General features: G+C 35.7%; 3 protein-coding genes across 3 annotated transcripts; 1 reads left to right on the forward strand and 2 right to left on the reverse strand.

Annotated features, from left to right (window-relative positions):
- Positions 1-4,082: 4,082 nt before the first annotated feature.
- Positions 4,083-16,029, reverse strand: LOC109801187 (Transducin/WD40 repeat-like superfamily protein). The gene is made up of 11 exons (XM_020362196.3): positions 15,847-16,029; positions 15,668-15,759; positions 15,395-15,495; positions 11,173-11,273; positions 11,016-11,082; positions 10,806-10,905; positions 10,594-10,707; positions 10,350-10,487; positions 10,157-10,241; positions 9,805-9,854; positions 4,083-4,425 (listed from the first exon to the last, which is right to left on the reverse strand). Exons 1-11 carry the CDS (start codon positions 15,851-15,853, stop codon positions 4,276-4,278), a joined length of 1,005 nt encoding a protein of 334 aa, XP_020217785.1. The 5' UTR covers positions 15,854-16,029; the 3' UTR covers positions 4,083-4,275.
- Positions 16,030-27,884: 11,855 nt separating this feature from the next.
- On the reverse strand, positions 27,885-28,364 carry LOC145957860 (uncharacterized). Its single transcript, XM_083074282.1, has one exon. The coding sequence runs from the start codon at positions 28,362-28,364 to the stop codon at positions 27,885-27,887; it is 480 nt and encodes a 159-aa protein (XP_082930408.1).
- Positions 28,365-63,046: 34,682 nt separating this feature from the next.
- On the forward strand, positions 63,047-67,902 carry LOC109800692 (1-deoxy-D-xylulose-5-phosphate synthase 2, chloroplastic). Its single transcript, XM_083074982.1, has 10 exons — positions 63,047-63,258; positions 63,489-63,650; positions 63,776-63,940; positions 64,162-64,312; positions 65,127-65,398; positions 65,496-65,769; positions 66,369-66,676; positions 66,801-67,082; positions 67,167-67,451; positions 67,565-67,902. Exons 1-10 carry the CDS (start codon positions 63,169-63,171, stop codon positions 67,709-67,711), a joined length of 2,136 nt encoding a protein of 711 aa, XP_082931108.1. The 5' UTR covers positions 63,047-63,168; the 3' UTR covers positions 67,712-67,902.
- Positions 67,903-72,089: the final 4,187 nt, after the last annotated feature.

The raw sequence follows: 72,089 nt of genomic DNA on the forward strand, positions 1-72,089 counted from the left end.
TTGGTTTTGAAGCTTCGAAAAACTTTGTTGTTCAAAGAATACTTGGGTAATTTGCTTAAAGAAGCAAGCCAGAGAATATTTAGGTTGAACTAGAAGTGAATTGTGAAAGAATACTTGTATCTTTGTAAAAGATAGTGAAACTTGATCGAGTAAATCAAGGACTAGAAATAATCTCGTTGATTGAGACAAACTAGCATAAAAACACCTTGTGTTCTTTGTCTTTCGTTTCGTCTACATTCCTTAAGGCTTATATTATTACTTCATTATTTTGAAAAAGTGTTGAGATTTTGATTGACATTGATGGCATCCTAGCTTGCATGAACTTGAGATGATGAGCAAGGGAGAGGACGCCTACTCCAAGGATCAAGTCCTCCAAGGGTGATGCGTGATTTAGAGAAGGAATAAGATAGAATGGACGAAAATGGAGAGTGTGGGTGAAGTGTTTGATGAAAGGTTTGAGAGGGCACTCTAGGGTTTGGCTCACTTCAAGGTAGATGAAGACCACTTCTAGGGTTTTGCTCTCAAGGTAGAGATAGGATGGGTGGTGGCCGGATTTAGCCAAGGGTGACTAAGGATGATATAAAGGCAAAAATGCTCTCTTTATATTCAATTTCTAAAGTATTTACATGATGCATAGCCTAGGGTATTTATAGGAGTGGGAGGCATCTAGGGTTGCATTTGGAGAGTGCATGGCCGAAATTCACAAGCCAAATGCACACCAAATGAAATTCAAATTAACCCTAGATGCAACTTGGTGGCAAGAATGGAATCTTTGGGTTTAGCTAGGCTACATCTAGGTGCATGATAAGACCATGCAACCTTTGCCCTCCACTTGGGCCTAAGCCTTTCTAACACCAAAAATAGGTCCAATAGCCACAAAAATACGTCTAGGTTTTTGTTCCCACCCTAATCAAATACCTTAGCCCAAAAATAAAATCTTATGATCTAAAGTACCCCATAATACAAGGGTAAAATGGGAAATATAAAAGAAAATAAATTCTAAGACTAAAATACCCCAAGATACAAGGGTAAAATAGGAAATCAAAGACAATGGCAAAATAGGAATAAAAATAAATGTTATGCTAATAAAAACTTAGGAGCTAAGGTCCAAAAGTGGCTTCACTCCTCCTATGATTTTTCAACACTAACCCATTCCTTTTGCTTCCTTCAATACATCATCTCTTAGACTTCTTAGCCTTAGTGTTATTCCATCAGACATTATTCAACCCCTCTTCTAATATTTTTTTTTTCTTCACAAAAACCTAACCAACTCAAATGGAAAACCATAAATCAATCTAAAAAACTGAAACCGATAGAAAATTGCAAATTAGCGGTTATGTTCAACTTCTAAGTTTCCAAAAACATGCATTTGGTTTGGTTTTCGGATTGGAATGTGAAACTACTCCAAACCAAAAAGTAATCGCTCTTACTTGTGATATTTTTTCCCAAATGCATAATGAACATATGCAAAAATTGACGCTCAACACAAAAGGTGTTTTATAAAATTGAAAGTTACTAAAAATATGTTTTCTCTTTAAATATACATTATAATATCAAAAATGTATTTATAAAATTTTAAGTTACTAAACTGAATTTTAAAATGAAAACTTATTTATTATTTATAACATTCAATTTTTTTAAGTGAAAAATATGAGACAAAAATATTTAATATGATAATTAAAATTGTATTAAAGAAATGTTTTACTAAAATAATCAAATAAAATTGGTGTTAAATACATTAAGTGACTGAAATATTTTAGTATTTGTATATTTGTAGTTTTATTTTTAACATTCAATGTTAAACAAATAACATAATATTATATTTTTAATTAATTTTTAAATAAAAAATTTTAAAAATAGTAAAAATTGAACGAAACACAATCGCATAGATTGGTTTGGTTTGATTTGGATTTCATAATTAATTTAGATCAAACTAGATCGAAGTAAATTTAATTTTCTCATTTGATTCACGTAATTTTTAAAGCAAAAACCAAACCAAATTGTACTGCGAACACCCCTAAACTTAAAAATAGTTTTAGTCCCCGCAAAATTAGTGATTTTATTTATTTATTTTAGTCTATGTATTTATTTTTTATTCTCCTAAAATTTATAAACATTATTTTTAACCATTATAAAATAAATAAATTTTGGTTTGATCAAGTAATATATATATATATATATATATATATATATATATAAACTTTTTTTATCCCTCCAAAATCTAATGTCATTATTTTAAGTCTCAATGATCATTTTAAGTTCAATAAATAAAATTTTTAAGGTTCTATAAATTTTTTTTAGAGATGTCTAACATTGATATGATATTATAAGCAATTGCAGGTAATATTTAAGATGATCACTTAACCTTTTAACAAATAAAAATAGTTAGAAATGATCACATAAAAAATAAAAACTAAAAATAATAGTTTCAATTTCAAAAGATAGAAAACAAAAATATTTTATAAAAATCAAAATCAAATCATGCTAATTTTGTGGGAACTAAAAATATATTTAAACTTTTTTTTAATATACAATAAACAGATTAAGTACTTATCAATTTACTATTTTTACTTATTTTAATAACTTCCAACATTGAATATATCCAACCCATATATATAGATAAAGTCTAAATAAGTTTTTTATCCTCAACATTTTAAGAATTCGATTTTAGTTGCTCTTAATTTTTTTTGTCAACTTTTAATTCTTCTGTAATTTCATGTCACATAAATTTGTTCTAAAATTTAAGTCTTCTTTAATAAATAATAATTTATGTTAATTAGTCATGATTGTCTAAATTATTGATGTCATGTGATCACCTAATAAATGTCAAATTATAACACAATTTTTCTGTTTATTCATGGTCACAATAGTGAAAATTTTCTTACTAACATTTTCTTTTATTTAAAGAGCAAATAAAAAAATTATACATGTCATAATTTAACATCTAAACATGTGAGTATTAATATTTTAGTCAATCATGACTTATTAATACACACCACTTAATAAATGAAATTTAACCCCAAAGACTAATTATGTGACAGAAAAATTAATAAAAGATTAAAAGTAAAAAAAAATTTGAGGAACTATGAATCAAGTTCTTAAAAAGTTAAAAAGATTAAACTTATTTAACCCCTAATAAAAAAAAATATTAAGGATGCTTCTTGTCCACCTGATAAAAAAGACGACGGATTCGGTTATTAATACTGTTTCCCTAAGTACATAACATTAATGTCCTTAATCAGCAATTATAGCCAAGTTCACTTTTTTCAACCATATTTTGTGCTATTAGCCATGACATTTGTTCTGCTATAAATCCGACGTCGTTTAAGGGGTCACCTGTGGACTGGTTTAACAGATATGCACTACACTTGATCAACATCCATTGTACAAATGTATAATGATACAATTCAAACAGATTACGTTTTCTTAGGTAACAAGAACACAAAGAAGATTCCCATCCCACCATTCTCTCATCTCTGCAAAACACAAGCAACCCCTCATTTACTGAGTGCTGCTATCAGAGGAAAGCAAACCCTGACTGCTCTGCAATCACTAATTTTCGAGTGAAGTCCCACCAAAATTGGTCAATATTTTCGGAAGTGGAAAAATATCATGAACATGACATGGCATTCTGACAACTAAGGCCATACGGGAGAGAAAGACATGCAGGAACTTCTGCTCTAATTCAGCAAGGAAAAAGCTCAGATGGTTGATTGTAGCTCAAAAAATATGCCCATTTGTCAAATTTAAAGATTTATTATCATAACTCATAAGCACCAGATCCAAACAAAAATGGAATTCAGCCATTCACAAGGACAATTTTTGACAATTTTTTGTCATAAGCTTCTATAAGCTTTTCAAAAATAAAACATGCTAAAATCTTGATTAACCGAGGCGCAGATGAGCAATCTCAACCTCATAGAAGACACTAAACTAAAACACTTGACAGGTAATAAATAATGGCTAAACCATGGACCATAACTTATGATCACATCAAACAGCAAACTAGTGCCTTTGATGTTGTAACTAATGATCCGGAGGAGCATATTAAGAATTATAATCAAATGAACATCTGCAGCATGTTGGCAAAAAGAAGATATATACATTTAAATATTTCAACTTGTACATATTAGGAGGATCATTGAAATCCATTGCTTTACAGAGAAGAATATTTACAAACCATGGCAAAATCTTCCACTTAGTATTAATTCTTTTAAAAAAATATTATCTTTCATGGGGTTGATGGGAAAACAATAGCTTTATCATGCATTGTTCCTACTTTCTTCCAACATAAGATCCCAACTTAGACAAGTCTGGAACCCAGAATGACAACTCGGATGATCCAGTAGCAAACATAAGACTTCCAGGAGCCCACTTTATAACAGGAGGTCCAGTATCAGAAGTTGCACTCCTCCAACTTGCAACCTAGACAAGGCAAAAAGAATTAACATAGGAATAGCATGTACTATCCGCACATAAATTCTACTGTTAAGATAATTCTATAAGATATAGTTTAGATATACTAGTTTATCTTCTCCTATTTTCTAGTTTAGTTTTCTTAGTCAGTTTTATCTAAATTCCTAAACTTTAGGGATTGATTATGTTTTATGCCTATTTATTTTATTGTACCTATTCAGATTCAATAATAAGAAATTATTCATATTCAAGTTGGTACCAGAGCACGCTGGTCCAGGAACCCTAATCCAGCCGCCAACATCTAGGGTTTCTAGGGTTTTCAAGTTTTGTCCGCAGTTGCCGGAGTTGACACCGCCTGCACACTCAGAGGTCGCCGATCGGCCTCTCCGTCGCGAGCCACCGTCAGCCGCCGTCTCACGCGCTCTCACGCGCGGTTCTTTTTGAGGAAGCTCGCCGGCGCGTGGGCTTCACGCGCCGCCCTCCCAGCCTCCGTTTGCGACGCGGTTCACTCCGTTGGACTCGCTGGCCCACCCTCTTCTCGTTTTGACCCTTTTCAGGTTGTGGGTCACACTCTAGGTGGTCTGTTGGTGGTCGTTTGGTTGCGGCCTTGGTTGTTTGGTTGCTGTCTCAGAATTCCGTGGCTGTTTGGTTGCTGTCTCGGGGTTCCGTGGTGGTTTGGTTGCTACCTCGCAATTCCGTGGTTGATTGGTTGCTACCACGGAATTTCGTGGCTGATTGTTTAATGTTTTTCTCCTTTATTTTTCTCTTCATGGCTCAATCTCCAACTTCGGCTCTAGAGCTCAAGATTGAATCTGAGGGCAATCATCTAATCTCATTATCTACCGATGATTACAAAGAGTATCTTCAACTGAAGGCAACGCAACAAGCCTCTTCCTCTGTCACTGTTGCTCACACTAGTAATTCTACCGTTTGTCTCTCTCACTCTACGTCTATTGGACCTTGGGTTTTGGACTCTGGTTCTGATCACCTAACTGGTAATGTCTCCCTTTTTCATAGCCTATCATCACCTAAAACTCCACATCATATCACTCTTACAGATGGGTCAAAAGTCAAGCCACTGGTATTGGCCAAATATCACCTACCCCTTCACTACCATTAAAATCTGTTTTACTAGTTCCTGGATGTCCTTTTAATTTGATTTCTATAAGTAAGTTGACTCGGTCACTAAATTGTGCCATAACCTTCACTTCCGATTCTTTCTTGATACAGGACCGGAGTACGGGACAGACGATTGGAGTCGGATATGAATCACATGGTTTCTACTACCTTCAGTCTTCTACCTCTACCATATGTGCATCTGTTGAGTCTCCTAGTTTAATTCATCGTCGCCTAGGTCATCCAAGCTTGAATAAATTAAAGAAAATGGTACCTCATCTCTCACGCTTGGAATCCTTAGAGTGTGAGTCATGTCAATTAGAGAAGCATGTTAGAACTTCTTTTCCTAAGAGTATTAATAGTCGAGCTGTGTCTCCCTTTGATGTCATTCATTCTGATGTTTGGGGCCCTAGTCGATTTACTTCTCTATTAGGGCATAGGTATTACGTCACCTTTATTGATGATTTTTCTAGATGTACTTGGATATTTTTGATGAAAAATCGTTCTGAGTTATTCAATATTTTTCAAAGTTTCTATTCGGAGATCAAAACTCAATTTGGCAAAGTAATTCGGATTTTACGAAGTGACAATGCTAAAGAATATTTTTCAGATTGCTTCAAATCATTTATGACTTCCCATGGCATTCTACATCAATCTAGTTGCCCTCATACACCTCAACAAAATGGTGTAGTTGAGCGAAAACATAGACATATTATGGACACTGCTCGTACTCTTTTATTGAATGCTAATGCACCCCCAAAGTTGTGGGGAGATGTTGTACTTACTGCAGGGTATTTAATAAATTGAATGTCATCCTCTGTCTTGAATGATCAAGTACCTCATTCCCTATTATACCCATTGGATCCCATCTACTTTGTTCATCCTCGTGTCTTTGGTTGTACTTGTTTTGTCCATGATCTTTTCCCAGGACGTGCTAAGTTGTTTGCTAGGGCTATCAAATGTGTGTTCTTAGGATACTCCTGTGTTCAAAAGGGGTACCGCTGTTACTCTCCAGCTACACATCGGTTTTACACTAGTGCAGATGTCACTTTCTTTGAAAATACATCATATTTCGTTGCTACAGATGTCTCTTTGGTTGACTCAGATCTCCTTTCTCAGGTATTGCCTATTCCTCATTTTGATCCCGGTGTGCCTTCTACACCTACTACTTTAGAGGCACCAGAGATTCCTAGCACACCACCATGGTTTGATCGTCCTCTACACCGATTTGGGATAACCTATGAGCGTCGGTCACATACTATTGTTCCTCCCAGTACTTCTACAACTAAGTCATGTGATTCTGCCCCTGCTCCAGTCTCCTTACCTACTCTGGCCCCACCTACCTCAGTTGACTTGCCCATTGCTCTTCGTAAAGGTAGTCGTTCTACTTGTAATCCTCATCCTATTTATAACTTTCTTTCATATCATCGTTTGTCTCCTACCTATTATGCTTTTGTCTCTGCTATTTCCTCTATTACCATTCCCAAGACAGTACAGGAAGCCTTAACCCATCCAGGATGGCGACAAGCAATGATTAATGAGATGGCAGCTTTAGACTCCAACCACACTTGGGTACTTGTCCCACCTCCGCCTGGAAAATCTGTTGTTGGTTGTCGGTAGGTATTTAATGTGAAAGTGGGCCCTGATGGACAGGTGGATAGATTGAAAGCTCGTCTTGTGGCTAAGGGATACACGCAAGTATATGGTTTGGATTACAGCGACACCTTCTCTCCAGTTGCGAAGATGGCCTCAGTTTGTCTCTTCTTAGCTACGGCTGCTATGAGGCATTGGCCTTTGTTTCAATTAGACATCAAAAATGCCTTCTTACATGGTGATTTGGAGGAGGAGATTTATATGGATCAACCTCCTGGGTTTGTTGCTCAAGGGGGGTCTGGTCTTGTATGTAAATTACAAAAGTCCTTGTATGGCCTCAAACAATCACCTCGTGCTTGGTTTGGTCGGTTTAGCAAAGTTATACAGGAATTTGGAATGATCCGCTGCGAGACAGACCACTCTGTCTTCTTTAGACGCTCATCGACACATAGATTTATCTATCTTGTTGTTTATGTAGATGATATTGTGATCACAGGTGATGATCAGGAGGGCATCAAGGCTCTGAAGCAACACTTATTTAAACACTTTCAAACTAAGGATTTAGGTCCCCTACGTTATTTCCTTGAGATTGAGGTCGCTCAGTCAAAGTTCGAAATTGCTATTTCTCAGAGAAAATATGCCCTTGATATTCTAGAAGAGACCGGACTTACAGATTGTAAGCCAGTTGACACTCCCATGGATCCTAATGTAAAGCTTATGCCTAATCAGGGGGAGCCTTATCCTGACCCAGGGAGATATCAGAGATTAGTGGGAAAATTGAATTATCTCACCATGACCAGACCTAATATATCCTTTCCTGTCAGTGTTGTAAGTCAGTTTCTTAACTCTCCTTGTGAGAGTCATTGGCTTGCAGTTGTTCGAATCTTTAGATACATCAAAAGATCACCAGGAAAAGGACTTGTTTACAATGATAGAGGACATACAGACATTGTTGGATATTCAGATGCAGATTGGGCAGGTGATGCAAGTGATAGGCGGTCAACATCAGGCTATTGTGTCTTCATGGGTGGTAATCTTGTCTCATGGAAGAGTAAAAAGCAAAGTGTTGTTGCACGATCAAGTACAGAAGCAGAATATCGTGCTATGGCTCACACCACATGTGAGCTCTTGTGGCTAAAATTCTTAATTCAAGAGTTGCAGTTTTGCAAGGTTGGTCATATGGAATTAGCTTGTGATAACCAGTCAGCTTTATACCTCTCCTCTAATCCAGTTTTTCATGAGAGAAAAAAACATATAGAGGTTGACTGCCATTTCATCAGAGAAAAGATCCTCTCCGGTATCATCAAGACCACCTCAGTTTGCTCCAAGGATCAACTTGCAGATATCTTTACTAAATCTTTACGAGGTCCTAGGATAACATATATATGTAACAAGCTAGATGCATATGATATCTATGCTCCAGCTTGAGGGGGAGTGTTAAGATAATTCTATAAGATATAGTTTAGATATACTAGTTTATCTTCTCCTATTTTCTAATTTAGTTTTCTTAGTCAGTTTTATCTAAATCCCTAAACTTTAGGGATTGATTATGTTTTATGCCTATTTATTTTATTGTACCTATTCAGATTCAATAATAAGAAATTATTCATATTCAAGTTCTACAAAGGGAAAATTATACTAAGCTGTTACCCAAAGTAGATTTTGAAGCCAAACTAAATGCTATAAATTTTCTTTTCAGGCATACACATCCATTTAAATTGGTTAGGTTGCAAAAATAATGCTTCAGTACAGACAAAAAATTAAAATTTCACACAACTTCACAAGCTTCAGAATAGTATATTTTCTGTTATTTCTCAGTAATAAAAACAGATTCAGAAGAAGAAAAAAATAGACAAATCCAAAAGAATCATTAACAATTATAACTGGCTCCTATCGCATCAAATGTGATGCCTCAATGTATACTGTAGGTAAACATGAAAGAAAAAGAAAACTGTTAGGATCCTCTTTTAGAGCAAAAAATGATAAAGCCTAACAAAGAACAATTGCACAGACACAAAAGGATTCTGAATTTCCTCTCTTTATTAAGAAAACTGATAACAAACCAAGAACCAAGGTATACAAGTAATACCCCGAAAAAGGAGCACTCTCCTATTCACACTGGAAAAGTCCACTTAGAAAGATTATACAAAAACTGCCTCCTCAAAACAATAGAGGGCTTATTTATAGGATCTATATCAGACTAACTGATTTAACTAACTTAGCTTCCCCACACCACAGTTACAAATTGACCCAGTCGACTATCAGTTTGACCCTTTTCCCCTTCTATAACATTTTCCCTTAAAGTTTGTTGACCTGACTTGGGACTAACAAAAACATAGTAATTTACAGGTAATAAATATTATATTAAAAGTTGCTATAACAACGGATAATGAGTGCTTTCTTCTTAATTTTAAGTCAAGACTAGTTTCGTTTCGTCAATTATTAACAGTTTGCATTGCAATTAAGAAAGAAACTACAAGCTTCACGATCAAAGGATAGGAAATTCTAGAAAATTTCTTGGTGAGAAATAAAAAGGAAAAACATGCTTATATAGTTGAAAACATATCATCCTGACTGCAGAATAACTATATTAACACTTTTTATATTACGATTCCAAACAGAAATATATAAAGAAAATAGTTATGAAATGCAGAAAAGAAAGAATATAGCTTATCATACTTCTTTGCCACTTCGAACACTCCATGCATAGATGCTGCCATCCCCAGAACCTGCCAAAGAATCCGAGTGTATAACTATAAGTTTAGGATAACAAACCAGCTGAGGCAGTAAGAAGCAACAACAGGATCACATAAATAGGAGAGAGGACTGAAAATACAAGGGAAAGAAAAACAAAGCATGATGCATGCATCTTTAAAAATAATCATTCATTTGAAAGCTTTCTTCCAAAACACAATTTTCAGGCAAGTAATAACAGGGTAACAAAAGTTCAATGTGCCAAAATTAATGTGCAAACAAAGAGTTTACCAAATGAATAATGATCTGAAATTTTGAGTGAACTGAAAATGCTTACCAGATATTACAAACATTCCCTCGGGGCTGAAAGAAGCTTCTAATGTGGAATTGCATGAGACAGGTGTGACATTATATGTGGATAACTATGGAAACATAATACGAGAGAACAGTCACACAGAAAGCCTTTCAAAGCACATATAAATAAGTGAAAGAAGTAAAAGTGGACTGGGTTAAATAGAAAAGATACTAACAAGCGTGCCACGAAATGAGTCAAGCACATGAATATGCCCATCTGCCGTAGTTAAAAGCATGAGTCTCCCATCATTACTAAATTTCACAACATTTGCATCAGAAATATCTCCCCCAACAGAAAATATCTCAAAGGGACCCTGTAGCGAGTGAATTTACCATAATATTTAGATTATTAGTATCTGTTACAATTAATAGACAACAAAAGCCAAGTTTTATACATTTTCTCATGTTGAATTAGCAAACCTTTTCATACTTGCGAGAATCAAACATTCTTATGTATCCTCCAAAGGCAATTGCAAAGACAAGCCCTTGATCATCATATGATATAGCAGGCCTTCCTTGTACTCGTAAAAGACCCTATTTAATTTTAAAGTAACAAGCCCCTAAAAAGTTATAAGATAGAAAATAACAAAAGGATATCAAATAAACAAGTAATTGCATGCACATGCAACTACCTGGCACTTCTCAGCCCTCTGATCCCACAGTAAAACAGTTCGATCTAGAGATCCAGATATAAAGCAGTCTTTCCGAGAGCACAAGCTTAGTGACACAACCCTAGGTAAATAATAAAAAAAAAACACTATCTTTTTAACTACCAAAAGGAATAACACAAGTACTGTATCATATGATATGTGATTTACATGTATGAATGCCAGATACCAAACCTGTCATGGTGACCTTTGAAATATCTCAAATACTTGTTATCATGCAATGATAGAAGCCGCAAAGATTCTGGATTTATTAAACATTTTTATATTGAGTATAAAAAAATTTACTGACTATACAAAGATCACTGAAGATGAAAATAAGTAAGAAACATACCATCCCAACCATTTTTTGAAGAGTAGATGACAGTTGTAGGATGAGATGTGAAGCAAACCAGGTCAACCCCATATTTCTTGCTATTAATTGTCTTCAAACAACTGGTGGCAACCAAGAAATCTCAAAATTTCATGTTGATGCATAAATGTAAATCAGTTACAAAAACGAAACTATTGCAAGAAATTTAAAAGAATAATATGATAAATTTCTATCATGATTTATTTACTCCACAATCCATGTACCTATTTAGTTGCAAATGATGGAAGATTTTGTGGTTGTTTATCGATGATTTTGTGAAAAAGTAATCTTCTATTCAATGCTGAAGAAAAGGGCCATATATACAGAGAAAGGGAGGAACAACTAACTCCCTATGTAATGGTATTAACAGCTAAAAATAACAAAAATAGAAATACTCTATTTATCTTTCGATACCCCCCACAAGCTAGAGAGTGTATACCATACACTCCCAAATTGGAGAGGTCTAATGTGAGTGGAGTTGTACCCAAAGGCTTGGTTAAAATATCGGCCAATTGGGTAGAGCTTGGTATTATTGGCTGAAGCTTGAACAATTCTGTTTGAAGCTTTTCGCAAACGTGGCAATTGATTTCCAAATGCTTTGTTCTTTCATGAAAAGTAGGATTAGCAGCAACGTGGCATGCTGATTGACTATCACTAAAAAAAAAAAAAAAAAGAGAGAGAGAGATTTGAACACCAAGGGTGAAGTAAATATGTAATCCATTTTAGTTTGCATACTGTTGATGCTAACGCACGGTATTCTGCTTCCGAGCTGGACCAGGAAACTGTGGTTTGTTTCTAGGAACATCACAATATAGGAGAGTCACCAATGAACAAGATGAAGCCCATGACAGAGCGTCGAGTATCTGCACACGTGGCCTAGTTGAAGTCACTAAAAGCTTTCAATTGTAAGGCACATGTTGCAGATAGAATGATTCCTTGGTCTGGGCCTCTTTAATATAACAAAGGACACACATCGTGGCTTGCCAACGTTTTGTGGTTGGGGTTGCCAACTTGCCATGTACTAACTGAGCTGTTGAACAATATAGCTCATGTCAAGTCTTGTAGTTAGATACAACAACTTTCCCACGAGTCTCTGATATTGCGATGAATCTGTTTTCAGTTGCAGTTAACTTGTTGCCTTTTACCAAAGGCGTTGAGATAGGTTTAGAACCCAATATCCCTTTTCTTCATCATTGAGTAAAAGATTTCTTTTTCACAAAATCATCAATATGGTATCAAGAGTAACAAAGACTCTGTGTTCCCCTTTCTTCTTCGTTTTTCAATCTTCTGTTGAACCTCACCTATGGCAGATTCAACAAATAATACCACTAAATCGAGTATTAATGCTACACAAGATCCACCTCTTCAAGTCAATAACCAGTATTAATTGCATCCCGGTGCAAACCCGGGTGCTATTTTGGTCTCTTCAAGTATGGACGGAACAAATTATGCGTCGTGGAGCAAAAGCATGCGCGACACATTAACCACAAAGAACAAAGTCAAATTCATCAATGGTGGGATCAAAACTCTAGCTCTCAACGATACTTTATTCAATGCTTGGGAAAGATGTAATGTGATGGTTCTTTCAAGGATTTCACATGCTCTATCACCGAAAACTGCAAAAAGCACCAACCACATCGAGAATGCCACTGTTCTTTGGAATCATCACCAAAAGCAGTATTCGAAAGGGAAACATTTCTAGATGTCAGATCTGTTGCAAGAAATTAACTCCATCCCACAAGGAGATTGAAATCTTAATTCGTATTTCTCAGAATTGACCACTCTCTTGGAGTTTCTTGAGGCTCTCAGCATTCTTCCAACTTGCCATTGCAATGCCAAATGTAGTTGTGATCTCATGGAAACTGTGCATAAACAATGAGAAATAGAGCATGTTATCTATTTCCTAGAAGGTCAGAATGATAACTTCGAAACTATTTGAAGCCAGATATTAATGTAGGATCCCTTACTTGACATAGATAATGCCTTTTCCCAAGTGCTCCAACAAGAAAAGACTTAACACAAACGTTCTTGATGATAACTCCAGATTCTAATGTTCAACAACTCCAATACAAGCAGGAAACCACCAAATTAGTGGCCTAACAAAGGGAGAGGCAAGCCACAAACATAGGGAAAAGGCTTCAACAACACATCTTCCATCGAGATGTGTACCTTTTGTGGTAAGCCAAGGCACACCAAGGAGACATGCTACTTTAAGCACAGGTTTCCAACAAATTTCAAATTCAAGAACAAGGAAATTCGCAAATCAAACCAATTCTGTAGAATCTGATACATCTAAGTTCTAACACACCAAATGCAACAACAACTTCTGCAGCCACAACCAACACAATGAGCCTCACCCCTGAAATGTACCAGAAACTGGTCCAATTGCTGAACAAAACTGATGATTTTGCGATAGGTATAAGTAATAGTAATGTAAACCACATCACTACCTCTAGCATGCATGAACCATTCACCACCAGGTACAAAGTATCTTACCTCCTCTTGGATAATTGACACATGGGCTACCAATCACATTTGTTATTCCCCATCCTTGTTTCATTCTTGATTTGTGTCATTATCATAGTAGTCAATCCCGGATAGCGGCGCGGAGCGGCCGACCCTAAAACTGGGATAGCGGGATGACGCGGAGCGGGATAACCGCTATTTAAATATTAATTTATATATATTAAATAATTAATAATATATATATAAAAGCTAAAAAAACAAAAATAATTAATAATATATATATATATAGAATCAGAAATTTAAAAAAATATGCTGCTGAAATAGAAATAGAATTTTCTGAAATTAAAAATAAAATTTTCTGAATTAAATTTAATCAGAAATTAAAAATAAAATTTGCTGAATTAAATTTAATCAGAAATTAAAAATAAAATTTTCTGAATTAAATTTAATCAGAAATTAAAAATAAATTTTTCTGAATTAAATTTAATTAGAAATTAAAAATTAAATTTGCTGAATTAAATTTAATCAGAATTTAAAAATAAAATTTGCTGAATTAAATTTAATCAGAATTTAAAAATAAAATTTGTTCAATTAAATTAAATCAGAAATTAAAAAAAAATCAGTTGAAATAATTTAATAAATAATTAAAAAAAAAATATGTTGCATGTTGCATAAAAGGCATCCTCGAAGGAGAATAGAAGGAGAATAGAGACAAACGCGCGTCGGAGCTTGCGGCCACGTCGGAGCTGCGTCGGACCTGGAGGCGCGTCGGAGTCCGAGGTGCGTCGGAGCTGGAGGCGCGTCGGCGATGGAGGTGCGTCGGAGTCGGAGTTCGTCGGAGCTGCACGCTGCACGCACGATAGCCAGAGAAGAAGAAAGGGAGAGACGAAAGGAGGGGTTTGGTTTGGATGAGTCTGAAATCGCGAGAGGGAAGTGGAGGATTAGGGCAAAAAAACCCCATTGAAAAGACCGACTTACCCTTAATGAAGGGTAAGTCTGAAATCGCGTCGCGATTCCGCGATTTGGGCCGCTCCGCTCCTCCTCCGACGCGGCCGCTCCAGCCGCTACACAAATCCGCTCCGCTCCAGCAGCCAGATTGCGGGGTGAGGCCGCTCCGCTCCGGAGCGCCGCGATAGCGGCCGCTCCGGCCGCTATTGACTACTATGGTCATTATCAGTTAGGTCACCCATCGAATTTTATAGCTCTGATACCATATTGATGATTTTGTGAAAAAGAAATCTTCTGTTCAATGATGAAGAAAAGGGCTATATATATACATATAGAGGGAGGAACAACTAACTCCTCATGTAATGATATTAACAGCTAAAAGTAACAAAAAATAGAAGTACTCTAATTATCTTTCAATAGTTGTCAAGTACCATCTGGGTCATTTATAAATGTTAATAAACCCAATCTGTTACCAGATTTTGCCACATCAAATCAAATCTTGATGCACTCTATTAAGTGCATATTTGGAAACGATCAGCAACGTGGTTTTTCACTTCAAAATGAATACCACTAGTTCTAGCTTTTACGTTTTTCTCTATAATGTGTTTCTAAACACACTATAAATCATACTAGAGGGTCACCCATTTTGCTGAAATAAAAGGGAGAAAAAAAAAAAAAAAGCAAAGCACAATCACAAGAACGCAACAATTTCAACAGACTTGAGGATAAAAAAGATGGTATTCATTAAATTGTCCACATAATTAAAGCAATAAATACAATAGGAGCTTACGTTCCACCGGTAACCTCATACAGACGAATGGATTCATCATCACTAGCAGTCACTAGATAACTGGATGCCCTGTGAAAGTCCAACGAGCTAATTCTACCATTCTGGAAAAATATGCACACAAAAATTAAAAATTTAAAATAAAAAAAAATAAAAAAAAAAAAGATGCCGTGAAAAAGAATTTTAAGGTTGCTGAATCCCTGTTGCCCCCAAACATTGGAAATTTTGCCCTAATGTCAAAAAAGAACAGAAAAATGAAATGATGGAAATGCTCACATAGTCTTTGAAGGCCATTCCTACTTCCATACTCTGAAGAATTTCTTCGCTGAGTTCCAAAGACACCTTCTCTTCTCTCTCCGCTTGTGTCCCTACAAAAACTCGGAACGTAAAAAAGCGAGGGTGAAAGCAAATTGAACAGAGCATAAAATCTAAAATCCATAACAATTTTGAAATACCTCCCATTTTAGAGCTAAACGTTGTCTTAGGAGCCCGAAAAGCTGAGAAGACTAATCAAAAATTGGACGAAACCTTCTCTTCTCTCTCCGCTTGTGGCTCCTCCTAATAAAAAATTCGCAGAAACCTCAGTCCAACTCCTACACTGTTTTTGGGTGGTGTATGAAATATGAAATGTGAAATAAGGAGTAAAGAAAATAAAGCGGAAAAATAGGTGAATTACCACTTTCACAAGTGGTACATGGGTGCATCATCAGTTTTCACCTCAGATGCATCTAAACTACTAGACCATAATACACCTTACCACACTGGATCTAAACTTTTGATTTTTTTATTGATTTTTTTTTAAAATTACCCAAAAAAAAAACACGTGACAACAGACGCAGCTGCTACTGACACTCGGAACGGGCCGTTCTGAAATTAGAACGGGCCGTTCCAAATGAACAAATAACACATAAATATTAGACTAGAACGGGTCGTTCCAGATGACAAAAAAACACATGACAAATGTAACGGAACGGCCCGTTCCAACATCAGAATGGCCCGTTCCGAATTCAAAAATGACACATCAATAATTAAATCAGAACGGGCCGTTCTGAAAATGGAACGGCCCGTTCTAACTACAAATTTGTCACACGAATTTTTTAAAGCAAAATAATATATTTTTTTTCCATTCTACTAAATTACATCTACACCTTAAACCCTAAACCCAAAAAATCTTATACTAAGGTCCATAATACAAGACCAAACAATATAAACTCTTGTACTACCAAATATATAAGAAAAGTGGTCATCCACTAAGGCTCATAATACAAGACCAAACATTATAAACTCCTATACTACCAAATATATGAGAAAGGTGGTCATCCATGTAAAGTCCAAGTAAAGAGAACCTTAGGCCCACCAAACCCATTGGGCTCACTAAGCTTAGAAGTAAACAAAAGCCCAAAGGCCCACAAAGCCCAAAACTAGGCCCAATAAGCTTAAAACCCAAAAAGTCTTATACTAAGGCGCATAATACAAGACCAAACATTATAAACTCCTATACTACCAAATATATGAGAAAGGTGGTCATCCATGTAAAGACCAAGTAAAGAGAACCTTAGGCCCACCAAACTCATTGGGCTCACTAAGCTCAAAAGCAGTCAAAAGCTCAAAGGCCCATGAAGCCCAAAACTAGGCCCAATAAGCTTAAAACCTAAAAAGTCTTATACTAAGGTCCATAATACAAGACCAAACATTATAAACTCCTATACTACCAAATATATGAGAAAGGTGGTCATCCATGTAAAGCCCAAGTAAAGAGAACCTTAGGCCCACCAAACTCATTGGGCTCATTAAGCTCAGAAGTAAACAAAAGCCCAAAGGCCCATAAAGCCCAAAACTAGGCCCAATAAGCTTAAAATCCAAAAAGTCTTATACTAAGGCCCATAATACAAGACCAAACAATATAAATTCCTATACTACCAAATATATGAGAAAGGTAGTCATCTATATAAAGCCCAAGTAAAGAGAACCTTAGGCCCACCAAATCCATTAGGCTCACTAAGCTCAGAAGCAATCAAAAGTCCAAAGGCCCATGAAGCCCAAAACTAGGCTCAATAAGCTTAAAACCCAAAAAGTCTTATACTAAGGCCCATAATAGAAGACCAAAACAAAAGCCCAAAGGTCCATGAAGTACAAAACTAGGTTAGTGAGCCCAATGGGTTTGGTGGGCCAAAGGTTCTCTTTACTTGGGTTTTACATAGATGGTCACCTTTCTCATATATTTGGCAGTATAGGAGTTTATATTGTTTGGTCTTGTATTATGGGCCTTAGTATAAGACTTTTTCGGTTTTATGCTTATTGGGCCTAGTTTTGGGCTTCATGGGCCTTTGGACTTTTGATTGCTTTTGAGCTTAGTGAGCTCAATGGGATTGGTGGGCCTAAGGTTCTCTTTACTTGGGCTTTACATAGATGACCACCTTTCTCATATATTTGGTAGTATAGGAGTTTATATTGTTTGGTCTTGTATTATGGGCCTTAGTATAAGACTTTTTGGATTTTAAGCTTATTGGGCCTAGTTTTGGGCTTCATGGGCCTTTGGACTTTTGATTGCTTTTGTGCTTAATGAGCCCAATGGGTTTGATGGGCCTAAGGTTCTCTTTACTTGGGCTTTACATAGATGACCACCTTTCTCATATATTTGGTAGTATAGGAGTTTATATTGTTTGGTCTTGTATTATGGGCCTTAGTATAAGACTTTTTGGGTTTTAAGCTTATTGGGCCTAATTTTGGGCTTCATGGGCCTTTGGACTTTTGATTGCTTTTGAGCTTAGTGAGCCCAATGGGTTTGATGGGCCTAAGGTTTTCTTTACTTGGGCTTTACATGGATGACCACCTTTCTCATATATTTGGTAGTATAGGAGTTTATATTGTTTGGTCTTGTATTATGGGCCTAAGTATAAGACTTTTTGGGTTTTAAGCTTATTGGGCCTAACTTTGGGCTTCATGGGCCTTTGACTTTTGATTACTTTTGAGCTTAGTGAGCCTGATGGGTTTGGTGGGCCTAAGGTTCTCTTTACTTGGGCTTTATATAGATGACCACCTTTCTCATATATTTGGTAGTATAGGAATTTATATTGTTTGGTCTTGTATTATGGGCCTTAGTATAAGACTTTTTGGATTTTAAGCTTATTGGGCCTAGTTTTGGACTTCAAGGGCCTTTGAGCTTTTGTTTGCTTCTGAGGTTAGTGAGCCTAATGGATTTGGTGGGCCTAAGATTCTCTTTACTTGGGCTTTACATGGATGACCACCTTTCTCATATATTTGGTAGTATAGGAGTTTATATTGTTTGGTCTTGTATTATGGGCCTTAGTATAAGACTTTTTGGGTTTTAAGCTTATTGGGCCTAGTTTTGGGCTTCATGGGCCTTTGGACTTTTAATTGCTTTTGAGCTTAGTGAGCCCAATGGGTTTGATGGGCCTAAAGTTCTCTTTACTTGTATTTTACATAGATGACTACCTTTCTCATATATTTGGTAGTATAGGAGTTTATATTATTTGGTCTTGTATTATGGGCCTTAGTATATGACTTTTTGGGTTTTAAGCTTATTGGACCTAGTTTTGGGCTTCTTTGACCTTTAGACTTTTGATTGCTTTTGAGCTTAGTGAGCCCAATGGGTTTGGTGGGCCTAAGGTTCTCTTTACTTGGGCTTTAGTATAGGAGTTTATATTGTTTGGTCTTGTATTATGACCTAAGTATAAGACTTTTTGGGTTTTAAGCTTGTTGGGCCTAGCTTTGGGCTTCATGGGCCTTTAGACTTTTGATTTCTTTTGAGCTTAGTGAGCCTAATGGGTTTGATGGGTATAAGGTTCTCTTTACTTGGACTTTACATAGATGACCACCTTTCTCATATATTTGGTAGTATAGGAGTTTATATTGTTTGGTCTTGTATTATGGGCCTTAGTATAAGACTTTTTGGGTTTTAAGTTTATTAGGCCTAGTTTTGGCCTTTATTCATAAGATGTTTGATGTCATTGAGGAAGGGGCTTCATATCTCGCTCAATTGAAAAACTATACTTAAATTTTAAATGTGATTTATTAGAATGAAAAAAAAAACAAATATGTAGCCAGAACGGGCCGTTCCGAATTCAGAACGGCTCGTTCTGGTTTAAGTAATCATATGTTATTTTTAAATCTGGAACGGGCCGTTCTGATTTCGGAACGGCCCGTTCTGGTGTAGTTATCACGTGTTTTTTTTTCTTCTAGAACGGCCCGTTCTGGTGCATTATTCCTGTGTTATTTTTTCATCTAGAACGGGCCGTTCTGGTTTCAGAATGGCCCGTTCTGAAAGTGACAGCTGCTGCGATAATCATCGTAATACGTGTTTTTTTTAGGTAATTTAAAAAAAAATTCAGTAAAAAATTCAGAAATTTTATCCTGTGTGTGAAGGTGTACAATATATTTTCTCACTAAGTCACAATCTCAACCATTCATTGTTTTTAATATTATATCTATGGTGATTTTAGATGCACCACCCATGGACCACTTGTCCAACTTCTCTATCATAGACATCACCGGAAAAATATAAGGGGACGAGAAAAAGAAAATATGAAAGTAAGAACGGGTTATTTATACGCATGCAAAAGGAATTATATAGAGGGGGGGGCGAGAGATGAAAATATGTTTAGATCAACTACTTTTAAAAAACATGAAATGTTTTTATTATATATTTACAAAATTAATTTTTAATAAAAATATTTTTTGTTAATATATGTTAATTATTTAGAAGCATGTCAAGTGAGAATAGTGTCTTATTAGGAGTTTTTCTTGGGTTAATTGATTACTATCTTAATATAGGAGGATTATAGATAGTCTTGTTTATCTTTAACTAAGTTAATTAAGAAGAATCGTCTTCTATGAAAGGAGTTAGAGGAGGGTGTACTTTCCAAGGATTTAAGAATAGGTTGACCTCTTAAGAAAAAAAAAAGAATAGGTTAACTTTGTACCTATCTTAATTTTTACCTATCTTAGTGAACCGTTTTAGTGTTTAGTGATGTCTCTGAGATGAGTTAGGGGAAGTGTTTATGTAGAATGAGAAAGTAGCAACTTATTGTTATAACCCAAAAAATTTCGATCTTACGACTAAATAGTTTAGACTTTCGATTGAAAATTTCACTAACTAAGGAATGCTCAGAAACTAAACTAATTCTTAATTAATAGTTTAAAAAAATGGTTCGTAGGAGTCGTCATCAATGTTTTACTCAAAACATTTGAAAAAGAAAAGGTTTTTTGAAAATTCAATAATGGCCTTCATAACCAAAATTAGGTTCGAAAGTCAGTTACATGTAGGGAAGGTATTGAGCACCCCCTACAATGCCCTAAATCGGTACCAATGATGAAGATAGCGTGACAAAAATTAAAAGTTTAAATATTTGATCCCCTTTATGAATGATTATTTACATGTTTATACTTAAATTACTTGATTTACCCTAAAATGTTTACATGGTTGTTCTTATTATAATAATATTTAAAAAATAAGAAAATAGAAGGAGAGAGAAGTGTTAACTGAAATACCTCTTGTCCAAGCTTTATTAGATCATCAAGTATGGAAACTTTTAGGTATTTTTGGTTACCTTTCACACTATAATGTTTCTCACAAAATCTCAAAAAATACAGGAGGAGAGAGAAAAAGAAATTTCAAGCTATAGGAGTTCTGGACGAATTTTTCCAGCAACAAGAGCAGTGTCTGAGCCTGTTATTTAAAGACATCAGATATGGCTAGAACGAACTGTTTCGGGTCCGGAACGACCCGTTCTGGTCCAATCCATTAGGAGTAAAATTTGACCCCGGAACGGCCCGTTCCAGAATCAGAACATCTCGTTCCAGTTTTACATTTTACTCATAAAAACCTATGTTGGAACGACCCGTTCCAAACTAGGAATTCTAGGCCTTTTGAGTAGTCTAGAATGGTCTGTTCTAGTTTGAGAACGGTCTGTTCCGGGAAACTAAATCAACCTTATTGGGCTTTGGGCCTTCTAATGTCATATCATGTTGTTTCCATGCTTTAGGAGCTTCTTTTCTTGATAATAGAAGTCAATTTCCTTGTTTGTATGCCCTGGACGAAATTAGGAGTCTACACCTATGTATAAACACCTTAAGGATAATGAGAGAAAACTACCCTACCCTAATCTAGAGTTAGTTGCATTAGTGTTTACACTAAAGTGGTGGAGAAATTAGTTGTATGGTTGAGGTTAGAGTCTTTAGAAAATCATAAGAGCCTTGGATACCTTGCGACTAGAGGTAGTTATATAAAGAGAAACAAAGATAATTAAATTCCTCTTATTAACCTAAGTAGAGAGGGGAGCAGTCTTAAGGTGGTGGAGTTTTAAAATTCCAAAATATGTAGTTTATGCTTGGTATTTTTAAAGCTTAAGAAGAAGATCTTAGAGGAAAATTATTGGTAAGTATCCAATTGAGAGCGACTAAAATGTACAAAGCCTTTAGGAAAGTTGTAAGTTTTAGAGGAATATAGGTAAAAAGCAGAAATATTATATATATTGTTCCTGTGTTAGGAAACACACTTCAATTATCCTTGTTGTAACGGGTTGGATCTTAGGTCTCGGTCTTCTCGTTCCTATCCGGGTAGTCTGATGTGAGGGGGGGTGTGCCTGCAAAGACACTCCAACGCTCAAGTAAGTGCTCGACGTAATAAATGCGGTAGTTGAAAGTTGGTTACGTACCTCGTTGGGACTCTATTTATAGGACTTCTTATTGGGCCGTGATTAGGGACTGGGCCCCGAGAAATTAGGGGGCTAATCCAATGCATTACGTTAATTAAGCTCTTTGGAATTATCTTGGGGCCAGCACATGATTTTGGCCGAGCATACCGACGTACTCCGTTCGATTCTCGGGTGATCGGTATGTTAGGGTATTCGACCAAGTGTTTGAGGGTATCCGGCCCAAGTGTTCGAGGGGTCGGGTGTTCGGCCCGAGTATTCGAGGGGTCGGGTATTCGGCCAGGTCGGCCCCCATACGGTATACAACCCCCGTAGCGTCAAGGATGTGAAAGACGAAGACGGTAAGAATCGTGTGACATCCTGGTCGTCGTCGGAGAGGCAGGGGCGGTTTTGATAAGTCTCGGCATGGCGTAGCCTGGGTCAGGGCCTCGGGTGATTGAGATGTAGGCCGAGACCTCTGAACACGTGAGGGGGAGCTAGGTCGATCCCTCTGACGCGTGAAGTGAATATCGTGATTTCATGCTGAGATGAACGTAGGCCGAGACCTTTGACATCACGTGAAAGAGATCTTAGGTCGAACCCTCTAACGTGTGGAGCGAATATCGTGATCTCATGCCTAGATAAACGTAGGCTGAGACCTGTGACATCACGTGAGAGAGATCTTAGGCCGAACCCTCTGACGCGTGGAGCGATTATCGTGATCTCATGCCAAGATAAATGTAGGCCGAGACCTCTGACATCACGCGAGGGAGATGTAGGCGGAGGTTTAGGGATGGGGATATGTCGAGGACTTCGATGGGCGAAGCCTAAGCCGAGGTTCCAAGCTATTAGAGTTTGCACCGAGGCCTCGACAGATGTGGCCTGCCAGGCTAGCCCTAACGGTTACGGGTCCAACAGTTACTAAATCTGGACCGTTGGATGACCTAAATCGAACAGCTGGGGTGTCGGGACGTCTTTTCACCTCCCCCATTTACCTTGCCTATAAATAGGAGGGGGGCTGCTGGTGAATTTACATGCTGTAAATTTGCCGAACGCTCTCGACTTCATAAGTAATCGAGCAAACCGATCAAAGGTAAATTTTGTATTCTTTATTCTGCTTAATAAATGGATAAGGACTATTCCTCGGGTAGAACTTGCATATCTTCGGAGGCGTCGGGCCGTTCGTCTGATCGAGAGGAATCGGGTTCAAGTGAAGTATCACGGTTGCCTCCCTTACAATGTGAAGTGGTATTTCCTTCCGATTTTGCCGATCAGGAGGATAGTGGGGACGAAGTGATAGAAGTATCACCCCCGTTGACATTGGCCGTGGCCTTAGCACGAGCCACGGAGGTGGATGATAGGGGTTTCGGACAAGTCAACGAACAAAGCGTTCCGGCTGGGGTGACTCACGCCGAGGCGATCGAAGATGCTTTGGTAGTGGTTGATGATGGTCGGGACAAAGTCGTGGCCGCTCCGAGGACTCAGCCAAAGGTGAAGATTGATTACGGCACGGTGGAGATGCCCGGGTATGAATGGGTGGACGGAGAGGTCGGTGTGTACTTTTCAAAGTTGTCCGACCAAGAGTTGTTGGATACTTTCGTGTCTTTAGAGAAATGTTTTGGGAGTGGGGAGGACGAGTTCTCGTTGCTTGCCGAGGCGTGCGAGGACGATGGGCCGAACACCGATTTCGTGTTCTTGGAGCGGGGGTCCGATGAGGACGACTATTTCTACGCCTATATGTGTTGGTTTCAGGATCTCGGCGTGACATTGCCCTTCGATGATTTTCAGATGGGGGTCCTCCGTGCTTTGAACGTGGCGCCGACCCAGCTACACCCTAATGCTTGGGCAGCTATGCAAGCGTTCCGTAATCTGTGCTTATGCCTCGGTCTAACACCTCGACCCCTTGCCTTCCTCTATTATTACATTTGCCGGCCGAGCAAGCCGGTAAAATGGGTGTCGTTAGCTCGAGTGCCGAAGCGTGGATTTCTCCGAGCATTCACCTCCTCTTATAAGGGATTTAAGAGTGGGTTCTTTAAGGTTCGTTGGGGTTCGGATCTGAGAAACTGCTTCTTTGACCGGGAGGACAATCCGTTATTCCCCTTCTATTGGACGAGGCGGCCGACGCGCTTCGAGGCGATACCTTTTTCCAAGCTCCCCGCCGAGGATAAAGAAATTTTGGAGCTTCTTAATAATTTGCCGAAGGGCCTACCTGTCCGAGGCCTCTTGGACGTATTCGAAACGTCTCACTTCGAGATGGCCTTGCTAGGTATGTGTTTTAGGCTTCGGTAGTGTAGCAGTGTTTTGAATTGATGTTAAAACTTCTTTCGTTGCAGGACTGATGGCCGGAGGGGATCTCGACGTGACCGCCATGCTCGCCAAGCGAGCCAAGGATGCTAAGGCCAGTGGAAAGGTGCCACCGGCGAAGTCGGCATTGAGGATTACGAGGGATAAGCCCTCGCCTGTAATAATTCCCTTGGCCGACCAGAGAAAGAGGACCGGGACCTCTCGGCCACGTCAGACCGACCCGAACGTGGAAACCGAGCAGCCAGGCACCTCCTCCAAACACCAAAAACAAATAACGCTGGAACAGTCCGGATGTGGGGGGTTTGCTATCCCGGCTGTTGTTGCAGGGTCAAATTTTTTGGCCCCGGCCGTCCAGTCCGAGAACTTGGTTAGCCCTGATCTCGCTACCGGAGGGGGGCTCCAGTATTTGGAGGGTATGTCTATGGAGGCCGAGTACAAGCTCTTCTGCGAGCTCGACGTGCGGACTTCGCTGGTGGCCAAGCACGTGATGATGAGGTCGGCGGTCTTGACTGAGCGACTTCAGACCGGGTTAAAGGAGGCTGAGGCAATAGTGAAGGAGGCCTTGGCTGCGAATGCTAAGGTCACAGAGTCAGCCGACGAACTAAAGAGATCGGCCGATGGCTATAGGAGGGAGGCCGATGACTTGAAGTTGTCAGTGCAGAGGATGAAAGTTGAGGTCGCGGCCGCGGCGGCTGAGATTGCTCGGTTGGCTGAGGCGCATACCAAACTCAAAGCCAAGGCCACCGAAAAGATCCTCGAACAACACGATGCGGGATTCCAGCAAGCGGTCCGACAAGCTCAGTACTTCTGCGAGCTCCCGGTTGACTTTAACTTTGACGTCGGCCGAGATTTTTACGGGGGTAAGAACATCAGTTATGCCGAGTTCCCGAAGGGAGCCAGCCCTGATGACGAGGCTCCCCGCCGAGGCATCTCCACGCATGCGCCGGTACCTCCGTCTACGGAGGAAGATGACCCAATTATAGACGTGGTAGGTGACGGTAATCCAGACGTCTCGGCCGCAGTGTAGGAACCGATTCTAGTAGAGTAGGTTTGCTTGCTTTTTGTAACCGGGCCGTTAGTGCCTTTTTGTAACTTGGCCATCGGCGCCGGTAGATATTTTTTTGTAAGTAGCCGCTGTGGTCGGCAATACTTGTTCTTAATTGAATGTTAACTTTCCGTGTTTACAAGTGTTCAATGATTATAAACCGAGTTGTGTGTGTGGCCGAGAGGTCAGATTTTGTGATTTATGACGGTGTTCGATGCGCGTTGTGTTTGTTTATACGAGTGTGTTCGGTTTTCGTGAACGTTGGGTCATCGAAGCTTCGGCTTGTGTTCATACGAGGATTACTCGGGTTTTAATACGCGTTGTGTGTAGTGCTCGGCCTGGGGCGCGAGTGCATTTTTCGTCGTCGACCAAACGTTGGTCGGTGTCGTCGCCGTCGATAAGGTGCTCGGCCCAGGCACATCCTTAGCCGAGGAGGGTACTCGGGAGGGAAACCTGGGGTGCGAGTGCATGTTTCAAACTTGACCGAGGATTGCTCGGGGTTTAGTACGCGTTGTGCGTAGTGCTCGGCCTGGGGCGCGAGTGCGTTTTTCGTCGTCGACTGAACGTTGGTCGGTGTCGTCGCCGTCGACATGGTGCTCGGCCCAGACACATCCTTAGCCGAGGAGGGTACTCGGGAGGGAAACCTGGAGTGCGAGTGCACGTTTCAAACTTGACCGAGGATTGCTCGGGGTTTAGTACGCATTGTGCATAGTGCTCGACCTGGGGCGCGAGTGCGTTTTTTGTCGTCGACCGAACGTTGGTCGGTGTCGTCGCCGTAGACATGGTGCTCGGCCCAGGCACATCCTTAGCCGAGGAGGGTACTCGGGAGGGAAACCTGGGGTGCGAGTGCACGTTTCAAACTTGACCGAGGATTGCTCGGGGTTTAGTACGCGTTGTGCGTAGTGCTCGGCCTGGGGCGCGAGTGCGTTTTTTGTCGTCGACCGAGCGTTGGTCGGTTTCACTGCTTTGATGCGTAGTGCTCGACCTGGGCATACAATGAAATTGCAAATGATATAATGAGATTTTGGAACTTTTATTAATGAAGTGCCTCGTTAAAAACCTTGTCGACCCAAAACCCTCCTTAGGAAAAAAAGAGTCGGCTAAGGAAAAGAGTGCACTGTTACATTAGTTGTAATACATTTTCAAATGAGAAGAATTCCAAGTTCTCGGAATTGGTTCTCCTGATAGGTGTTCCAGCTTGTACGCTCCGTTATTCAGGTTGTGTCGGATTCGGAAGGGGCCGTCCCAATTTGGGGCGAGTTTCCCTTGTCTCGGATCTTTCCTTGCCTCGCCTGTGGCTCTCCAAATGAGATCGCCTTCGCGGAATTCTCTAGGTTTTACCCGGCTGTCAAATCTTCTTTTGTAACGTTGTTTGGTGGCCTCAGCCACAACTTGTGCTCGGTCTCAAATTTCTTCCACGCCATCCAGGTTTGCCCGGAGCTCGGCTTCGTTGTTCGACTCGTCGTAGCGGGCTCGGCGGAACGAAGGTTCTCCAATTTCCACTGGGATCATTGCATCGGATCCATAGACTAGGCGAAAAGGAGTTTCTTGTGTAGTCGACTGGGGGGTGCATCGGTAAGCCCATAGCACTTCGGGTAACTGCTCGGCCCATGCCCCTTTTGCTTCTCCAAGGCGTTTCTTCAACTCTACCAAGATGACTTTATTGGCCGACTCGGCCTGACCATTCGTCTGCGGGTGTTCGACCGACGTGACCTTATGTTGTACGCCCAAGATGTTCAGGAATTCATTTAGTTTTCGGTCGGTAAATTGAAGGCCGTTGTCGGTCACCAGAGTGTGCGGGACGCCGAACCGGGTAATGATGTTCCTCCATAGAAATTTCTGGACTTGATGAGCTGAAATGCATGCCAACGGCTCGACTTCAATCCATTTGGTGAATAGGTCGATGACGACAATGAGGAACTTGCATTGTCCCTTGGCAAGTGGGAATGGTCCGAGTATGTCGGCCCCCCACGTGGCGAACGGCCAGGCCGGGGGAATGCAATGTAACTGCTCGGCCGGTTAGTGAATCAAGTTGCCATGTTTCTGGCATGGCTGGCATCTCTTTATGAACGCTGCACAGTCGGTGTTCATGGTCGACCAATAGTACCCGGCTCGTAGAAGTTTAGAGACGGTCGTCCTTGCCCCCGAATGCAGTCCGCATATACCCTCATGCACTTCTCTCGTCACATAGTCAGCCTCGGTGGGATTTAGGCACTTGAGTAGTGGGGTAGAGAAACCGCGTTTGTATAGCTGGCCGGCGATGACAACGTATCTACTGGCTTGGGTTCTTAATCGGTTGGCCTCGGTCGGTTCGGTGGGTGCGATTTCGCTGGTGAGGTATGCCTTTAGTTCATCCCGCCAATCAGGGGGATTGTCATGATCGGCTAGCTCAGCGTCCACATTTGCTACCATCTCGGCTTCAACGCTGGGGTGGTCGATCTCTTGTTGAATGATCGTTCTCAAGTGGCCCGGCTTTTTGGTTGCGGCCAACCTAGCCAACTGGTCGGCCCGGGTATTGTCTTCGCGGGGGGATGTGTTCGACCAGCACCTCCTGGAAATTCGCCTTCAATTTTTGATAGGCATGATAGTATCTCAACATCATGTGGTCCTTTACTTGAAAATTTCTGCCCACCTGCTCGACCACTACTTTGGAATCGGTGCGGCACTTGATTCTTGCTGCACCCATGTCCTCGACCAACCTCAATCCGGCCAATAGGGCTTCGTACTCGGCTTGGTTATTTGAAGCTTTGAACCGGAAGCGCAAAGATTGCTCTAAAGTTATCCCTCTCGATCCTTCTAAGATTACCCCTGCCCCGCTCCCTTGGTTGTTTGAGGATCCGTCTACATGGAGGGTCCACCACTGTTGTTCAAATTGGCCGTGAGGGTGAAGTTCGTTTATGAAGTCGGCCAAGCATTGGGCCTTGATCGGTCCCCTCGGCTTAAAGGTAATATCAAATTGCGAGAGTTCCATTGACCAGGCCATCATCCTTCCGGCGAGTTCGGGTTTGCTTAATACCTTAGCGATTGGACAGTCGGTATGCACGATAACTCGGTGGCTTTGGAAGTAATGACATAGGCATCGGGAAGCATGTACTAAACTGAGTGCCACTTTTTCTAACAATTGGTATCGGGTTTCAGAATCCTGCAGCTATCGGCTGATAAAATATATAGGAGCCTGGGTGCCTTCCTTTCCTTGCACCAGAACCGAACTGGTCGCCTCCTCGGACACGGCCAAGTACACAAGTAGCGGACTTAGAGGATCGGGCTTCGTGAGGGTCGGCGGGGTCGCCAGGGTTGTCTTCAACGTCGCGAAGGCGGCTTCGCATTGTTCATCCCATGAGAAGGTCAAAGCCTTTCGCAAGAGCTTTGTCATCGGACTGATCTTGTCGCCTAGCCGTGGGAGGAATCGGGATAGGACGACCAACCTTCCCGAGAGGCGCTGCAGTTCCTTGAGGTTGCTCGGGCTTCGCATGTCTAACACGGCCTGGCATTTGTCTCGGTTCGCTTCTATGCCTCTCGCGGATAGCATGAAACCTAGGAATTTGCCTCCTTTGACCCCGAAGGTGCACTTTTCGGGGTTGAGTCTCATGTTGTGCTTGCGGAGCTCACCGAAGATTTCGGCTAAGTCGGCTAAGTGTCCGGACAGAGAGTTGGACTTGACTACCATATCATCCACATATATTTCGATGTTTCGGCCGATTTGTCCCTGAAACACCTTGTCCATTAACCTCTGGTAGGTCGCTCCGACGTTCTTCAACCCAAACGGCATCACTTTATAACAAAAGTTGGCGCTCTCGGTTATGAACGCCGTCTTCTCCTCGTCGGCCGAGTGCATCCTTATTTGGTTGTAACCGGAATAAGCATCCAAGAAGCTGAAGATTGAATGTCCGGACGCTCCGTCAACTAGTCGGTCGATACAAGGGAGTGGGTAGGCATCCTTGAGGCAGGCCTTATTGAGGTCGGTATAGTCGGTGCACATTCTCCATTTCCTATTGGTTTTTTTGACTAATACTACGTTGGCTAGCCAAGTCGTGTAAGTGACCTCTCTGATGAACTTTGCTTGCAACAATTTTTTCACCTCGGCATCGGCTGCCTTTCTCTTTTCGTCGCCCATTTTTCTTTTCTTCTGTGCGACTGGCCGAGCGTCTCTACATACTGCTAGTCGGTGACATAGGAATCTAGGGTCTATCCCCGACATATCCGACGCTTTCCATGCAAACAAGTCTCTGTTGTCTTGAACCGCTCGCTTCACCTGGTTCGAATCGTTTTCGTTCAGCTGAGATCCTATGTGTGTGACCTGTTCGGGTGTTTGCCCGAGTTGGAAAGGAACGAGGTCTTCGGCTGGCTCGATTCGATCCTCCTCACCCAGGCGTGGGTCGAGATCTAAGCCCTCTGTCATCTGTCTTATTACATTTACGCCTGACAACGTTGACGGGGGGTCGGATACGGGACGGACCTTTAGGCTAGAGAGATAGCATTCTCTTGCTGTCTTCTGGTCGGCATGGACGGTTATTACCTATCCATCTCTCGACGGGAACTTCATGCACAGATGAGGGGTCGAGACGATGGCTCGGAGTGCGTTGATGGAGGGTCGGCCGAGCAGGACATTGTTGGATGTGTTCGCATGCACGACGATGTAACGAATTTTGATTTCTCGGGAAGACTTTTGGTCGAAACCGAAGCGAGTGTACAAGTCGATGCACCCCCTCGTCATTACTCTTTCACCAGAAAACCCTACTAACGGTTCGTGATATGGTTCTAGGCTTTCTTCTGGAATTCCTAGTTGCACGAACGTGTTCCAATATAAGATGTCGGCCGAGCTCCCCTGATCGACTAACATCTTCTTCACGATGCAGTTATGCATTTCGATCGAAATTACCATGGGATCGTCTTGTACAGGGTCGGCGCCACGAAAATCTCGGTCAGTAAAAGTGATGGGTGGCATCTTTGGCATTCTTGGCTGGTTCACATTATTCACTGATCGGATAGCTCGGAGGTGTCGCTTTCGTGCTGAAGAGGAGGAGCCGCCTCCGGCAAAGCCCCCGGCTATTGTATTGATCACCTTCCGTGTTCGGTCATTGTCCTCCCTGGGACGCTGTGATCGGTCTCGGCGTTCAGCCGAACGGGATCGGCGGCGTCGGTCCCTCGGTGGACGAGTTTCACGAAAATGCTCTCTTTCCCTTGACCCGTGGTCTTGGGAGGTGGTAAAGCTTTTGAGGTGACCCAGTTTGATGAGGTCCTCGATCTTGTCCTTCAATGCCGAACACTCTCGGTGGAGTGCCCCCGGTTTCGGTGGAATCGGCAATTCTTTGCCTTGTCGGCTCTAGGGGGCGTGTTCGCTCTTTTCGGCATCGCCAGGATTTTTGACGCAAGAGCCTGCTCCATTACTTTGGCCCTGCTTGCATTGAGGGGAGTATACGCTGTATAGCGGGGTCCTCTCGGGGGGCGGGTATTTAGGGGCTCGGCGTTGGTCTTCCTCACTGGTTCTCATCCGGGCTCCTTTCGGCTATAACCCTCCTCGGCTCTGGCCTGATTCCGGGTCTCTGCCAACTCCTCCATTTGCATGTATTTTTCTGCTCGGCATCGGAGGTCATTCATATCCACCGGCGGTTTTTTGCACAAACTGTTTACGAAGGGTCCGGGCCTGAGTGTCGTGCTCAGCCGGTCCATTGCCACGGCAGGGTTGAGGTCGCCGATTTCCATTGCGATTTTATTAAACTGGTCCATGAAAGTCCTCAGACTCTTTTTTTTCTCTTGACGAACCCCCGCTAAGGCTAGTGAGGTCGTCCTGTACGGCTTGCTCGTTGCGTACTGGAGAGTGAATTGGGAAGACAGTTCATTGAACGAGTCAATGGAAGAGCTCGGTAACCTTGTGAACCAAACCAGGGCCCTTCCTTTTAGAGACGTGGGGAATATTAGGCACAAAGCCGAGTCGTCTTGAGTGGAAAGAGTTGCTGGAGTCAAGAAAACATTCAAGTGCTCTTCTGGGTCGGATGATCCGTCGTACTTCTTGATCGGCATGCTCTTCCAATGGTCCAGCAGTGTTGCCTCCATTATTCTTCTGGAAAAAGGATGCCTTAGGGAGTGAACGGTGGTGTCGGCCTTGTTGGCTATCAAAGAAGTGACTGGGGTTCGGGTGACCTGGTCTGTTGGGGCGTGATAGGCGGACTCTTCCATGAGTGTAGGAATGGACGGCACGTATGTTTTGTTCAGATGCCGGAGCTCGGCGTTTTGCCGGCGTAGCTCGGCCAGCTCTCGGGCGTCGGCTTCTTTTTGCCTTTGGATGGCCGCCATTTCCTCGCGAAGTGCTCGCAAGTCGTCTTGAAAGTTCGGTTGAGTTTGACCGGTGTTCGGCTGGACTTGCTGTATCACAGGTTCCGGTTGGGTCCGAGGCATCCCGTACGGGTAGCGCTCTTGGTTGGTCATGACGGGGTTGCTTTCGGGGTTAGGAATCGGGTGAGTCGTTGTCGATTGTCCTTTGCGCGTTGTTACCATATCTCGGTCTCAGTCGTAGAGTAAAAAGGGGCTGAAAACGTCTCTTCGGCCCCACGGTGGGCGCCAAATGTTCCTGTGTTAGGAAACACACTTCAATTATCCTTGTTGTAACGGGTTGGATCTTAGGTCTCGGTCTTCTCGTTCCTATCCGGGTAGTCCGATGTGAGGGGGGGGTGTGCCTGCAAAGACACTCCAACGCTCAAGTAAGTGCTCGGCGTAATAAATGCGATAGTTGAAAGTTGGTTACGTACCTCGTTGGGACTCTATTTATAGGACTTCTTATTGGGCCGTGATTAGGGACTGGGCCCCGGGAAATTAGGGGGCTAATCCAATGCATTACGTTAATTAAGCTCTTTGGAATTATCTTGGGGCCGGCACATGGTTTTGGCCGAGCATACCGACGTACTCCGTTCGATTCTCGGGTGATCGGTATGTTAGGGTATTCGGCCAAGTGTTTGAGGGTATCCGGCCCAAGTGTTCGAGGGGTCGGGTGTTCGGCCCAAGTGTTCGAGGGGTCGGGTGTTCGGCCCGAGTATTCGAGGGGTCGGGTATTCGGCCAGATCGGCCCCCATACGGTATATATATATATATATATATATATATATATATATATATATATATATATATATATATATATATATTCAGTGCCACAAACATCTATGAATGGAATATAGATGGTTTAACCGAGTATAATATCCTCAGTACTCTCCAACATATGACAATGGTTTCTACAGCATATCAAACTGCTCTTGATAGTACTGATGATGCTATTGTTGAAATCCTGACGTCTGGTTTTTCTGGACAGCTCAAAGGATGGTGGGATAACTATGTTTCTGAAGAAGAAAAGCATGAAATTCTCACTGCCGTCAAAACTGATGCCGAGGGTAACATCATTACCACAGTTAAGGGTGATTCTATCCCCGATGCTGTAAATACCCTTATCATGGCCATTATCAAACATTTTATCGGAGATCCCAGTATTTGGAAGGACCGATCTGGTGAACTCCTGTCCAATCTTAAGTGTAGAACCTTAGGAGACTTTAGGTGTTCTGGATCTATGAATTTTGGTTTACCTTTTATTGCTTTATTTAATTTCTGTTTTATAAATTTTGTGAACTTTTATTTGGATCTGAAGATGGTCCATCTATGGTGTAACTATTCATAGATGACCATATTGCATTTCAGATTGAGTAGGGGAATGGATTTCAGTTGTGGTTTCTTCTTCAGCCCTACTATAGATTGATCTAGGGATAGACGAAGAATTGTCTAAACCCTGAAGGTTGGTTTCAGGAATGATGATCCTAGGATTCCTAAAAGATTGGGATGCTACAGAAAAAGATCTTCTAGCACTATTGTACTCAGATCTAGTAGCTTCAGATCTAGTGGAAAAAGAATTTCTCCGATCAAAAATGATCTCTACCTTACCAGCCTCAGATTGCCTAATCTCTTGGAATTCAGGGGCTTGTCTGGGCAAGGTTGGGGTTGCTTTATCGATTTGCCAGGATGTGGGTAATTCAACTTCATCCCATTTTATAAGTTTGGGTTTAGGGTTTAGGGTTTAGGGTTTAGGGTTTAGGGTTTATTTGAACATGATTGTTTTTCCTAGATATTGGGTAGATATACCTTCATCAAATATCTTAATAGGGAAAATGGATTTAATGAATGGTGTTCCAAGGATTACATCATTCTTAAGATTTTTTACCAGGAGAAATGGAGTTTCAACCTGGAGATTATCATTTTGAATGATTGCAGAAGGGAGCTTATACTGGATTTCTAGTCGAGAACCACTAGCAGTCCTAAGTTTCTCGGAGGTTTTGTGGAAGTATTTGGTTGGAATGAGTCCTTCCATATATATATATATATATATATATATATATATATATATATATATATATAGACAGAGAGAGAGAGAGAGAGAGAGAGAGAAAGAGAAAAAAAAAGGATTCACTTACTCAAAGAGTAAGTCTTGGTAGACTTATTCTACTAATTCATATTTTAAATCAAATTTCAACGATCCAATTGTTAAATTAAAAGTTTTTAATGTATAGATCAAGTTTGCAAATATTTTAAAATTTTGAAATCAGATGATACTTTATTATATAGATTCAAATCAATGTGTAAAATATTTTTATGATTATTCGTCAATTTAAATTAATAAATGAAGTATCAAATAATTTTTAAATTTAAAAAAATATTGTAGACTTATCTATACATTAAGAACTTTTAATTTAATAATTGGATTGCTGATACTTAATGTAGAACGTGAGTTATTAAGTGAAATAAGTTTACCAAGACTTACTTTTGAAGTAAGTGGATCCCTCCTCATATATATGTGTGTCTATGTATGTATATTAAGAGAGGAATCCACTTACTCTAAGGATAACTCATGGTTGAGTTATTCTAATCAATAACTCATGATATACATTAAATTTTAATAGTCCAACCGTTAATCTAAAAGTTTTTAATGCATAGATTATGGTTGTAAAATTTTAGAAAATTTCAAAACTATTTGATACTCATTTTCATTAATTCAAGTCAACATGTAAAATACTTTTATGATTATCAATTAAATTGAATTAATGAAATAAAGTATCAAACAGTTTTCAAATTTTTTAAAAATTTGCAGACTTAATCCATGCATTAAGAATTTTTAATTTAACGATTGAATCATTAAAAATTGATGTAGAACACGAGTTATTGAGTGGAGTAAGTCTATCTCTCTCTTTCTCTCTCTCTCTCTCTCTCTCTCTCTCTATATATATATATATATATATATATATATATATATATAGAGAGAGAGAGAGAGAGAGAGAGAGAGAGAGAGAGGGATTTGTTTATTCCAAGAGTAAGTCTTCCTAGACTTACTCCGTTCAATAACTCATGTTCTACATCAAATTTCAATGATCCAACCGTTGGATTTAAAGTTCTTAATGCATAGATCAAATATGAAAATTTTTAGAAAATTTGAAAATCATTTGATATCTCATTTCACTAATTCAAATTCACGGATAATCATAAAATCATTTTATACATTGATTTGAATTAATGAAATGAAGTATCAAATGGTTTTCAAATTTTTAAAAATTTGCAGATTTGATCTATGCATTAAGAACTTTAAATTCAACGGTTAGATCGTTGAAATTTGATGTATAACATGAGTTATTGAATTGGATAAGTTTAGGTAGACTTACACCTAGAGTAAACATATATATAAAGAGAGTGAGAGAGAGAGGAAGGACCCATTTACTCTTGAAGTAAGTCTACCTAGACTTACTTTATTTAATAACACATATTCTACATCAAATTTCAATGATCCAATCGTTGAATTTAAAGTTCTTAATACATAGATCAAGTCTACAAATTCTTTAAAAAATTGAAACTATTTAATATTTTGTTTCATTAATTTAAATCAACGTATTAGTGTTAGGTGTTGACTCGTCATCTACAAGTACACCTAAGATACTTTTATGAGAAAGTTGTTTTGAAATGTTACCACATTTGCATGGATAAAGATTTAGGAGCATTGTATGCATATGCATTTTGTTGCAATTCATGTGTTAAATTGTAATGATGTTAAGTGTGTGTGGTTATATTTATGACTAATGTTGTATTGTATATATGTGATAACTGAAACTATGATTTGTGATTTGAATTGATGAGATATTTAAGTTATGTGTAAATGATCTTTTACACATGTGTATCGATCTTGGTTGATAGAGAAAATGTAGGATATGATTTAGTATGTGTGTTAGGTTACCTTGAAGGAGTGAGAAGGGTGGGTAAGTTCTAGTTGGGGTAATTTTAGAGAAAAGGTTTGACCTTACTAATGTAAAGGGAGAGTATGTTATAATAAGAGACATAAAACAATGTATGCTAAGAGTACCTTATATTGTTAGTACTCTTGAAGTTGACCATGATGAATATTTTAGTATAGAAGGAAAAAAGTGTCGAGTGTAAATAATAATAATTTGGTCAAATAAAGAGAGTTGTGTTATGAAGGAATCGTATGTTAATAATGAGATTAAACTAGCATATATAGTAGTGGTGAGAATGTCTTTAGTTGATTTATACCATTAAAGAGCATTTGGATAGTTAAGTGTCATGTATTGGGTTATTAATAGACAATGCTTAAATAAAAACACATAGTCTTTTATTTATTTACAATTTTAAAATGAAAAACAAAAATATCCTAATGTTTTCTTATAGATAGAGAGCTCCAAATGCCTTATATTTGTAATAATAATAATATATATAAAAAATAAAAAACCTTACACACCTATTCTACACACTCATTATTCATGTTCCATGTTACTTCCTCTTCTATTCATCCGCAACAGTGCACACCTACTTGTTTCCTTCAAAAATCGTGTGACTCTAATTCTACTATTCTTTTGTCTCCTTCACCATGGTTTGCAACACTACAAGGTTCTTGCATCTCCTCCATTGTGTGCACCCAAATTTTTATGACTTTTTTTTGCCAGTGTACCATTAGTTTCTCACATTATCTTTGTTTAGGTTTTTTTTATAACATTTTTTATGTTTCTATTGTACCTCGGCAATGCACCCCAACCCTACGAGGGTTTCCATAGAAAAGTTTCTTTTTTTGTTGCTTTGGGAATTGACATTGGTGGTGGGTATGTGTTTTGATTGCTTATTTATTAGTTTAAAATAATTCTTTTTATGGGACACTGACCCTCGCATTGCACGACAACTATTCTACCAACCTCCCCTTAGTGACCGCAAACAATATAACCAATTGTTATTTGGTTATTCTCACAATGGCCAAACTCAAGAAGCCATCCACCTATTTTTGTCCCTTCACTGTTCAGGTTTATCTCTTGATGGGCTAACCATGCCTTGTGTTTTGAATGTTTGTGTTGGTTGCTTTGATGGGACAGTGGGTGAACAAGTATGGACTTGTGCACCATGTTAGTGTAGGAACCTCTCTTGTTGATATGAACATGAAAATTGAGAATGTTAGAAATGAGAGGAGAGTTTTCGATGAAATGAGTGACAAAGATGTGTTGTCTTGGAATTACTTGCTCGCGGGTTATTCGTTGAATGGTTTTAATGATCAAGTGTAGGAATCGTTAAATCGGATGCAAGTTGAGGGATGCAAGTCTAACTATTATACTACTTCTATTAATTGTAATTTCAGCTTTGGCCAATTCGAGCACGGTTACAATGCAAATCCATGCATTGGTTGTAAAGTTAAGTTTTGAGGTAGAAAGACTCATGTGCAACTTTTTAATTAGTATGCATTTAGGATTTAGGGTTTTTTTATGCCACATTCTAATAGCCATATTAATAAGATTGTACAGATAATCATCAAGCAATGATCTCAAAACTTAAAAGTTATGTGAATACAAATAAATAGTGAGGATGCATAAGGAGAATTTGTCTTAATTCAACCAATTTGTGTCTTATATAAAAGTTCCCAATAATTGGTTTAGATATTCTTTATGTCTGTAATGATTTTTTATTTTTATTAATTCTATGGTTCTAGTTTTAAAACTTGTTTGCTAGTTCTGGTTGGTTTTATTGATTTGTGATTGCATAAGCTGGTTGGTTCTCGTTTTTGAAACTTGTCTTAATGTTTTGCTATTGATTTATGGCTAGATATTGGTTGGCTACTTGGCTACATGGGCCTATTTTTGGTTTAGATACTTGATTTGGTATTGGCGGTTAGGCTTTATATATATATATATATATATATATATAGCAGTTTTATACTTATCTTCCTCTTTCACCCCAATTTGATAATAGCCTGATTTCATATCAAATTTAGAAAATATTGTAGAATGAGTTAATCTTTTAATTAGATCTGGTTTATTTGGTAATGGATATCTAATCCATTTTAAGACTTTGTTTAAAGGTTTATAATTAATAACTAAGCGAGGGGCCCCTCGTTCCAATTCTGCAGCATTTAATACATAAAAGGCAGAGCAACTCCAAGGAGACTTTGAAGGTCTTATTAATCCTTTATCTAAATACTCTTGAATTTCCTTTTTACAATATTCTAAATATTGTGGATTCATCGGGATAGGTCTTGCTTTAGTATTAATATTTTTCTCATCAAAATTATCAATATAGGGTAATGATACTTCATACTTTTTTCTATGCCAAAAGGCTATTGGATTTGTATCACAAATTTCTTGTTCAATTTTTGTATTCAAATTTTTAATAGTTTCTTGAATATTTTTAGTAAGTAATTGTTCCTCTATTCTTTTATATTGTATTTCTTTTGATAAATAATTAATATGTTTTCTTTTATTATCAATAATACTTTTTTCTTTTAATAAATTTAATTCATAAGTTTTTGGAGGATGTATAAATTCAAATGTAATAGTTCTATCTAAGACTTGAGTTTCTAATCCTATTGGTGTAACTTTAAATGGATATAATAATGATAAAAATGGAGTTCCTAATATACATGGGGTGTTTATGTTTTTAACTAATACGAAAGATGCTTCATAACATATTTTATTTTTACAAATTCTTGCTGAAGATATTTTATAATTGATCTGTAATCTAGAATTATTAGCACTTAATACTTTTTCTGTTGATTTTTCATAATATTTTGATGGTATTATTCCTTCTTGTAAACAATTAATGTCTGCTCCTGAGTCTATTAATGCTACTAAGTTAAATTCTTCATTTTTTACTAATAGTGTAATATTACAATACCATTTATGAGTAGTTATTAAATTTAAATAACCAATTTCTTCATTATTAATCTGTGTTGAGCTAGAAGGTTTATTTATTTTATTTTGTTGTTCTCTAAGTTTCTCTTTTCCTTCTAATTCTAATAATTTATATTCTATAGAAATATTATTGTTTCTTAAATCAGTAATTTCTACCTTTAATTGTTTAATTTCTTCTTGTAAATCTTTTATAGTAACAGTCGTAGGTTGTCTAAATCTTGCATATATTTCTTTCAAATCTATTTCCTTAACTTCTTGTTCTTTTTCATCTTTTCTTAGTAATTCTTCTAATTTATTGATAAATTCTGTTCTAATAGGACCTTGTTCTAATTTTGAAATTAAATCTATTAATTCTTGAGTTTGATCTATTGTAAGCATATTAACTGACTTACTACAATCTTCACAGGTGCAGAGACCTGGACCTAAGCAACTATCTTCATTTTCAGATTGACTAGAACTAGAACTAGAGTCTCGTTCTATTTGATAAATTATTTCTGTATTACTTTCTTCATCTGAAATATCTTCTTCTTCTTCTGATTCTGAATTAATCATAATAGTTAATAATGTTTGTTTTAATGACTCATCTATTTCTAAAGCATTGATTTTTTGTTGCATTCTACATTTATTAGCATAATGTCCTGGTTTTCCACATTTCCAACAGGTAATATTCTTTTTTGAATTTTTAGGTTTTATATTTTTATTTGGTTTTTCTATATTTTTTGTATAATTTTTCTTAAAAGGTTTCCTATAAGATTTTTTATATGGTTTTTTATAATATTTTTGAGTGTGATATTGTCTTTTTTGGGTTTTTCGTTTTACTGCACTAGGTGCCCTAATTGGTGTTACTCCATATTGTTCACAAAAAGTTCCTATTTCTTGTCTATTAGTTGTTGCTTCTTTTCTAAGTTTGTTTTGAAGTTTAAAATCATTACAAACTTGAATTCCAGTTCCAATAATAATACTATGAATTTGACCATAAGTAATTGCATTAAAAGGTATAGGATTTCCATATTGTTTTTCTAGATTAATTTTTACTTTTTCAGAAAATAATTTTGGTAATCCTGCAACAAATCTTTCTTTCCAAAATCCTTGATAACCATCTTCTCTAAGAGTAATTTTTGACATAAAGGTATCTCTATACCAACGATAATCCGACATTGTCGGGCAATATAGATTTGCTAATTGACTAGCTGCTCTATCTTTAAAAATATTTGGATCTCCTATGAAGTGTTGAATAATAGTATAAATTAGGGTGGCAACTGCATCTTCTTCTCCAGTTTCTGGTTTTATTGCATTAATTATTGCCTCTTTATCAGTTGTTGACCAAAAATTATCCCACCAACCTTTAAGTTGGCCTGTAAATCCTTGAGTTATAATTGTAGCTGTTGCTTTATCCGAATTACCTCTTCTTTTGAAAGCACTAGCAGCCATAGTCATATTACAAATATAATCTAATAAATTTTGTTCGCTCATACCATCTATATTCCATTCTATTACTTCATTTCCTGAATAACTATTTGAGACATGATCTCCTCTCTCTTCATAAAGGACATCTGCTGGAGAGGGTCTAGGATAATAAGTTTTTGTTTTTGGATAATTTGTTTGATAATTGGATCTTATTTTATTAATGACTAATTCTTCGGTATCTATTGTGTTTATTGAGGGTTTACCAATGGTTAATTTTGATAATAATTGTTGGATTTCTTCTATTTTCTTATCACTTTCACTTCCTAACTTCAAAGATTCTATATTTGTATTTAGTTGATATATTGGTTTTACTAATGGTTTTGGAATGCTTGAAACTATACTATTATCACTTGAAGAAGGTATTTCTTTTTCTTCTATCCTAGTTAATTGTTTTGATAAAGTTTCTAACATACTATTAGAGAAATTTAATTGATTATGAATTTTTTTAATATCTTTTTTATTAACATCTCTTTCCGATTCATTAATAGTTTTGTAAGGACTTGCTTCTATTTCTTGTTTTTCTACTTCTAGCTTAACAGTAGTCATAGGTGGATATTCGGATATTATAATTTTATTATCTATTGTTTTCCATGTCTTACTAACTTTTGTTATAGGGTTTATTGTATTAATGTTATTTTCTTTAATATGTGTTTTTAACCAATCAAAGAAATAAATATTAATTTCATTTTCTTCCATATAAGAATAATAAAGTTTTCTAAACTTATCTGTTTCTTCTTTAGAAAAACTTTTAAAATACCATTTTCTTAATTCTTTGTTATAATCTGCTAAAAAATCTTGATTTATCCATTTCTTATCAATTTTAAAAGGTTCTTGTTTTGAAATTGTATTAATAACTGAATTAAAATCTGAAGCAGAAGGATTAAAATCATCTTCATCTTTTTTAATATTTTCATAAACAGGTTTTGCTATTTTGGAATTAATATCTAACTTGGTTAAATCTATATTTATAGTGGAGCCATCAACTGAATGTCTCGCACTATTTCCTTTATAAATCATATGGGGTAAATTATTATGGAAAGATTTTGATCTATTCATTCTTAACCTAATATCTGTTCCATCTTGAATTATTTCTCTAACATGAGTATTATATATTTTAGGTTCTTCTATAATATCTTCTAATAACCAATCTTCTGGAATTTTTGAAATTACCTCAGCGTGACTAAGACGCCTTGGTACCTGTATTGAAGATTTCCTAAGATTTGCTTCTACCAAAATAGTTTCATTTTTGGGTGAAGATCGTAAGGCTTTATAATTATAATCTATTTTTGTTACTTTGTAATATATCCTAAAAATAAGTTGTATAGGACCAGAGTCTTCATCTAATATTTCATCGGGAATTTTAACATATAATTTTAATGCGTTACTAGTTTTGTGGTTTCTAATATTCATAGAAAAGTTTGGGTAACAGTTAAAAAAAGCAGGACCATCATGAAGATTGCTTTCTAATATTGCTATAATAGAATCTTGAAATTGTTTCATACGGATATCTCTTAAAAGTAATAAGATGGGACTATTTACTCCTAATCTGTAATTAGGTTTTGCGGCAACTTGTATTAATCCTAAATGTATATAATTATATCCCTTTTTAATATGTTCATCTAAGACTTCTTGCTGTAATAAATTAATGATTTTATTGGTTTTAGTGCCAGGATAACAATATTCAGAAATATGAATTTCATCTTGGTTTGTTGAAAATATACTATGTTGTTTATAAACTTCACATTTTTTAACTATGGGTATAGACCAGTTGTGTAAAGAGTTTTCTATCTCTGCTATTTGGATTTCTGTTTGGGAATTATCTTGGGAAGTACTAGGGTTTTCTTCTGTTGTTGATGGAGTTCTCATAACTATTTGTTTATTCTTGTTTTTGCGGCCTAAACTGCTAACTGTTTCAATAAAGTTTGATAATATTGATGGTTCTTTGATGGTTGTAGAGGTATAGGTGCGGGCTCTATCCATGGCTTACCAACGGTTTTACTACCGGGAACACCTAACACACAGGCTTACCAACGGTTTTACTACCGGGAACACCAAAAGAGTCTACACTTCTTTCTCTTATTCCCCCCCAAAGAAAATCAATATATCAAGCTTATTGAAAACAGAATAACAATTTAAGAACAAAAACTTGAATTAAAACAAATAATTATGAAGTCAATATATACCGAGATCAAGGAAAGGTGGCAGAGCCTCCTAGTTATGATCAATATATATTGAGGGTACCAGTGGCTCTGATACCAATTATTCACTTACGGTGTAAATATGCTCAGTTCTATTTTGATAATTGTAAACATAAATTGATACATGAAATACTGGAGAGTTTGAATGAGTAATATAAATATGACCATGTTCAAAGAAAATAATCATTTTAAAGAAAACTTACAAAATGAGAAGATTGCAAGCGGAAGAGAGTTTTTTGAGAAACTTGATTTTATATTTTTCTTCGATGATTTACAAAAGAAGAGAAGTCTCCTTATATAGAAAACCTAGGCATGCTAATTTACATATAGGGGTAGTGACTCACTACCTTATGCAAGGATACTTTAGGAAAGCTAAAGTATAGTACAATTATTTACAAAGTTTTCAGAGGATAAGATTCCTCTAAAAGTCTTTTGTCTGTTTGCTAAAGAGATAACCTGTCTTCGTCATCTTTTGATCTGGTCATGTTTTATCTGTATTGAAAGTGTCGGCAAAATTTGGACCGAACACGTGTCTTAATAATAATACATATCTTCATTTTGAAGATAAGGATTTGTTGAGACCGATTTGGAAGAACCCGTTTCTTCTTGAGTTTCTTGGTCTTGAAGGGCTCTAACTAATCTGAGTCTTTCTTCAAATTCTTCTTGTGAAGAGGCAGAGGCTAACTCGGCCATAATCTTTCTTTTTTCTGCTAAGAATTGGACATCCTTAGAAATTTTATTCTTGCTTTCTTGGACTGATGAATTGTTGTTAACCCATTCCTTGATTCTTTGTTTGCTGACAAGAGTCATATCAAATTTGTTCCACCATTTAACTTTAATACATCTTGAAAGAACTTTTAATGGAACATGATCATAGGGTTGTCTGAATATATAATCCCAAGTAACGATCCAAGTAATATTTTGTGATGCCACAAAGGTTATCATCTTGTAATTTGGCAGAAAGGTAGTAACTTCTTTAAAATAATCAAAATTCTCAGAAACTTCTTTTGGAAATAATTCTCTTATTGGTCCCCAGGTATAGAACCATTGAAGAAACCATTTAGGGAATTTTAATGAGATTCCTCTGCGGAACCAGAAGAACCATGAATGAGTCTTTGGTTTAAGAAATAACATGTAAGTCCATGCCATAGTGTAATCATAGTAAGTGTAATATTGAGGCTGAAACTGTCTTGAGAATGGTTTTGGTTGATAAATAGGTTGACCCCATTCTTCTGGAGTCATGATTTTGAGGATTTTGGATTTTGAATAGATAATATTATTATCTTTATCTTTGGAATGTAATAAATCTATTGATTCGGTGTCTACCAGGATAAATTCATAAAAAAGTCTTGGTTTTAGGAAATTTTGATAATGGGTGTTTTCTGGGAAAATGATGTTGACTAATTGTTCTTTTGAAAGATTTGCCCATTCGGGTTCAACAGGCAAGATATCTATATGATTATCTTTCGTAATATAATTGAGCTCATAAGATCTTGAATCTGATGGAGTAGTTACTGGGTGAGATATATGAGTAATATTTTTGGATAACTGTTTTGGTGAAGGTATTGAACTGGGTTCTGGTGCATGTTCAAGAGCTGATATTGGGTCAAATTTATTGTGATATAATAATGGAGATGAGGAATTAATGGCTTCTAAGAAGGTTGAAGTTTTGGATGGTAATTTTGTATTGAGTGTTTGAGGTAACTTTCTTGAAGAGCTCGGCGAGGCCGATATTGAGTTTCCGGATTGCTCCTTTTTAACAGTATTGTCATTTGGTGCCTTGAAAGGCAGTCCATACTGATCTTTAGTGCTTTTGCTCATTAGCCTGTAAAAACTCTCTTGTTAAGTAATCTGGTAACGTATTTGCCTCTCCCTTAATATGCTCAATTTCAAAATCGAAACATGATAACAATGCTTGCCATCTTGCAAAAATATGTTTGGAAACTAGATTTTTAACATCTTTTTGTAAAATAGAAGGAGCTGCTTTGCAGTCCGTTCTTATTAAAAAAAATTTTGAAAACAAATCATCTTGAAATTTTTGCAAACATAAAACTATAGATAATATTTCTTTTTTAACAGTAGAATACTTTTGTTGAGCTGGGTGCCAGATACCAGAATGATATCTAACAATTTGCTCTTTTGAAGATAATGAAATTTTTTGTTTTAAAATTCCCCCATATCCTAAATCTGATGCATCGGTTTCTACTATAAGGGATGCTTCTGGATCTGGGATTCCTAAACAGGGTAATTTTTTGACTATTTGTTTAATTTTTATAACAATTTGGGTCATCTCTGGGTCCCATGGTTTTGGATTTTTTCTAAGTCTTGTATATAGTGGTGCACAAATAACTCTAATATTGGGAATAAAGTCTGCTACATAATTGACACATCCTAAAAATCTTTGAAGTTGAGTTTTGTCTTTTATTTCATTTGGAAATTTATCGGCAAATTCTATTGATCTTTGAATTGGAGTAATAGTTCCTTGATAAATTTCATATCCTAAAAATCTAACTTTTGTTTGAAATATTTTGCTCTTTTTTGCTGACACTACTAATCCATTTTCTTTTACAATACTGATAAAGATATTTAAATGTTCTATATGTTGATTTATATTATTAGAAAAAATTAACACATCATCTAAATATACTAATGCAAATTTCATATAAGGATAAAAGATATCATTCATAATGTTTTGATATTCGGAGGGTGCATTTTTTAATCCAAAGGGAAGAACATTCCATTCATAATGTCCAAAGGGAACATTAAAAGCAGTTATATATATATATATATATATATATATATATATATATATATATATATATATATATATATATTAAATGTGAATTTTGAAAATATAACCGTTAGATTGAAAGTTCATATATCTTAGATCATATATGTCAAATTTTGTTAAATTTGAACAACAACTTGAAGGTAATCAAAGTGTTCATATTTTAGTATATTTTGAAATGTATATATTACGTCAATTTTGTTTTATGAGAATAAAGTATCAAATCATCTTAGATTAATATAAAATTTGATATATCTGATCTAAGAGATATAAACTTTCAATCTAATGGTTGGATTTTCAAAATTCACATTTAATATAAAATTATTAAGCGGTGTAACACTTAGTAAAAGTTACACCGGTATCGTTTGAACTCTCCTCTATATATATATATATATATTCATATAAGTGATCCTTTATTGTAGCTTGTTTACTTGCTTTTAATTTTTTTTTATAGTTTCCTTATGGGTTTGGCTTAATCCTCCCACATCTTAATAAATAAATAAAAATACTTGCCAAGTTAATGTATGCATTATATCTTTTATGAATCATATTTGGTGAATTTTTGACTGGTTGTCATAGTAATCGACCGAGACTTATGTCACATTCTCTTAAATTTTTTTTCTTCTAGGAAAACAAATGAAGATATGTGTTGATGGAGCTTGAAGTACTGAGTTCTGAGACTGTGCCAGAAAAATAAAATGGGAGGGGGGGGGGGGGGTGGAATTTTGGCCATAATAGGATTCTATCCCCCACCCATCTATTATAGTTAATCTTTAATAATAATATTTTCAAATTCATCTACCTATTTATCTATCTATTTATATATATATATATATATATATATATATATATATATATATAAATTCATATGATTTTAATATTTTTACACGACTTAAATAGTTTGTATAATATTTTTAATTTTAAAAGTATATTAATTTATGCATTTCATAATAATTTATAATTTAGTTGCTCTTTTAATATAATATTAATTACAATTTTGTTTTTATATTTTTTTAAAATATGGTATGTATATTATTGAAATTTATAAGTATGAAATAGATATGACATAAATATTTTTTTAAAAAAATTAATAAAGACTGGATCATACAGTTTAATTAATGATCTACTGATTTAACTTTAAATTTATTACTCAATATCTTAACTAGTTTAATAGCGAATTCAATTTTAAAATATTAGCTTGTGGTTATATGCACATGACTTATAAGTTGATTTCTTTTATTTGTTGCTTCTATGTTTAAATGATACCTTTGGGTGAGAAATGAATCGTATTAAACATGTTTAGTAAAATCATGTTTTGTAATTATATAAAAATGTGATTATATTGATAAGTGTTTCAACATGATATTCGATGTTTTTAATTTTTTTACGTTCCAAGACACTTATATGGTTAGTTATTGTAATACCTTTAGGATGCTATATAATTTATAAAAAAAAAAAAAAAAAAGCTATTAAATTTCCTAAATGCAGGGAAATGATTTTAGTTTGTTGCCACTAACATAGTTTGTTCCTCCTACCTCATCTCTCCTCTCACCTCAAGGAAATTAAAATGATACTTCTTCCTTTAACTCTTTTCGTCGTCTTTCACTATGATCCCCTCTAATAAGTAATCAACCAAACAAATCATTAATGTCTTTGAATATCCAAAATATTAGTTGCATCTAACATTTAATAAAAGGCTTAAATGAATCTTGGTTCCCTGAAAGAATTGTGTTCTTCCAAAGTCTTGCAATCATATGCTTTTAATAGAATAATAAATTTTCAGAATGTTGAAAATTGTGATTCGATCTCTCGCTCAAACATCCGGTAACACCACCTAACTTCTAATCTAATGAGTTTCTTTATTATATTATATATATATATATATATATATATATATATATATATATATATATATATATATATATATATATATATATGAGGGAATGCTAATATATTCTCACCTATTTTTTAGTTAGAGTGTGTTAGTAACCTACATCAAAATTTTAGGACAAAGAAATCACTCATTTATTTTGATTTGGTTAACTTGTATAAAAGATATTATAGTAATTTAATTTTAAATAAGAATAAAATATTTTCTCTCTCTTATTAACTTCATTCTCTAAGTCATTTCTCTCTCCTATTAAATTTCTTCTCTAACCCATTTCTCTTTCCTATTAAATTCTTTCTCTAACTTATTTATCTTTTTCTTATTAAATTCTTTTTTGATTTAAATATGTTTTTAGTCCCTCAAATTTAAAATTGTTGTTTTCTGTCCCTGTAATTTTTAAAAATCTTATTTTAGTTCTTTAGATCACCAATAACATATTTGAAAGTGACTAATTAAGACAGTTATGTAATATCGACCGGATTTAATGTGATATTTTCACTGATAGGGACACTAATAGGAATATTTTATGCAATAATGTTTGATAAATTTCTTAATAAACTTTGAATATAAGGACTAAAATAAGATTTTTTGAAATTATAGGGACTAAAAATAACAATTTTAAATTTGAGGGACCAAAAACAGATTTACTCTAAATTTGAGGGACTAAAAACATATTTAAGCCTTCTTTTTTTAACTCATTTCTCTCTCATTTCTCATGATGTCTCCCCTCTCTTTCTGAATAAATAAAAAATTAATTAATATAAAAAAGAAATGAATTGGAGAATGAAGTTAATAAGAGAGAGAAAATATTTTTTTTCTTTTAAAATTAAATTAAATTACTATATTATCCTTAGTACAAATTAACCCAATCAAAAGAAATGAGTGATTTTCTTGTCCTAAAATTTTGCTGTAGGTTGCTAACATACTCCAATTAAAAAATAGGTGGGAGTATATTAGCATTCTCATATATATATATATATATATATATATATATATATATATATATATATATATATATATATATACGAGGAGAGATCCGTTTATTCTAAAAGTAAGTCTACCTAAACTTACTCCGTTCAATAACTCATGTTCTACATCAAATTTTAATGATTCAATCGTTGAATTTAAAGTTTTTAATGCATAAATCAAGTTTGTAAATTTTTATAAAATTTGAAAATTATTTGATACTTCATTTCATTAATTCAAATTGATGGATAATCATAAAATTATTTTATAAATTGATTTGAATTAATGAAACAAAGTATCAAATGATTTTCAAAATTTATAAAAATTTACAAATTTGATCTATGTATTAAGAACTTTAAATTTAACGGTTCAATTATTAAAATTTGATGTAGAACATGAGTTATTGAACGGAATAAGTCTATATAGACTTACTCTTGGAGTAAACGGATCTCTCCTATATATATATATATATATGATCTTCCATTTAATAATTCATGTTCTACATCAAATTTTAACAATCTAATCGTTGAATTTGAAGTTCTTAATATATAGATCAAGTTTGTAAATTTTTAAAAAGTTAGAAAATTATTTAATACTTTATCAATTCAAATTATTGTATAAAATGATTTTATGATTATCCGTTTAGTATCAAATGGTTTTCAAATTTTTAAAAAATTTATAAATTTCACCTATGCATTAAGAACTTTAAATTCAATGTTTATATCATTGAAATTTGATATGAAACATGAGTTATTAAATGAAATAAGTTTAGACAAATTATTTTTAGAATAAAAGAATCTCTCCTCATATATATATATATATATATATAATAATAATAATAATAATAATAATAATGGAACTAATTAAAACAGTACAACATATATATTCATTAGTAAAAAAAAATATTATATATAATTAGTATTTTTTTTTGGTGTTGATATATAATTAGTATTATATACACCAGTCATTAAATTTTATAATTATGTCATGTATTTTTAATTAACCTTTTTTCAATATGTTTGTATTTTGTATAAGTATATTAATATGTATTAAATTATATTTATTAAATCATTAGTTTATCTATAAATATACTAACAATTTTGTTAATACTAATTTATGAATAATATTTTTAATTATAATATTATATATAATTTATTTATTTTTAGTAGTAAATATATATAGAATTTTAGTTCTCGTTTAGGGTATATATATATTAAAAAACTTGTTTGTTTAGTGATTAGAAGTCCTTGCTAGAGTTAAGGGTGAAAGGTACGAACTCATTTTTATATTTTAGCATTTTTTTTCTTCTTATTTTCTCATGTCATACCATTCGTCAATTTTAAAAAAGTGCATTTAATTCTTTAACAAATTAACGATAATAATATGTTTATATTTATTTTTATAGCAATTAAATATATTAAAAAAATTAATTAAAATGCGTTGTTTATATTATTATCCAACTACATTTTCAATGAATATACAAATTACAAAAATTGTAATATCAAATATAGTACCTAGTTTATATTTTTTAAACGTGAACAAAAGACCCGACTCTAGAAGTTATCTAATAATGACATGTTATTATACTGCTAATTTATTAACTTTCATAATAATTACGTTAAAACATCATACTAATAATTTCTAGTTGATTGCTTAAGGACACAATTAAACTCATATATTAAATACTCCATTAATTAGTACACAGTGCCCCTGCGAGAAGGATATTGCCAATATACATAATGTGGCCTTAATTGTGCTTTAATGTTACAAATCTTGTGGTTTTTGTACAATACCACGAACCCTCAAAGGTTTTTGTAGTTTTTGCACATTGTATTACGGTAATTCCTTGGTTTTCTCTTCCATTTATTTGGGTTTAGATGAATGGATTTCGCATTCTATGGGTTTCATGATTTGAGAAGAGTTAGGCAAATTAAGGAATCAAAATGAATTCCTTTACAGTAAACTAAACGACAATAAAATTTAAATTTAAAATCTCATATTAATTACTCAAATTCATCACCATGGCTAACTTTAATGGGTCGGATTCATGAATATAATATATGAAAGTCATCCTTATTGTTATTTTTGTTTTTTAGTCTTCCAAATTTGGAGTGTGTTTTTTTTTTTCTCCCAAATTTAAAATTTGTATTTTTTTTTATTTCCAAAATGTTAAAAATATCATTTTAATCTCTCTAATTTAAAATTTATATTTTTAATCCTATGTATTTTTTTAACAAAATATTATTTTTAATCATTAATATCATAACTTATATCAAGAAATTAAGAAGTTTTAGGAATTAAAAACACAAATTTTAAATTTAAAGGAATATATATATATATATATATATATCGTAAATTGAAAAGAATAAAATTTTATTTAAACCTTAATATTTATTAAATAATATGTACGACTGTACGTTGAACCGAGAGTATGATATGTGCCTACTTAGAATTAATTAATTTTTATTTAATTTGATGTTATTTAGGGAATTGTATTTTATGTTATGGTTATAAAACTTAACCAATTAAGCACTATAACATTTAATATGTTAATACGAATTTAAATTTAATTTATTAATTTTTATTTTATTTCAAAGATTTATACATGCATGATCCACCGTTCTCAAGATTAAAAAAATAGGTAAAAATATATTTTTTGTTTCTTATATTATTTATTAGTGTCAATTTAGTCCTACTTTAATTAATTGAATCAATTTAGTCTTACATCTTTAAAATGTATCTCAATGTTTGACCTTCTGTTTTCTCCATTTAAATACTTAATAGATCTGAGACGTGTATGCGTCATGTCATCATGCCACGTGTCATGTCATCATGCAACGTGTCATGTCATGTATCATGCCACGTATCATGATGTCATGCCACGTGGCATAATAGCATGACACGTGACATGACATGTGTCACATCTGTTAAGTATTTAAACGAAAGAAATGGAAGGTCAAACATTGAGATACATTTTAAAGATATGAGACTAAATTGATTCAATTAGTTAAAATGGGACTAAATTGACACTAATAAATAATATAAGGGATAAAAAATATATTTTTACCAAAAAAAATACATAGCGGGATTCTTAAGAATAGAAAGCGAATAGCTTCTAATTAATTTAAATATTTTTTTAATCATATTTTTAAGTAAAAAGGATTAATCAATTTTATTGATCACTAATCTTTATCCAATAATTTGATTGATATTTTTAATAGAATCTCATTTTTTAATTATATTTTTCTCATATACAATATTTAAATTCGAAACATTATTTAAAAAAATTAAGTCTAATATTACTCAAATTAATAATTTATTAATATTTAAATAATAATTTTTTATGTATATATATTTTTATACATATAAATATCTTGATAACTAGTGTCTTAAGTCTAAAGACTCTAATTAAGAAATTAATTTTTAGAAAGTTTTCATTTGAAAACAAAATTACACTAAAAATGTGTGGATACAATTTTTAATATTTTTTTTTCTAGTTTTGATTCTTGAACAAGTGTCTTAAAGGCATTGGCTAACATTTTTAAATATATAATTAAAGCATTTATCATAATGCTAGTAGGAACGGATCCAGGCACTTAACTAAAGGGGGAACCCTTTTTTTTTTTTTTTTTACTTTATAATTATTTAAATATTTAACTTCAAATGTAATGCATTAATTATAGTTTACAAGTGTTAAAAAATCAGCTTTTTTAAAAGAGTAATAAAAATCTATTGAAACTTTACAATATTGTACATTATGTATTATTGGAAACTTATTTATAATTTTTAATTAAATCTTTTTAATTAATTTTGTACTAAAATGGATAATCTATATTTACTAATAAATAAATGAAACTTTCTAGATTTGTAGTTGAATGTCAATATGAGGGCAAAATGACATACAAAATTAGACATTTAAAATCGGTTATATGGGAAACAATTTTATAGAAATGACGATAATATTTTTGCAAGTAGATTCATCACCTTTTAATTGGTTCCCATATATTTAATTTGTATGTCAATAAAAAAAATTGGTTAGAGGGAAAATTGATTGTGTAACGTAGTTTCAAAAAAAAATAATAATACAGGTGATTTAGTAGCCTAGAACGGGTCGTTCCCAATCTGGAACGGGCCGTTCCAAGCTACTGAATTGACCTATAAAACGTAGCTGAGAACGGACCGTTCTGGAGGGAGAACGAGTCGTTCCAAACCCTAAAACGGGCCGTTCCAGAGGGAGTACGGACCATTCTGGATGGAGAACGGGCCGTTTTGATTTCAGAACGGGCCATTCTACATGTGGTTTTTGTACGTGTTGAGGGAGTGCAGAACGGGCCGTTCTGGTTTCGGTACAGACCGTTCTGGCCACTCCGGAATGTCTATAAATAGGGGTTGGGGGTAGTTGAGGAGAATGAGTTTTTAGAGAGAAGTTTTAGAGAGAAGGACTATGGGTCTGTGAGCTCCTTTCTCTCCCAAATTTCTCTGTATGATTCCTTTTCTCCTCTAGATCACTAACGCCTTCTGGCTTTTCTTGAAATTCAGACTAGGAAGCTTGCTTTAGGAGGATTGAAGTTCCAGGTTGAGTTTCGGAAGGGAATTCTACTTCTTCTCAGTTATTGGCTATTTTGAGCCAATCTTCAGGTGAGGGAAGCTAGAATGTTTGTTATTTAAGTTGCATGTGAATTTAGAAACTCAATTGATGCATGAAAGTTGAGGATCCATGGCTGGATTGGAGAATTCGCTCATTTTTTGGGGTTTTGGGAAAATGGGATTTTTGGGTGGAATTGATGCATCGGATGGGTGCATGTAGATTTTGAGTTTGTTTTTGTGTTGTATGGAGCCTATGCATTGTGTTTTTGTGTTTGCATGTGGCTGGATTTGTTGGTTTGGATGAAAGTTTCTGAACTCTCTAACTGGATTAGGCTAGGTGCAGGTTGAGCGCGCCAGGCGTGGAAGAGCTTAGGGCTCTCGGGTTGGATTTTGGGCTAGACGTGATTTGGTTGCGTCAGGCGCGGATACTCTTAGAAGTCTCTGTTTCAAGAACACCGAGCGTGAGTTGAACGCACTGGGCGTGGATAAGTCTTAGGACTCTCAGGTTGGGATTAGGCTGGGCGAGTTAAGGTTACGCCGGACGTGAATATGTTTATGAATGAATTGATGCTTATGCATGTTTAAAGTTGAAGTTTTAGATCATGTATGTATGATATATGATGTATGGTGAGGGGTGATTCATATGTATGCTTTGTGATGATACTTATAAATGTTTGAATATGATATGACATGTGTATATGTTCATATGGTTATGTTTATTCATCATAATGGTGGGTAGACCATGTATGATGCATTATTGCATGTGATGTCTTATGACATGTGTATGATTGTTGATCATGATGGTGGGCAGACTATGTATGATGTATGATGCATAATTGCATGTGATGCCTTATGGCATGAGTCTAGCCTAAGACTTGAGGAGAGGAAAAATATTTTTGAACTGGAAGAGCTCACATAGAGTCTCTTGAGAGTGGTGCTTGGATAGGCCACTGATATATGAGAGTGGTGCTCAAGGAGGCCACTGGATTTGGGGGGAGTGGTGCTCAGATAGGCCACTGGGTTGGGTGAGTCTCCTCTAAGTCCTTAGCTAGTGTTGGAGCGAGGTATGAGGTCGAGGGTTATTCCCTTAACCAAGTAATCGAGAAGGTGCGTGGATCCTTGCGGATAGTCGGTGGGCGAACTCCACAATTGACTTGGTTATGCATGCCAAGTAGGGGTGAGCAACGGGTGGGTTTGGTCGGGTTCGGGTGAAAAATGTCCAACCCGTTGTAAACCGACTTTGAAAAAATGTGACCCATATCCGACCGACTGAGCTTTCGATTTGAGGCGGTTCGGGTTGAAACGGATTCGGATTTAAGCGGGTGGGTATAATCGGGTTTGAATTTTTTTGTAGACCAATTTATCTTAACGAAGATGAAGCTTAAAACGATAAAAAATATTTTTAAAATAGTGTATAAAAATAGAATGAAGGTGACAATAGATGGTGTAAATAGATTCGTAGTTGAAACATTTACAAACTAAAGAAGCAAAAATAAAAGATAACAAAATTCATAGTTGTTACATGGAAAAGAAATATAAAGTTAGATTACAAAACCATAAGAAATCACAGTCACACAAAATGTACTCAAAATGGAGATAAGAAGATGGAAAAGAAAGACAAAGAAAGAAGCAAAAAGATAACTATAAAAATGGACTAGTGTGTTGAGAAGTTGAATGAGGAAGGAGAAAACAAAATAAATATCTAAGTTATGAGAAAAAGGAAAAAAATAAGTTACAAATTGATGGCTATATTATACTTGAAATAAAGACTTTTAAATTTGGATCATTGTTGTTTAGTTATAAAAAAGTAATAAAAATTTAAACTTATCTCATTTTCGGTTGGGTTCGGTTTTTAGCGGATTTAAAAATTCAAAACCGAACCCGCCCAATATAACCCGTATAAAATCAAAATTTTAACCCGATTTACCCATAAGACCCGCCCGAACCCACCCAAAAGCAATATTTTTTTTCGGGTTTTTCGGGTTCGGTTTGGGTGTCGGTTTAATGCTCACCCCTAATGCCAAGGTCGTGGTAAGCCCGTACCTAGCTGTGCTATACCTGACGGTGGATCTGGACTTCCAATTGTGTAAGTGACATCATCCGAGTAAACCCGAGTGAGGATTATATCCTGTTTAGCTATGACCGAGTAGGCGCATTGGGCGTGAAAACGGTTGAGGTGATTTTGGTAGGATGGAATGTCACTTATACAGCTCTATTGTTATGGAGATCTCCTAGATGTATGCGTGACGACGCATTAGATGATTGATATGCATTGATATCTGTCATGAGATGCATTTATTGCATGATTATTAGTATGATGAAGTGTGGTGTTTGACTTCATGATTGGTGGATTGTATTTTATGCATGATTGATAGTTGGATGATGTGTAGTATAGATTTTATTCTGTACTTGTATGATTGATTTGTGAATTCTAGCTTACCCTTTTGTTTCCATGTGATGGAACTGCGATGATCATACTTGGTATGGGAGCAGGTCAGGGCTAGCTTGGAGTTGAGGTGACCGCTGCGAGACGGGGAGTTTGATCCTTGTGTTAGGGTTACCATTTTGGGTAACGGTTTTGTCTGTGCTTGACCGACACTAGGGAATATTATTTTGGAATGACTGTACATATATGGCGTTCTATTTTGTATTTAAGAAATTTAGTTATTTTTATTCTTATCTATACCTGTATGTATGAGTTATCCAACTTAATATTTCTCTTAGTTCACTAGTAGTTGTGCGATTCCACTAAGTGTAGAGACTATGGCGGGTCGTTACAGATTGTGCGTATTAACTAACATACAAAATTAGTTGTCCAATAATTGATTTTGTAGCTCACATACAAATTTGAAAGTTAGATACAAAATGAGTTGCAAGCCAATCGATTTTGGGCCAATTGATCTTATATGTTGTAGGGTTTAGGGTTAGGGTAGGTATCGACCTTCACTACTTTCCAAAGTGGATATTTTTTCTTTAACATGGTTAGATGCTTAACTCTGTTAAAGATTGAACTTTGATACCAAACTATGGAGAAAGGATAAATATTGGAAGGGGAGTTAAATAATGTGTATAAAAAACTCACGTTTTTCGTTGTGAAAATAGTAATGATAGTCAAAGGAAGTGAAAAGAGCAATCAGATGAAACACTAAGTATTTTTTTTATTGTTTTGTCTCAATCATCACGACTACTTTTAGTTTTCAATCTAACTAGATTGAGTTCCACTATCTTTAAACAAAGATATAAGTATTCTTTCAACATGCCACTTCTAACTCAATCCTAAGATTCTTTGACTTACCTCGTTAAACAACTACCCAAATATTTTTTTCACAACAAGTCTCTTCGATCTTAAAAACAAAGTATTATTGTATAGTCAAGATTCTCCAAGCTTCAAATAAGTATTCTTTTACAGATAAATCTCTCTAGGTTCAACATCATAACAATGGATATGAAGGTTACACAAATGTTATGTTTGTCTCACTCGGACATTATATAACCAATTTAGAGCAATAAGATTTTTACAAGAAAGAATGAAGCTTATACAAGTATGATTTTCAAAGGGTGTTTCTTCGTATATTTTTATACAAGTATTTTCTTCGTATCTGTTCTATTTTTTCTTGAGCTTTGAATCTTTTTATATAGTAGCTTAGAGAAGATGACTGTTGTAACACTTTAAGTCCATCTCATAAGTTTTCTTTGTTTGTTTTCATTGTCTTTTCTTGTGATGGTAAGTAATTACTTAACTCATTTAATGTGAGCATTAAATGCATTTCATCAAATGGTACCTCTTATATGATTAAGGAGACTACTTATCAACTTTTTATACAAATTGTAGTTTACAAAAGCAATGTCAGTATAGAGTAGTTGTAGTAGTAACTTTATCTACTTTTTTCCCCCATAATTTCAAGTATCTTGGTTCTGATGGGAAGCATGATTTTTCTCTTTAAAAAATTTGTGAGTTCTAAGATGGCTTTCTGGGTCAATCTTTTAATAAATGAAACATTCAATACAATCTTTTTCATTAGTATCAATAAAAAAATAATGTATATGAGATAGATTGTATACTTTATATTATTTATATCGTTTTACAAACGATCTGCGTCTTACAAACGATCTACGTCTTACACTTTTTTGATAATCATTTTCAAAGATGTTTTTGAAGAAGTTTTTTTAGCATGTTTTCTATTATAAAAATGTTTCATTTGTTAGCATTAAAACTCTAAAACTTGAGAGATCCAAGATCATCTTTTGACTTGACAATCTCCCCCTTTTTGATGGTGATAAACACATTTTTGTATTTTTGAAATATCCATTTTTTTTGTTTGAGAAAATATTTTTGCTTTGGTAAGACGAAAAGATTTTTGTCTTTTTGAAATGCTTTCATTTTTTCAAAAAGTATTTTTCTTGAAAAGAGTTTTGACCTTTTAACCTTGAAAAGCCTTTTTAATTTTGCCTATGACATTTTTCTTAAAAACACATAAGCAATTTGGATAAGTTTTTATCGGAGTGATGTAAGGCACACATCTAAGATGTTGTAAGATAATTCAAGTGGATTGACTTTTACAAGTACACTCTTTTAAAGACATGTATTGTCTCACATTTACTTAGTTCTATCATCATTCAAAATGGCATTTGAGATAGACTAAGCAATTATAGACTAAGTGTGCATATGGATCTTATGAGTTCTAGTCTTGACATTTTAGAGCTAAATCAGAGCATACAAAAGAAATTTTATATAAATGGCATAACATGCTTATTTTATCTTTTTCTTATCATACATATTGGAGCATATTGGAGCATATCAGAACATATTTTTCCACCCTAGGTGTCAGAGCATATATAATCAAACCATATATGCCTACCTTACGTGGTATATGCAATACATAGGGGACTCCTAAAAATGTGCATGCTTTAATGAATATAACTTGCATAAATCTGTGAAAATATAATGTATACTAATCATAGCTATTGTTCAAATTTTGAAAAATTTTATCCATGCAATTAGAAAATAAAATAAAAGAGAGAAAATAAAATAAAAGATAGAAAATAAAATAAATTAGAGCAAAATAATAATAAAAACCTTAATCAAATAAAAAACTTAATCACTTTCCCCCCTTTGGCACTAGCAAAAGCTAGTACAAAGCATCATCTTCGTTAGAACTCAAATTGATATTAAGGCGAGATAGTAGCTTGTTGAATTTCCTTTCGGTGCATACTAGCCTCCTCAGAGTGTAGTGTGAAGCTTGGTATAGGCCAATAATCACCTTATTGCGGTCCTTTTCGATAATGAGTGGAGGGAAAGGTGGAGTTGTGGGTGGTGAAGAAGCAGGTAAAGATTCTAGCAACATCATCAGTAGACTTCGTTAGTTTAAGCAAGTCTAAGTCTCGTGTCATCGTCAGACAATGCCTGTGTAGATAATGACTAGAGCCTTAGACTCACATAGTTAGATGAAATTGTTGAGGTGGTCAGTTCCTTTGTTTTGACATTAGCCTCATCAGTTTGTGTTGGTTGAAGATGCGTGCCTGCATCAAACTATCATTGTGTAAATGAGGACTAGAGTCTCCGACCCACCCAGTCAGATGAAACTATTGAGGTTGATAGCTTTTCAGTAGAAAAAGTAGTTCTTTCTCAAGTATTCTTGCTTTGTAGCTGTTTGAGGCTTAACAAGACCTCTATATAACCATTTCTTCTTAGACATAAGAGGAAGAGATGATGGTGATGGTGACTTAGGTTTGGGAGTAGGCTAAGAAAAATGAAAGAAAGAAGGACTTGTAATTTGAGTTAAAAGAATATTCATGACTTGAGAATGCAAAGTGATTTGGGTACAAGACCTTTTGATTCTAGTTTTGGTGGTGAAGGAGAAACTAGTGTCTAGGTTCAAAGGAGAGGTTGAGGATGGATAATTGAAGATTGATGGTGTGTGGGAGAAGGTGAAATGGTTTGAGTTTAAAAGGTGTGGTAAAAAGAATAAAGTGAGTCACATGTTCAATACAGTGATAAGACTGATGAGAGAAAAACTATGACTGATGTGATGAGTCTTTGACTTTTCCATTTCTCCACATGTTACTTTCTTAAAAACTAACACATCTAATGGTGTCCAACTTTAATAAGCTTTAAATGCACTTGAAATCTTTTCAAAAACTTAGATAATATGTTAGTGCAAATATCAGGCCAGATTAATGAAATGACATATATGCATAAGATGATATGGGTCAGATGATACATAATGCAGAGTAGGATGCTATAAAGTAAGACAATGCATGTAATTTTCAGTCTGACATATATGTTCACATTTTGTTTGTAACAGCCCAAGCAACCCGCATGAGGATATTGTCCGCTTTGGCCCACGGCCTCACGGCTTTGTTCTCGGGAATGGCCAACACCACCCCAAAACGCGTCCTCCAAGGCAAGTCCTGCCAACCCCATCAGAGTAGCACAGCGACCCCACATGGCCAGATATTGTCCCCTTTGCCCTAAGGCCTCAGGGTTTTGTTCTAGGCAATGCCCTCATGGCATCCCTAAACGCGTCTTCAAGAGTAAGGTATCCACACCCATATATATGGCATGCTTCGTTCACCTTACTAGCCGATGTGGGACTTCACAATCCACCCCCCCTCGGGGAGCCCAGCGCCCTCGCTGGCACACCTGCCCGGGAACCAGGCTCTGATACCAAATGTAACAGCCCAAGCAACCCGCATGAGGATATTGTCCGCTTTGGCCCACGGCCTCACGGCTTTGTTCTCGGGAATGGCCAACACCACCCCAAAACGCGTCCTCCAAGGCAAGTCCTGCCAACCCCATCAGAGTAGCACAGCGACCCCACATGGCCAGATATTGTCCCCTTTGCCCTAAGGCCTCAGGGTTTTGTTCTAGGCAATGCCCTCATGGCATCCCTAAACGCGTCTTCAAGAGTAAGGTATCCACACCCATATATATGGCATGCTTCGTTCACCTTACTAGCCGATGTGGGACTTCACAATGTTCATGTATTTTATTCTGTATGCAACACACAATCACATAGATATGTTTGCATTTGATGGTTTTAGCGTTTATTTCTAGCTTCATTGCTACATATAGTGTAAAACTATACTTTTTCCCCCTCTTATTCGACTTGGTCAATAGGTTATTAAGATATTTTTTATTCTTCTCAATTTCTTTGATGGAAGTTAATGATTCTTTATTCTTGGATTTCTCTATTTAGACTTCATCCAATAGCCATCTAACCATGTGCAATCAAATAAAAAAAAATGCATGATAAAGCTAATCTTTTAAACTTTGATAAAGTGTAACTTTTGATTGTTAAACATGTTAATGACAAAATTTGAATGTTTTAAGGATTGATTGGTTTCATAAGTTTTTTCATTTAACGTTTTTCCCCTCAACAAAATATCAAACAACTTCCAAACTTAGTAATTTTTTTTAGATTTTATCAACTGAATAAAAAACTTTTAATTTAATTTTTGAATTATTGAAATTTAATATAAATCATGATTTATTTAATTGAAATTTGTAATAAATAAATAATATAAATTACATTTATAATAAGTAATTTATATTTTAATATAAAACTATTTTTAACTATCCATAATTTTTTTTAAAAAGTATTAAATTTAATTTAAAAGCAATAAAATCTATAGATTAAAATAGGTAAGAGGTAAAGAAAAATTCTTAAAATCTTTTTTATTAGAAAAATAATTAAAAACATTCTCTTTAAAGAATAATTATATAAATACTTTTATTCAAAAAAAATTCTAATATATATTATATAGAGAGGGATATGAATCATTAAAATCACTCTATATTATGGATCGATATACATGGTCCAAAATTTAATATAATATTATGTTGCTTATAATGCAGATTTGACACTCTTTGAAACCACTAAAATCTTAGTAAAATTCTTCCACTGGAATTCTGTTCGTCTAAGCAAGTAATGTCCTTCATCTAATTTCCATTTTATTCATTAAAGAATCCATAATTTTTGAGGCTATACAAAGTGCTGAAACCATCTTTATGTAAACATCATGTAAATTAGAAAGTATAAATTTTTTTTGAGGCTATACAAAGTGTATTTTGGTTCTTATATTTGGTGTTCTTTTTCGTAAATGGGGGAATGAAGAATTGAAGATCACTGTTGGTGAATCTGAAAAAAAAGGCACCAAATTGGATGGTTCAGGGAACCTTTCTTCAAATTGAAATTAATAAAGAAACCATTAATTGTTTTTTTAAAAACGTTTGTATTAATATATGTCAAAGAATTAATTAATTATTTAATGGCATAACTTTTACTTAAAAAAGAAAATATCTGATAATGTACAAAGAATCAAGTTGAAAATTGAATATGCAATTATGTCTAAATTTATTCTATAATTTGATTTTTTTTAAAAATTACACCACATTCTCTGAACGAGATTATTATACTGTCATTCGTAATTAAAATGTATAACTTGGTTCACTTAAATTAATTTCACTAAAGTAAAGTTACACTTTTTTCCTTTATAAAATATGTATTATATAACTCTCCCTTTATATATTAAAATGTATAATAATTTTTTTTAAGAGATGTCACTCTTTACTTATATTAAAATATAAGTCTATCCATGTAAAATAAGCGAGTCTTGTCTTTGATTATTACAATTATTTTATTTTATTTTTCATCCTTATAAAATTTGTAAACATCATTTTTATCCATAAAAAATAATCAAAATTTAGATTTAGTTCATGTAATTTTTTTTTATTTTCACCTCACAAAAATCTAAAATTACTATTTATGATTTCTAATGATCATTTTAAAATATATATATATATATATATATATATATATATATATATAACATTTATTTTAAGGATTTATAAAATTTTTTAGAGATGTCTTACGCTAACAAAGTATCACAGATTGTATGTACTACTTAAAATGATTATTTAATTTTCTAATATACAAATAGGTAACTAAAATATTCCCATAATAATAGGAAAAAAAATATAGTTTCAAATTTTAAAGGATTAAAAAATAAAAATAAAATAAAATTATAAGAACCAAATCAAAACTAACTCATTTTACGAGAATTAAAAAATATTTAAGTCTAAAATATATAACTTAATCTATTTAACTTATTATCACAAAAGATTATTTATTATACGCTTTTAAAATACATCAATTTATTATATTATTAAAATTAGTTATTTTATACTTAATAAATATGGTTATTAATAATAAAATTAATTATATGTTTAATTAATATAATAGTTAATACTAAAATTAATAATATATTATACTTAATTAATATGATAAAATTAATTTTTATAATTATGTTATTAGTATAAAATATTTACGAGTTTTATAAATGATCAATTTTTGCTAAGAACTTGATCAACTACTTTTTGTAAGATTTCTCTTTTTAATCATGTCGTCTAGATTCAAATCGAAGACCTAACTTAAGAGGATCAAATCCAACTCCACTTTTATCTATGACTTGTTGGTAATTAATATAATAATTAATACTATATAAAAATATTAATTTATTTCCATATGAATTTATAAAAACACTATATCAATAAATCATTTAAATACTATATTAATAATTATATTTAATAAGTAAATAAATTAATTTTGTATCAGAAAAATTAATTTATTTAAATATTTATAAAACACTATATTAAGTAATAAAAAAAAAACTAAAAATACATAATAGAAAGAGTAGTTAATTAGAGATTTTCATGGAAGTAGAAAAAGAGAGGATGAAAATTAAATACAAAAAATAGTGGAAGTGAGTGGGTTAAAAGTGGAGTAGTTATTAAAAGAATAAAATGGTCAAAAAATGTATATACGAAAATATCTTATGGCTTTTATATATTGTTAAAAATTATAGATAATATCACTTAAATATTATTTCAATACTTGTGTTTAGTTTTATTTTACTCATATATCATTTTTCATTTGATTTATTTTAATTTATTTTTCAAAATGATAACTAAAAATAAAGATAGTTAATATAAATAAATTTATAAGAATTCATAATAATTAATTAAAATAATAATTAAATGTATAAATTAAGAGAAAATTTTCATGTAACATATTTAATTTGTGTGTCTTTGAAGGAGGTTAATGTAAAAAATGTTTCATTAATAATTTTTGTTTTACATAAGCTAATAGATCTTTATGAAAAATTTTTAAAAAAATCAAAAAAAATGTCACATGTTTGAATTTGTCAACCGAAGAGATGTATATTAGTTGATTGGGCGGATATGTAAGTGTTGTAAATCTTTTGGAATCCCTACAGATAAAAAAATATTTGAATTTGTCAGAAAAAACAAGAGTGTATTTTTAACATAAAAAATTAATTATTATTTTTTTCACCGAATTAAACTAAGAAAAAGTCAGCAGCTCCCAATGCTTTAAAATAAAATAAAACAAACATCATGAACGATAGTAATGTAATCAATAAATAATAAAAAAAAGATACAAAAGGAGAATATTTGACACAATAAACAAAGAAATAAAAAATAAAATTCTTGAGCCTTGGTTTTGTAATTTTTATGCATTCTTCTCCCTATATATGAGAGTTCCACACTAGAGTTTGAATGCAAGTACCTGCGCGAGGCTAGCGTTGGTTCATATTTGGTCTCTTTCTGAATAATTTCAAACATCTTTTCCCATCTGTTTCTCTCGCTGATTTGAATAGCCATGGCCTTCTGTGGCACCTTTGTTAAGCCTTCTGTGTATCCATGCCACAAACACTTAGTTCCAAGTCCAAACCATGGCTGCATAAACAAGGTTGGTGAATCACATGTACATATATGTAGCAACCCCTTTTTGATCTTAACATATAACAAGGCTAAACACCATCTCTTTGAACATGATACTGGGGTTTTGTTTCTCATTTCCTTTTTGTTACTCTTTTGATCCCATAAGGGACAGCCTTGTTCCTTTTGTTAGGAAAAAAAGACCATGATTTTTTCACTTATGGTGCAATTGTGGATTATGTGTGATTGTGTGTGTGTCAGTTCTATGTGAGAGCTTCAGCAAGTGGCTCAGGTGATGGGGAGAGGACTATTATAAAGAAAGAGAAAGATGAGTGGAAGATCAAGTTCTCAGCAGAGAAACCAGAAACACCATTGTTGGACACAATCAATCACCCAATTCACATGAAGAATCTGACAGCGCAGGTTTAAAACTGGCAATCAATTATTAAGGGAAATGGCATAGATAATTTCTTGTCTGTGGCTGCCAAAACCGTTTTTTCTATGATTTTTCGTTGGTTTGTTTGTAAACGTATGCACGTATTTGTCAGGATCTTGAGCAACTTGCAGCAGAGCTGAGGGCAGATATTGTACACAGTGTGTCAAATACTGGAGGGCATCTTAGCTCAAGTTTGGGAGTGGTGGAATTAACAGTGGCTTTGCATCATGTTTTTGACACCCCTGAAGACAAAATTATATGGGATGTTGGCCATCAGGTAATCATTATTATTTTTTACTCTTGTTTTCCAATAGAAAATTAAATAGGAAAAAGAAAAGGGGTAAAAAAATGTAAACCGTATTCATTTAGGGAATTTTGCTCTTGTAACAAAATTAAAATTTTAGATTTTTGCTTCCCTTCATACAAATTTTCTTTGTTATTAAGTGTTATTCCTTTGCCATGTGTAAGAGGAGGGTCTAAGATGTAACCAAATTGCAGGCATACCCACACAAGATTCTGACAGGAAGAAGGTCAAGGATGCACACCATCAGAAAGACTTCAGGGTTAGCTGGATTTCCTAAAAGGGATGAAAGTGTTCATGATGCTTTTGGGGCAGGGCACAGTTCAACAAGCATATCTGCTGGTCTCGGTGAGTTTCTTAATTATATGTGTCAAAACGGGTAGCCCGACTCATATGGGCTAGCCTACTTTGACTCTCTTTAAAACTGGGCCAACCCGGTCCAACTCATTTTTAATTTTTTCAAAATTTTCTTGGCCTGGTCTGACCCATCATGGGTTGGTGGGTTATACGGGCCAGCCCACCAACCCACCAAAAAATTAAAAAAAAATATTAATAAAATTTAAAATTGCAAATTAACTATAAATTAACATAATAACCATAAAATTAGCATCATTAATAGTCATACGTCATAAATCATCATACAAAATTAAATACAAACTACGATAAAAGTCTAAAATAAAAAATTTCAATGTCTCATTATACACAATTAACTATAAATCATAATCAAATTTCAAATTTTTTTAAAGAAAAGGTGGACTGGTGGGCTGCCCGACCCATCATAGGTTCAATCCAGGTGGGCCAGGTTGAAATATACCCACTTACTATAAAACTTTTATTTATTTTGGTCCGGCCCGACCCGTTTTCATGATGGGCCGGGTTGGCCCACGAGCCATGCTCATTTTGACTCTATTTCAAGACCAATACATGTTTCATCAAATATATGTATAACTTTAGATGCATGTATGACATAAGTTTTTAGAACAATTGATTCAACACTTGTATTTATTAATTAAGGATCGGAATTCAATCTCTACTTTAAGTACCACTTTATCCTTAAAATGAGCTAATGGTAGGATGGAGTTATATCTTCTACCTATACAAAAAATATAAATGTATATATGATATATCTGACCTATTGAACAACAATTATCAATATTGTTAGGCATGGCTGTTGCACGTGATCTATTGGGAAAGAACACCAACATAGTTTCAGTGATTGGAGATGGGGCGATGACAGCAGGACAAGCTTACGAGGCAATGAACAACGCAGGGTTCCTTGATACTAACATGATAGTTATACTTAATGACAACAAGCAAGTCTCTTTACCAACTGCCACACTTGATGGCCCTGCAACTCCCGTTGGAGCTCTCAGTAGTGCTTTGAGCAAAATTCAAGCAAGCACCCAATTCCGCAGACTTAGAGAAGCTGCAAAGGTAAGCCTCTCAAACTTATTATATTATTATTAGTTGTTAACATCATGGTTTCTGGCATAAGCTTGTATTTGACTCTAATTTTATCTGCTAAATGAAGAGCATCACAAAACAATTAGGAGGACAAACACACCAAGTTGCTGCAAAAGTAGATGAGTATGCAAGAGGCATGATCAGCGGTTCAGGTTCTACATTTTTTGAGGAGCTTGGCTTATACTACATAGGTCCTGTCGACGGTCATAGCATCGAAGATCTGGTCACCATCTTTGAAAAAGTCAAAGCAATGCCTGCCCCTGGTCCAGTTTTGATTCACATTGTGACAGAAAAAGGAAAGGGATACCCCCCAGCAGAAATAGCAGATGATAAAATGCATGGTGAGGAAGGGATATTTCTTTCATGTCTCAACAAAGTCATGATGAGCAATTCAAAATTTAATTTGAATGAAATAAGTTTTACAAAATTGATTTTGATGTAAACTCATTTTTGTATGGATATTTTTATTCAAAATGTGTGTTAGTAGTAAGATTCGTTTTAGAAGCTTTTATTTAACACAGATGTTTCAATTCAATTAATTTCTCAACATGAGACCAAATTCTTAGGGTGTTTGTGGGGTGTATATTTATAGGTTGCTTTGGAGTTTGTTTTTGGGGTGTATATTTAACAAGAGGGGTATTATATATTGATGTTTATTAGGAGTATTTACAGTATTTGCATACATATTTTCACATTGGTAAGATATAATTTATTTTAGAATTAAATTTTCATAATTTTATTTTTGGTCATCATATAAAAGATCTCAAACCAATGGGATATACATGTGCTTTATAAACTCTTAATTCTTCTCTTATTTTAATAATGTGAGACGTCTTTGTATCCTAACACAAACATGTGTATAACTACCTGAAATACCAACATTATTTTGGATAATCTAACCTGAATCTAAACACACACTACTACTTTCTCATATTTTTAGGTGTCGTGAAGTTTGATCCAAAAACAGGCCACCAATTTAAGGCAAAATCCCCTACACTTTCATACACACAATACTTTGCTGAGTCTTTGATAAAGGAAGCTGAAATAGACAACAAGATAGTGGCTATTCACGCAGCAATGGGTGGTGGTACTGGCCTCAATTATTTCCAGAAAAGGTTTCCCGAACGATGTTTTGATGTGGGGATAGCTGAACAACATGCTGTCACATTTGCAGCTGGTTTAGCTGCTGAAGGTCTCAAGCCATTTTGTGCCATTTATTCATCATTCCTGCAACGTGGATATGATCAGGTCGGCCAATATCTTCAAATGAAAATAGTCCAAACTAACTAATTAGTGATTTGTTATCTGTGTAATTAATTATCTGTGATAAAATAAAACATTCTCATCACTATGATTTATTTTGGGTATGAAGGTGGTCCATGATGTTGATCTTCAAAAGCTACCTGTTCGATTTGCTATGGATAGAGCTGGTTTGGTTGGAGCTGATGGACCAACGCATTGTGGTGCATTTGACATCACTTACATGGCTTGCCTCCCCAACATGGTGGTCATGGCTCCCTCTGATGAAGCTGAACTCATGCACATGGTTGCAACCGCAGCAGCTATCGATGACAGACCAAGTTGCTTTAGATTTCCAAGGGGAAATGGAATTGGAGCTACTCTTCCATTCAATAACAAAGGAACCCCACTTGAGGTCAGAATGAGTAACTAACAAATATTTCATGAACTCAATGCTCAATAGTTAAGCCACTAAATAGAAATTGTTTTGGTTATGCAGATAGGGAAGGGAAGAATTCTGACAGAAGGCAGCAGAGTTGCTATTTTGGGATATGGTTCTGCAGTCCAACAATGCCTCCAAGCCTCAGAAATGCTTAAAGAACTAGACATTTTTGTGACAGTTGCTGATGCTAGGTTTTGCAAACCTTTGGATACTGATCTCATTAGGCTACTAGCCAAAGAGCATGAAATGCTCCTCACAGTGGAAGAGGGTTCCATTGGAGGTTTTGGATCACATGTTTCACAATTCTTGAGCTTATCCGGTATCCTAGATGGACCTCTAAAGGTAAACCTTCCTCAATGGAGATTAGAGAAGTCACTCTCTCTATGATTTCATTTTTAGATGTGTCCCTTTTTTTGTGCACTTTTAAGTGACAGCCCTTTAAACTTTACCTGCAGTGGAGAGCAATGATGCTTCCTGATAGGTACATCGATCATGGATCACCGCAAACTCAGATTGAAGAAGCAGGGCTTTCATCGAAAGACATTGCGGCCACAGTCCTATCTCTTCTTGAAAGGCCAAAAGAAGCTCTTCTGTTCAAATAAAATCTCAAAATGGAATTAGAATCTTGACCTGGCACCTGAATGATACATTCTTAGAGGACTCCTACTGGCATTGTTCTTCAGAGGAAGTTGTAAATAACTATAAAAGAATTGTTAGGGTTACATGTTGATGGTCACATAATTTTTCTGAAAATAATAAATCATAGACCCTACTTATGTGTTGTTTGAATAAACATTTCCATACTTATTTATAAGAGAGAAAAAAAAAATGAAAAAGGAAAACAAATTGAAGTTTTCAGCCAAAATCAACTTAAACTTTAATGGACTTAATGATGTGTTTGAATAAGGTATTTTAAACGAGAGATGTAATTTAAGAAGTGATTTTGAAATTTCTTTTACAAAATTTTTTGTTTGGATATTTTATTAAAAAAATTTAAAATTTAAGAAATTTAAAGTAGAATTTTAATCAACTAAAATTAGGGATTTCAATTTCCACCAGGATAGAAAGAATTTCAAAATTTCTCTCATGGAGCTTGTACTCGCTCTCCTCTACACTTGCTCTACTCGCACTCGTTCCTACTCACATGCTCTCTAATACACTTGCTTGCTTGATTCTAGTTTGTTTCTTTCTATTTTGTTTATACATTTCTTTTAATTTATGGTTTCTTCTAAATATATCTAGGTTTTTTATGTGTGTTTTATTTCTTGTTTATTTTTTATTTTCTCTATATTTTTTCTTATATTCAATTTATTCTTTAATCCAGTGTTTTTTGTGTTTCTTTATTTAGTAATTTGATTTCTATTTATAAGGATTTGTAATGAAGTCTAGGGGTGGCAAAATGGGCCGTGGTCCGCCAAAATTTGGCGGGCTGAACTCATCATTCCAACTCGCAAAGCCCACCAACTTGTTGGTAAATTTTTTATTTTTTATTTGGTATTTTTTTTAATATAATGCGGGCTGGTCCACCGGCCCACCAGCTTGCATTTAGGTAGGACGAGCCAACATTTCTAGCTCGCTTTTCAATGATAGCCTAGCTGGGCTAGTTTTTGGCGGGTCGGGCCAAAACGGGGCAGTCACATTTGATTTGTTGTATTAGATGGTTATGTGTGGGAAAATTTTTGTTGTTTTTGAAATATTTTTTATTATTAATTATATGAAAAAAGAGCTTTTCTTCTATTAGATGTCTCAGAGCAAAATAAAAAATAAAAAATCAAGGTGTACTATCCGTACCGCGAAGCCGAGTTCAAGCTCGGCATCACAACGCAGGTTGACATCGGACATGCGCCACGCAACATCGGCCAAGACAAAGGCCCATTATCTGAACAAGTCACAACTGATCTCAGGCCCAAGGCCTAGATAAACCCTAATTCACACTAAGGTACGTGCATTACTTATACGGGACCCATACACACACAAAAACTAACTTTAGCATCAGAGTCTCTTTTGTAGGTACCACCCCCACTTCGGAACAGCAAGCGTACCCAGCGAAGGAGGCTCACCAATCTTGCCCAGCAGATCGTCCCCTACGATTGATCTCCGGTAAGAACATTTGGCGCCCACTGTGGGGCCGATCGAGACATCTCTTATCGGCCACGCTTATGGTTTTCACCCAAAGCCATAGTAGACGAGCAACAGACGACCTAGATCGCGCAACAAGAATGAAAGGTGAAGCAACATTGAGGAGGTTGATCGAGCAAGTCGATCAAATGCGGCAACAACACGTCGTCGACCTGGAGAACATCCGTGCCAGGCACGAAGCCGACCTAGCGGTACTGCGCGCTGAGAATGAGCGCATTCGCGCACAGCTTCCTCGGCGCCCTTCTGATCAACCCCCTCAACCGAGTAATCAAAACGAGGAAGAGGGGCACTCGGCCTCCCAGCCACCGACTGCACCCCGGGCGGCGACCCATAGGTCTACTATTCATTGGTCACATGCACCGACGAATAGGTCAGACCATGAAGTCAGCAATGCACCTACCCTAGGACATAGGGTGAACATCCGCCGCCATCCTTTTGTTGACGGCATCATGGAGACACCCCTTCCCTTTGGGTGGAAGCCTCTCAACATCGACCGTTACGATGACACTACTGACCTAGATGAGCACATCGACCTATACGTCACACAGGTAAATTTGTACACTAACGAGGATGCTATTATGTGTAGGGTTTTTCCGACCTCACTCAAGGGGGCAGCACTCGCTTGGTACACTCAGTTGCCGCCATGGTTGGTCGATAGCTTTGACACTCTAGTAAGGCGATTCACGGTGCAGTATGCAACAAGTCAACCTCATCACATCACATCCGCCGCCCTGGCCAGCCTCAGGCAAGGCGATGATGAGCCACTAAGGACGTTCATGGAACGCTTTGCTAGCATCTCGGTCAAAATCCAAAACCTAAACCTCGAGGTCGCCCTACACGCCATGCTCATGGCACTCAAACTAGGACCCTTCGTTGACAGCCTGTGTCGGCGACCTCCACCAGACATGGACGAACTCCGTGCCCAAGCTACAGGGTATATTCATATTGAAGAGCACTCTACTTTCTGCGACCAAGTTCGTGGAAAATCTCAGGCGAAGCCAGACCACGGCTACAAAGACAAGATGAAGGTCACCAATGACAGCCAATTCAAGAAGGCTTCTAGGGAAAACAAAGGAGGGAGGTATGACTTCTACACCCTCTTGAATGCGCCCCGAGTACACATCCTGGAAGAGGCCAGCAATGCCAACCTGCTCACTCTGCCACCACCCGGACACAGTCCCAACAGTGCGGACAAATCCAAGCATTGCTGATACCATAGAAACTATGGTCACACAATCGAGGAATACCGTACGCTCAGAGACCGCATTGAGGAACTCATCCAAGGAGGGCACCTCAGACAATATGTCCAACGGTAGTAATCTCACAGAGGAGGCTACCACGGATGACAACGAGGACGCGGCCTGTAACGACCCGCCGTGGCCGTCACACTACGGAACAACACTACATACTGCTCGAAAATATACTATAATAGTATAATAAATATTTACAACACAAGTTGCTAATCAAGCAACAAACAACTAGTTATACACAAGAAAATCTGCTACTATAAGGTAGCCTACAAAAAAATATCCATCTTCAGGCACCTCCTGTGGCCTCTAGCAGCTACCTCCCAACCTATCCCTGCCCTGCTCCCATACCACGTATGATCATCGCAGTCCAAACCACATGGAGACATCCAAGGGTAAGCTAGAGACAATAAACAACTCATAATAATTTAATATGCAACATATATACTATATAATCATCTTCGCATTCGACACTTGACGCAAACAACATATATATATACTATACATCTTAACATTCATTTCAACTTACAACATAACCACACTATCGTCATCCTCAACAAGTTTAACATACAACACAATCATAGCTTAACAACACAACAACAATTATACAACTCATATCATCAACAAATCAACTCCTCAACAACTTATGCGTCGTCACGCATTTCGACTCGGAGATCTCCTACAACATAGTAAGTAGTCTAAGTGGCTAGGTCCTACCAAACCGACAACACAACACATTTGGATATCAATCCACAACATGATAATGGTTTCTCAGACTTTGTCACTTAAACAAGGAAGTATAGTACTCGGTTAGGAACTAAGTTCCCGACTTCGTACTTTACTCAAATTGGTCACTTGTAATCGATATAGGTCGACCTGACCCCTATACCGTGGTCGCTTTGTAATCGGTATAGCTCGACCTTGCTCCTATACCGTGGTCGCTTTATAATCAGTATAGCTCGACCTTGCCCCTATACCGTGGTCGCTTTATAATCGGTATAGCTCGACCTTGCCCCTATACCGTGGTCGCTTTATAATCGGTATAGCTCGACCTTGCCCCTATACCGTGGTCGCTTTGTACACGTGTGCCTTGACCTTGCCCACACACGGGATCAACTAAGTCCTAGAGGAGAACAATACAACGACCGCTCCAAGGGACAACTTCCCAAGGAGGGTTTTATAATAAATTAGGCTCTCAGAGCACCACAACTATCTCAATCCACACAATGGGATGAGCAACTTCGAAAACATCTCCCCTAGTCCTAGTGATCAACAACTTATCATCACAACTTAATCATCTTACAACTCAACAACACAGCTTTACAGCAATAGGCATCACAACAACTTTACAACAATAGGCATCTTAACAACTTTACAGCAATAAGCGACTTAACAACTTTACAACAATAAGCAACTTAACAACTTTACAGCAATAAACAACTTAACAACTTTACAGCAATAGACAACTATAGTCATCAATCTCAACTTTTAACAACTTTAAACAACATAGCAACTTTTCAACTCTATACTCAACATGCATCTCTATGTAATTATACAACTATACAACTTTAATAATTTTAACAACATGCAAACA

Source organism: Cajanus cajan, chromosome 5 (genome assembly GCF_000230855.2).
Source record: "Cajanus cajan strain Asha chromosome 5, NIPB_CcT2T_4, whole genome shotgun sequence".
In the NCBI taxonomy this organism is placed as follows: Eukaryota; Viridiplantae; Streptophyta; class Magnoliopsida; order Fabales; family Fabaceae; genus Cajanus; species Cajanus cajan.

Bases quoted from the DNA above. Each gene is read 5' to 3' on its own strand.
- LOC145957860 (XM_083074282.1), bottom strand. From the start codon at position 28,364: ATGGAACTCTCGCAATTTGATATTACCTTTAAGCCGAGGGGACCGATC.
- LOC109801187 (XM_020362196.3), bottom strand. The intron at 10,488-10,593 runs GTTTGCTAATTC...CACTCGCTACAG, and splicing joins ATTCTCGCAAGTATGAAAAG to GGTCCCTTTGAGATATTTTC. The intron at 9,855-10,156 runs GTAAGCATTTTC...ATTCTTTGGCAG, and splicing joins GGGAATGTTTGTAATATCTG to GTTCTGGGGATGGCAGCATC.
- LOC109800692 (XM_083074982.1), top strand. From the start codon at position 63,169: ATGGCCTTCTGTGGCACCTTTGTTAAGCCTTCTGTGTATCCATGCCAC. The intron at 63,259-63,488 runs GTTGGTGAATCA...TGTGTGTGTCAG, and splicing joins ACCATGGCTGCATAAACAAG to TTCTATGTGAGAGCTTCAGC. The intron at 64,313-65,126 runs GTGAGTTTCTTA...CAATATTGTTAG, and splicing joins AAGCATATCTGCTGGTCTCG to GCATGGCTGTTGCACGTGAT.